At 46.4% G+C, this 71834-nt stretch overlaps 1 protein-coding gene and 2 long non-coding RNA genes across 3 annotated transcripts; 1 reads left to right on the top strand and 2 right to left on the bottom strand.

Moving 5' to 3' along the window:
• The first annotated feature begins 23898 nt into the window (after positions 1 to 23898).
• Positions 23899 to 25779, top strand: LOC143271982 (uncharacterized). The gene is made up of 3 exons (XR_013049321.1): positions 23899 to 24014; positions 24495 to 24715; positions 24809 to 25779. It is a non-coding gene; the product is annotated as an uncharacterized LOC143271982 (long non-coding RNA).
• Positions 25780 to 51360: 25581 nt separating this feature from the next.
• On the bottom strand, positions 51361 to 70653 carry Rragc (Ras related GTP binding C). Its single transcript, XM_006997246.4, has 7 exons — positions 70340 to 70653; positions 68192 to 68395; positions 67039 to 67238; positions 64066 to 64180; positions 63227 to 63369; positions 58044 to 58192; positions 51361 to 52803 (listed from the first exon to the last, which is right to left on the bottom strand). Exons 1-7 carry the CDS (start codon positions 70571 to 70573, stop codon positions 52652 to 52654), a joined length of 1197 nt encoding a protein of 398 aa, XP_006997308.1. The 5' UTR covers positions 70574 to 70653; the 3' UTR covers positions 51361 to 52651.
• On the bottom strand, positions 60542 to 63208 carry LOC143271981 (uncharacterized). Its single transcript, XR_013049320.1, has 2 exons — positions 61462 to 63208; positions 60542 to 61283 (listed from the first exon to the last, which is right to left on the bottom strand). It is a non-coding gene; the product is annotated as an uncharacterized LOC143271981 (long non-coding RNA).
• Positions 70654 to 71834: the final 1181 nt, after the last annotated feature.

Here is a 71834-nt window from a genome sequence, read left to right as displayed (position 1 = left end):
GCTGTTCCTCTCACTAAACATTAGAAGGCTGGGGAGCTGGGAGCCTGCATAAAGAAAGCCACAGGCTTCTTCTGCTCAGCATATGCCCTCCGTCACCCCACCCCTGCATGGAAAAAAATCCGGGGGCCATCCCCCACCCCCTTCTCATTCTTGAAGACCAGAATGTGGGGAGCCGCACAGCAGGGGGTAGGAGGATGTGCAGACCACAACCCGAGGAATCTGCAAACACCTGGAAGGGCACCAGCTGAATCTGGGGCTGACGGGGACTTCGAGCAGAACTAATGGCTGGGTTACACACCTCATTAGCTGAGTAGGATTCTCTCTACCAGGCCCTCTACGTTGTTATCACCCCCTCATGCCCACCCCACTGTCGAGTGGAAAGAATTTTGTTAACAATGTTAAACTATTTGCCATTTCCAAGAGGGGGAAAAATTAATTAAAAAAAAAAAGAGAGAGAAAGTAAAAATTAATTTCTTCGTCCCTTGTGCTGATCATTTGAGATAGGATTCTCCGCAGTGGGGATTCAGTGAAGAACACAGGTCCTAGGGCATTTGATAGAACATTCTCTGTGGTGATTAAGGTTGACGTCTCTCACCATGTTCCTGAAAACGCAGCCTGGGACTCAACACAATCTCCAGTTTTGTACAGTTCTCTTCCCTTCTCCACAGGAGAGAGATGTGAAATTTGGGGTGCCTAACCATCTTCACAGTAGATAAAGGCAAGCCCTTTACAAAATACAAGTGCATTTTGTCACTGGGTGTGATGGCTTAGGCCCGTCGTCCTAGCACCTGGGAGTCAGAGGCAGGGGAATCTCAAGTTCAAAGCCACCCTGGGCTGTATAGAGAGACCCTATCATACAAAGAAAAAAAGAAGAAGAAAAAGCATTCTTCCTCTGTAGACCTTTCTGGGAGAAGGTAGAACATGCTTCCTTTTTTTTTTTTTCAGATTTATTTTTATTATTTTAAATTATGTTTACATGTATGTCTGCGCACAGGAACACAAATGTTAGTGGAGGTTGGAGGCATCAGATCCCCTGGGAGTTGAAGTTACAGGTGGTTGTGAGCCACCTGATGTGGATGCTGGAAACTGGACTCTGGTCCTCTACGAGAACAGTAAGTGCTCTTAAGTGCTAAGCCAGCTCTCCAGTGCCCCCACTGTGGTGATATTTTGAACAAATAAAATTTGCCCTGAAGATCAGAGGATAGAACAAGCCACTAGATTAAACATAGAGGCCAGGCAGTGGTGGCACACACCTTTAATCCTAGCACTCGGGAGGCAGAGATCCGTCTGGATCTCTGAGTTCAAAGCCACCCTGGACTATATGAGAGTGACTCAGTCTAGGAGAGAAACAGAGCCAGGCAGTGGTGGCACACACCTTTAATCCCAGTGCTTGGGATCTCATGCCTTTGCTACCGGTAGTATTTGGGAAGTCACACGCCTTTAATCCCAGCACTAGGAAGTAAGTAATATGGCTCGGTGGAGAAAGGTATATAAGGTATGAGGAGACAAGAACTAAAGGCTTTTCAGCTGGAGAGATTTGGGCTGAGGACTCAGAGACATTCAGTCAGAGGATTCATGGAGTTGGCGAGGTGAGACATGGCAGTGGCTTGTTCTTTTCTCTCTCTGATCTTCAGGCAAATTTTATTAGCGTGCACAATGTATCACCCCACCCCACCCCGCCCTGCCCCCTTGCTTCCTTCTAATGAATCTGTCTGTGATGGTCAGTCATCACTGTCAACTTGACTGGATTTGGAATCACTTAGGAAGCACACCCCTGGGCATGTCTATGAAAGCATCTCCAACTGATGAGGACTGACTCTAAATGTGGGCAGCCCTACCCCATGGGCTGAGGTCCCAAGCTAAATAAAAAGAGAAAAGGGAGCAATTCTGAGCAGTGACACCCATCTCTCCGACTGTATATGCAACGTGACCAACCACCCCACACTCTGCCTCCAGAGCCAGAGCCCTGCCACAGCCACACCTGCTCCATGACAGACTACATCCCCCAAGCCCTGAGCCAAAATAAACCTTCTTTTCATGCAGTTGTGTGTGTCAGGGGTTTTGTCTTAGCAGTGAGAAGAATGACTAACAGAACGTCTAGAAAACCAGAATGTGAACTCTTGACATAGCACCTCCTTGTCCTTGCCCCAGTAGTTGCCCGGAAGCTTCCAGAAAGTTCCATATGTGCTCTCATAACCCCAGACAACTCGGATCACTAACAACATTTCCAGTGGAGAAACTTTTATAAAATATTACAATCAATTCAATTGCATTAACACGCCTGAACCTCTAAGTTCAATGTGGTAGAAAACACAATACTTCTCTATTACATCAAGTGTCTGGTCAGATATATATCACACGTAACTGAAACCAGAGGCACTGGGGGGACCCTGTTTATCCCAACTTAGCAAAAGGAATTATCTGACAGTGGGAAATGAAAAACTACTAATAAACATTACAGTTTATTGAAAAGTTTAAACAATAAGATTAAGGAAACTTCTGCAATATTAAGAAATGTATATTATCCTACTTTACCTTTGCTTGGGGAATTCCTCAAGGATTTATTATTCTGTTACGGCACCAAAAGGCCCGTGTTATGTTAAGGGATTCTGCCTTCTTGCCTGCATTCCGCATGAATCTGGAATTAAGAGGCAATCTTTCTCCAGCACATTGTACTTCCCTAAATTAGGTTTAGTTTCCAGAGCAGAATTTGGAAGTCAGTGTTCTCCCGCACCCCAGCCGGTACCGTGAGCCCGTAATAATACACGCTCTGGAGAAAGGAGACCCTTCTCTTGCTGGCACTTTTGCGGGTGGCTGCTCGATGCATGGGCCTGACGGGGGACACTGGGAAGCTATCTGTCCTCAAGAGCCTGAGGCACAAGGCGAGGGACAGAAGCCGAAGGCTGCTGTGGGGAACGGTGTGGCCTTTGGTCAGCCAGAAAACAGAGGTCCCTAGAGCGACCTCCAAAACTCACGGAGTACTTGGGTTGAGTGGCCCCAACCCTTCAGATGCATCTTATTTCCTGGCTGCCTTGTTCCCTGTCTCATCTCTCCACAGGTCACTGCTTAGTTCCCAACAGGGGGGCAGTTCTTTCTCAGATACCAGACATTTCAGAAGCAGGCCGCAATGCTCTTGTGAAGATCAAAAGTTCCAGATGTGGTAAAAACTCAGTTCTGATTTTCCCCGCTGTACATTGAGGCTATTGACAACGGTAACTCAATGTCACTGCACACTAAGAGGGACAAGCAGGAATTTCCCCAGCCTTCCTGGATGCTGAGACCTCAAACTCACACCTCTAAACACCCCCACCGCCACACCCACATACCACACCTACACCACGCCAGATGCAGAGCTCACGCCCTGAAGAGCATCCTCAGGAAATCCACTCACACTCACGGGTTCCAGTAGAACTTGGGGAAAGCTTGTGAGTGGCATGTTGAGGGAGGAAGTGGGTTAGGGACAAGCCACATTAGACAGCACAAAGCATGCCACAGCTTGTCGCTCCATCCCAGCCTACTGAAGATCCCACAGCTAATGTGTAGCCTTGGGTAATCTGCCACCTCAAAAACACCTTGTCTTTTTGGATTTTTTTTCAAAATAGGATGAGGTGACATATCTGGAGTCACCCTTATGACCACCTCCAAGGAGGGCCAACCACATGTGTGTGGGGGTGGCCTCCTTCACATGCAGTCCATTGCTGGGAGTTGAAGATTTCTCTCTCCCGCATTGCTGACTGGGACCCGCAGAAGGGCAAGTGTGTACAAGTCAGCACAGCCTGGCACCGGGTACAACCAGGCCCCAGATAGACAGGACCCACCTGGCGGACTGAAAAGACAGTAATAAACATCATTGTCTCAAACACACCAGATTCCTTGGGCAACCTCTCCAAATCTTAGTTTCCAGGCCTCAGTCTGCCCACACTGCAAAGTGGACACTATTCTGCTTCCTTAAGGCATTGAGTATCTCTTCACCAGAGCCAGCAGGTTTCATGATCTCAAATTCCAAACCCAAACTCCTTTCCTGTTCCAGAATTGCTTTATCTCATTAACCTACTACGGCAGCTGTTTGCCACTACCCCCCATCATCCAATTACCCAGAGACCCTGGGGGCAGCCGCCAGTCTCCCGCACACTCTCAGCTGGAGAGATGAGGGCAGAGCTCATTTCCCACAGGTTAGGACTGAGGACTTGCTTTCTTCCATTATGTTCATGTATGTTGGAAATTTCCCCAAATGCATTTTAATCTCCATCTGCCATTATAGGGAAATTTTCCCAATTTGTTTTGTTATTACATCTTGTCACTCTAGAATATAATGTTTAACCATCAACCCTCAAGACAAGCCTGTGCTTCAAACCCCAAATCTCTCTCTCTTGGAAATTTATGCATCCTAAGTTGCTAGCTGATCACCCAAAGATGCCTGGTGCTAGAATTTGGCTCTGTTCTTTTGTTCTTGACACAACACGATAGAATGATACTCATACCTGACTTTCCTCACACCTTCGGGAGGTCTCAAGGCAGCCAGACTCCTGTTCTCGGGGAGGCCATTATGCCAAAGAGGTTATTCCAATGAAAGCCACTCATCTCACCAAATCTGAGGGAAAGCAGCCAGTGAAGCCAAGTATAACAGAAGCCACATGAGTGAACAACTCTAGTCACAAAGACATTTGTCTCTGGCCGTGTAGACATAATCCATGTGTAATAGAAACCCTTTAGCAAGGAAAATTTCAAAGCAAGCATGACCTGCATTTTGTGGGTAGCTGGAGCATGCTGTGCAGAGGGCAGAATCTAAAACCAGCCATGCTCATCTTCCTGAACAGTAGGGTAGAGCCTGCCTACTCACAGAATCTCCCAGTGAAGGAAAGAGTATTTTATCTCCATTACTGCTGCAAGTGTTCTTCATGACCTCAGTGTGGTAGGAATTATTATACCATTTCACAGATGGGAAAACTGAGGCCCTGAAATGCATTAATTTGTCAGAGGCCACATGGAGGCACAGCAGTGGGTTCATGCTCAGAACTGTGTACCTTTGAGCTTTTCCCAATAGTTATTTAATATCCGGACTCCCATCATCCAATGCAGAACCCATGCCAGACCATTCAGGCTCTGCTCTAACACCTTCAGGAATAGACAGAAGGTTCAGCCCCACCTACCGCAGCCTCCCATCGGCTCCCTGGTTCCTGTGCCTGTGTGCATGTGTGTGTGTGTGTGTGTGTGTGTGTGTGTGTGTGTGTGTGTGTGTGTGTGTGTGTCCATGTGTGCATGTACACATGCACTCATGCATGTGCAAGTGTGCCTGAATGTGGAGGCCATAGGTTGAAATGAGGTGTCTTCTTCAATTGCTCCATCACTTTATTTTTTGAGGCAGGGTCTCTCACTTCCCTGGGACCCCGCTGGTTCGGTGAGCTAGCTGGCTGGCAAGGCCAGGAATCTGCCTGTCTTCACCTGTACAGCGCTGGGATTACAGGCCCACACCACCACGCTGGGCTTTCATGTGGGTTCTGAGGGTCAAAGCCAGGTCTTCATGCTTGTGCAGTAAACATCTTACTGGTTGAGCCATAGTTAGCTCCAGCTCCCTGCGCTTTCTTCCCTCACAGTGGGGAGAGTCAGGAGCTGTCCTCCACCAAGGTGGGATGGTAAGTGGGAAGCCTCAGAGCCAGCTGTTAAAACAAATAAATAAGCATCCCGGCTGGTGGCACGAATCTTTAATGCCAGCACTCTGGAGGCAGAGGCCGGGAGATCTCTGTGAATTTGAGGCTAGCCTGGTCTACATAGTGAGTTCTGGACCAGCCAGGGTTACAAAGTGAGACCTTATCTCAAAAAGAAAAATCTCCATTGTGCAGCTAGAGAGAGGGCTCAGTGGTTAAAAGCACTTACTGCTCTTGCAAGGGGACCCAGGTTCGGTTTCCAGCACCCACACCAGTGGCTTACAATTACCTGTAACTCCAGTTCCAGGGAATCCAACAGCCTCAGATTCATTTGAAACAAGAAAACGATAGAAAACAAAGCCAGAAACAGGAAGCTAGCCTTTGCTGACACTCACTAACGTCACTTCGTTAGCAGAGGCGTGGTGATGGCAGGGGGATGTGGAAAGCACCCTTCGGGTAACTAGAGGATCAACCTGGGATCAACCCAGGAAGAGAAGGCTCCCTTCACCAGCCCAATCGGACATCCAGGGAACTTGGGTTTGCATTTCTCACATTCTCACTGCATGTCTAGAAGAAAGCAAGGCCACCCCAGGGAGGGACAGTGGTGCTTCAGGCTGGCAGAGAGAGAGCCATGAATATTCAACTGATCCAAGTCAACTGAGGGGTGGTGCTGTCTCTTCCATGCTTCTTGTATGCCAGGCTTTGCACAAGGTGGCCGTACCTGTCACCACTGCCCCTAACTACCCTAGAAAGAAGACTCTATTATTGCCCCTCCCCACCCCCCATTTCAAGGAGGGCTTGGGAGGCTGTGTCATCTCTATACTCTAGCTCTGTCTTCGCCTCTCTGAGCTTTGGTGGCACCATGCTGCTGGGAATGGGTAGAACTGGAATCGGACTCCTCTGGCTTCAGACACAATGACTTCAAGGACTGCTTTAGTGCACAGTACCTATAGGCAGAACCCAAATTGCAAGAGCTAACGTAGTTCTACTAATAACTGTTTCTGGGGCAAAAACCATCCATCAATGGACTGATAAAAACCACATTAAGGGGCTGGAGAGATGGGCTCAGCAAATAAGAGCATATGGTGCTCTTGCAAAGGACCCTGGTTAGGTTCCCAAAACACACATCAAGCAGCTCAGACACTATACACATACACTAAACTAAAAGTGAAAATAAATATATTTTTTTTTAATCACAGGTCTTCCTTTTTTAAAACTTTTTTTTTTTTTTTGGACAGGGTTTCTCTGTGTAGTTTTGGTGCCTGTCCTGGCTCTTGCTCTGTAGACCAGGCTGGCCTCGAACTCACAGAGATCCGCCTGGCTCTGCCTCCTGAGTGCTGGGATTAAAGGCGTGGCATGTGCCACCCCCGCCCGGCTCTCACAGGTCTTTCTAATTGATTTTTTAGAGCCAGTATCACACTGACGTCAAAAACCTTCTAAAGAGAACCCAAACAGACCTCAATACCAGATATTGAGGATAGAGAGAAAAACTCTTCACAGAATAAGGATAGTTCCCTAACACAAGATTTATGCACATTAAGTGCCAAAGCGAAGGCCAGGCACCATTGAGCATGGGCAAAGTTATAGAGAAACCAGAGCTTTCATATACTGCTGAGGGACACACAAAGCATTTTGAGAGAAGCTCTGGTATTTTCCCTATGAACCTGTGTATACATCTTGTAACTCAATAATTGTACTCCTCACTATTTTCCCAAGAGAAAGGAAGAAATGTGTCTGTAAAAGACTTGCCTACAATGTCCACAGAATTGTCATTCATACTAACCAGAAACTGAAAAGAATTTAGGTATCTGGTACTGTCGACCTGAGCAAAAATCTATGATTGGGGATGTCACAGTCCCTCCAGAGGAACTTACTACTAATATTAAACTAAATAGGCATGCAGCTAGACCGCCTTCTAAATATTTATACTTCCACCCTTAGTCTAGTAATGTGACTCACCTTTTCTAGAGACACTTCATCTTGCAGTGGGCAATGGTTAATATGGAAATTCAACCAGGAAAATGTTGACAATGAATAACTACTGAGTGTTCATCCCTGAATGGGACATTTATGTCACTCTCGGCAAGACCCAGGGAGCATCTTGAAAAGGGAGACAGGAAGGTTGTAGGTGCTGGAGGACGGGAGGAATCCTACGAAACACTGCCTTCTAGATCTACAAGCCTGATAAAATCTTGACTACACAGACGCTATGGCCACCTACACAAGACCTACATGGAAACCTACGTGGGGATGAGCTGGGGAGAAAAGGATTGTCCGTAGGGGTGGGAGGGGGATGAATACAGCAGGGTGAATAAGTCCACAGTACATCGCATACATGCATAAAACTATCAAAACTCACATTTAAAAATTAGTTAATTAATTCAGGCATCTGTCTGTGTTTTAGTCAGCTCACACTATTAAAAACAAAAGATAGTAGACCAGGTAGCTCAAACAACCAACATTCATCTTAGCAATTCTAAAGACTGGAAATCCCAGATCCAGGAGGCCACATGGTCAGGGCATGGTTGAGGACTCTACTCCTGAGTCGCTGGTGGCCATCTTCCTGCGTGTCTTCACATGATGAGGAAACCTGGAAGGTTTTTCCATGAAGTTCTTAACTATGTCAAACTAATCGACTGGGAGGAAAGAACTGAGCTGTGGTTGGCTGAGGTGAAGAGGTGAGGACTGTGCTAGGAAGAAGCACCACAGAACTTTCTAGAATGATGTGACTATCGCACAACCAGAGTGGGGACCAGGTTTCAATAGTGAACTAATTTGCCAGAACACACAGAGCAGTACACTTAAGTTTGTACCCTGAATTGGGTGCCAATGTTATTTGGATGAAAAACAGATCTGGTGAGATGGTTCAGTGGGGGACGGCACCTGTCATCAAGCCTGATGACCTGAGTTCAATTCCCAGGACCCACATGGTGGAAGGAGAGAACCAACTCCTGACAGAGCTCCATGGGAGGACACATGTGTACACGCACAGGCACACACACACACACACACACACACACACACACACACACACACACACAGAGTTTTGCAAAGTACTGAAAGCAAACATTGAACTCTAGCTAATGATATACATGGTGAAATGTTTACAGATAGGATGTACGGATGCCTCCAATTCACTTTGAAATACATCACAAAATGAAGCCGACTCCAGGGGTGGATGAAAGGAAGGACAGATGATACTTACGTAATTAAAACAACCAGGACAGAATAGGTGCTGGGAGTGGGGTGCGCCCCACGCTACTCTTTCATCTTTTCTGCGTGTTTGAAAATGTTTATAATAAAATGTTAGAGGGCTGCCCTGGCCTCACCCTCGGTCAAGCTCGAACAGCCTCAGCAAGGTCATAAGCCAGCCCTGGGTGGCTGCTGTCACCATTGTTACATAATGTCACTCTGAAAGTACCCACCACATTTCAAATGCAAATGCCTTTAGGGACCTTTGTGTCCTCTAAAGTCGGGCGGGGCTGAAGTCCCCAGAGACTGCTCTTGAACCCCAGGCTGTCTGTCCCTCAGCAGCAGCAGCCAGAACTGTCAAACCACCCAAGATTCCCAGAGAAGGCAGAATTCCAGGTTTGGGTATATGTGCCAGAACATTTTTTTTTCCAAGATATTTTGTTTTGAAAATACAGAAAACACACCTGGCCCTGATTTCTTTCCAAACTCCATGCTCACAAGGAGCATGCTCACAAGGAGATTCTGAAGAACCTGAGTTTGGGCTGCAGCTCCTACACCAGGTGCTCACAGCCTAATACAGCTCCAGCTCCTCAGAATCCGACACCCTCTTCTAGCTTCCCTGAGCACCTGAGCACACGTAGCATACACACACACACACACACACACACACACACACACACACACACACACACACCCTCTAATCAACAAGAATTTTTTTTTCCAGACAGGGTTTCATGTATCTGGACTGGCCTTGAACTCTCTGAGTAGCTGAGGATGATCCTGAACTGCTGATGTCTTACCACTACCTCCCAAGTGCTGGGACTACAGGTGTACACTAGGGCATCAAACACAAGCCTTTCGGAAAGACCAGCACTCTACCTGCTGAGCCACATCTTCAGCCCCTAATTGACTGAATTTTATAAGAAAACCTAAGGATTTCAGTAAGATGATGGATTATATATTCAATATGTAAAAATGAATAACTTTGCTATACATAAATTATAATCCATTAGAAAACATACATGAAGTTGAAATCCAATTACAACAGCAACAACAACACAAAAGAAAACAAACATACTAAGAAATTGCAGGCTATGAGTCAAACTTTAAAACATTACTGAAGGGCTCACAAGATGGCTCAGAAGTCAACATTCTTGTCGCCATGCCTTGATGACCTGAGTTCAATCTCTAGGACCCACATGGCAGAAGGAAGAAACCAACTCCCCAAAGTTGTCCTGTGGAGATTGGAGATAAAGCCAAGAGCACTGGTTGCTCTTCCAGAGGACCCAGTTTCAATTCCATGGCAGCTCACAACCATCTGTAACTCCAGCTCCGGGGAATCCAGCATCCTCTTCTGGCCTCCACAGTTACCAGGCACACATGTGCTACACAGACATACATGCAGGCAAGACATGGATACACATAAAATTAAATTAATTTTTAAAAAGTTGTCCTCTGACCTCCACTCATGCCATGGTGCATGCACACATAGATAGATAGATAGATAGATAGATAGATAGATAGATAGATAGATAGATAGATAGATAGATAGACAGACAGATAGATAAATGCATACTAAATAAATGTAATAAAAATAAGATAAATGGGCTCCGTGAGATGGCTCAGAGGACAAAAGGGCCTTACTGCTAAACCAGATGACAGGACTCAGTCCCCAGGACCCATTTGGTAGAGGGAAGAACTACTCTCCCAGTAGGTCCTTTGACGTCCACATCTCACACACACACACACACACACACACACACACACACACACACACCTCACATGTCACACAACAATAAATAAGTGAAATTTTAAAAGTAAAAATAAAATGTTAACAAGCACCAGGCAATATAGGCTACATGATGCCTCAGAAGCGACCACACAAATACCTTGTCAGCTTAAGACAGAAGATCGTATTTATTCTCACCCAAAGTAGCTCTTACCATAGGCACAGAGGTCCTGTGTTCACAGAGAAGCACTAGGAACCTGGAATGTTAGCACACAGGGTTGATTGTTCCTTCAAGGGCAAGAATGCCTAACCTGTTATCTTCCCAAGAGGCTGGGAGCTGATGTGTAGCCTGATGACCTTTGAGCTATCTGTGTGATGGGAGACTACACTGGAGCCTCCCCAAGACCCTTATCACAAGCTTGTTTTTCTCAGTCAGTCTACAGAGCCTGTCTTTATGGACGGTGTCGCACATACTTTATAGAAGTTCAGTGTAGTCACAGCCTATCTTTACTTAGCTTACTTTGTTTCTCAAGAAGAGGCATGCATCACCAATTGTGCTGTGCCTAAAATAAAGGACCTGGGGTCAGACTCCTGGAGTTTGGACCAATGCCAGCTATTGGGTCGTGTCCTTCTTGCCTGCCTCCCCTCGTCTCTCCGCTGGCTATGGAAATCACAGAGGCTCCCATAAGCTGTGTATGTGACTCTTGGATATCTTTATTGGACCCTCCTCTTCCTCCTACTCCTCCTTCTTTAGTGTCTGACTAGATCTCCATATGTAGCCCATGATAACCTGGCAACTCGAGCAATCCTCCTGCCTCAGCTTCCTTGAGTCTTCTTAGTCAAGATCACAATATGACTTCCCAGAAAATGCCATAGCGTATCTCCTGAGTCCGCAAGATTTCTCATTTTCTCACAGTTGGTCAAGGCCATAGAACTGGTTCTGGCCAGTGAAATGTGACGTGTGACACTTTAAGATGGAGGCAATGACAGTGAGTCTCTAGATTCTGCTCCCATGTGGCTCACGCTCTCAAACCCAAGGCCTTGTGCACACCGCACAAGCACTCTGTCACTGAGCTGCCTCTAAATTCAGGGTGCGTTCCATTAAAGCACCAGTTAAATACTTCTTGAAAGACAAGTACTAAATAATAAGTTCATGTGTAAAAACAACATACAGGGCAGGGCCTGGTGCCACATACATAGGATAACATCCTAGCACTCTGGAGGTAGAGGCAGAAGGACAGAAGTTCAAGGTCATCCTTGGCTACATAGTAAATTGAGGCCAGGATGGCTATAGTGAGTCTCAGGTCAGCCAAGACTACATAGTGAGACCCTGTCTCAAAAACACAAACATATAGATGATAGATAGATAGATAGATAGATAGATAGATAGATAGATAGATAGATAGATAGATAGATAGAAATTATAGAACATCAGCAATTATAAGAATTTTCTATAGAAACATGAATTAATGGAACAAGCAATGGAGAGAACAGAGAATCTAGAGGGAGACAAACTGTGCACTTATTTTGGTATAGGTTTGGCTGTCAGAAAAAAAAAAAAGAGGACCGTTTGATGTCTTGATAATGTTGGTTCGGCTAGCTAGCCAGTCTGTGAGGAGCTAACCCCCTGATTTCCTTCTTTGTTTTTATTAATTATGTGGTATTGGGGTGGAATCCAGGGCCGCCTGCATTCGAGGCAAGCGCCCTACCAGCAGGTACGTCCTGCCTCTCTAGCTTCTTACATACACTACATTCTTGGTAGATGGAAGATTTAACATTACAAATACATTTGTAAGCTAGGAAGATCCGCAGCAGATGAAGCACTTGCTACCCAAGTGTGAGAACCGGCTACCTGTACTTCCAGCCTCTGAAAGTGGAGGGATCCCCAGAGCAAGCAGGGCAGCAAGGCCAGCGAGCTCAGTGAACTCTGCGTTTGATTGAGAGACCCTACCTCATGGAGTAAGGTGGGAGAAGCCATGGAGGATGATTTCCCACATCAACTTCAGGCTTCCATTGCCAGACACACCCACACATGTGCACCCACCCACACACGCACACACAAAAACAATGCATACCAAAAAAAATGGACAAAGAAAAATAATGAATTCAAGAAATACTACAGAAAACAGAAAACATAATTTGAAATTCAGAGAACAGTGTGATCTTCCCTGTATGTTCCTGGGGCATATATAGATACAAATCCCAGGAATTGTTTGGGAAATTAGCAAATATAATTACACAGACGAATGGAAAGTGTCTTCCTGACAAAATAAAAATGAGTCAGTGTATCCCTGATTTTGCTACTTTTACTTTGGAATTTTTGAATGTCTTAATAAATTAACAAAACAAAATTGAATCTAAAAGATAAGAAAAAGAATTGCATATATACATGTAATTATATATGATACACACATATGCCAGTAGAGAAAGATCTCCACATGTATTAATTGGAGAAAGCAGGACAGTGACGGGCCAGCCTCTGAGCTGGGGATACAGCACATGCTATAGCGATCCCACAGAGCCGCAACCCCACCCTTGGAGGCCAGCCTTTAAACCCAAAGTGTACCCATGAAACACACACACACACACACACACACACACACACACACACACACACACAATTGCTTTGAAAGACACAGCAATGTCTCTGCAGAAGAAACAGGACATCTCTTTTCAATCCAGACGCTCTATCGTGTACCTTGTAAAGTGATGGTTTCTGCTCTCTAATTCCTACATCAAAAATCATTGGTCTGGAACCACTCAGAGGAGAGACCTGCAGAATCCCACAGAAACAAAAGCGCTTGTTTGTGGGATAAGGAGTTTGCCTGCATTTTGCAGGGTCTGAGCTCTGGGGGGGGGGGGGGGTGAGAATCCTGACTTTGCCACTGGCCAGCTGTGCTGCCTGCCTCAAACACATCCCAGCACCTCTGCTTCTCCACTCCTCACCAAACGAACCTCTCCTGCGGGTTCAGGAGACAATACAGGTAAGGTGCTTAGTTAAAAGGCCTGTGTAGCAGCAAACGTTTAATTAGTACTAGTTGGAGAAAAGTTAAATTAATTATTTCACGTGGTATTGTGGAATATTATGTGGCATTTGGAAAGAATTAGGCAGGGCTGTGCCTGCTAGTGTGGAAAGCGCTCCAGGCACATTCTTCCATGAAAAAGAAGCAAATGAACAGACTGGCCTGTATACCAGGAGTGCATTTGGGAGATGGAGAGAATGAGAAAAAACCAAATCGCTGTGCGTATTCAAAAACCTGCAGGGTCGGCGGAGCGGGGGTGGGCGGGCAGGGTTAGCTTCGGGGTTCGGGAAGGTGGGGTGGGAGGACCTAGCTCATCCCTCTGTGCGCCACCGCATCTTGTGAACTTTTCAGTCTAGCATCGATCACTTCTTCAATCTAACAGGGAGGTACATCCCACCCCAACCCCCCCGCCCCGAACTGTACTGGCAATTGGGGCTCCCGAGTGGCGAGAAACCCGCTGAGCCCCACGCTATCAGCGCTGCCATCAGCCGCCCGCGCGCCCCGCTGCTCACGGCCGGGGCCCAGGCAGTGATGATGAGGCACCGCGTGACGGTGGCCAGGGCTGTGCCGCATTAGCATAGTGCAGGCCTCTGTGTTTGTTCTTTTGTGTTCATTTTCCAGCCAGGGAAGCTTGGCGCCACCCAGGCCGCATCCTGAGCCACCAGGCCACCAAGGCGCAGGGTTGCAGACTCGGCCGCTGCCCCCAGGGACCTTGGGGACCCTGAGGACCCCCGGCCTCTGCCTGCCCAGCCCGTGCAGCTTCAGACAGGAGAAAAGGGATGGGCCAGAGAAAAGGGAAGGGCAAAAAGTTGCACCCTGGATCTGCCCCTGGCCGGCTTTCTCCGGAGGAAGCACCTTGTGCCCTGGGAAGCACCCTGTGCCCTGGGGCACTAGACCAGGCCTTGCTTCCCAGCCCTGTGCGGACCAACAAGCACTGGTCCACAGCACTCACAGATGAGCCTAAACTACGTGTCGCACGGGATTCAACACCCTAGTGCCTGGCACACTACCCAGCTTATTCTTCCCCTGCCTCTACAGGTAGGTATGTCTATGTTCAAGGAAACAGAGTACACATTGACTTGGACTTGGCAGAGGTCTTGACATCCCAGAAACTATCCCACTAGAAGAGGAAGCAATGGAGAAGAGCCATGATGACCCCTAAGGCCCAAGAAAGCATTCGACTCCAGGTAAGTTTCTGGCCGGTTCCAACAAGTAGGCCAGAGAAAGAGCAGCCTGTGAGAAACAGCGACGATGCCCAGAAATCCAGAGTGTCATCTCTCCTGTCCCAGCATCAAAGGGAGTGGCAGTCCTTATCCACTACTCCTGTCAGGTAGGTGGTCCTGCCCCTGGGAAGGGGAGAGATGAGGAGGAGGGCAAACCAGCTGATAGTGCTCAGTGGTGGGGTGAGCTAGGACAGGCACACAGACGAGGAATGTGCCAAGACTCCAGAAGCAAGCCGACGCATTGACCACCAACTGATTTTTTGCAACGGTGTCAAGATAATCCATGGAGAAGGGCTAATCTCAGCAAATGGTGGGACAGCTAGAGTCATAACTGCACACTATTTCACGTGAACATTAACCCAAGAACCGGGGAGCTGCTGAGTGAGCAAGCACTCATTTGCCTGGCATGCTCAAGGTCCCCAGCACCATGAGAGAATAAAAATTAACTCAAAATGGATCATTGCTCTAATGGAGATGGAGGAAGAAAAAGAGGGATAAACAAATTGAAGTTAAAAACCTTAGAAGATGGGCTGGAGAGGGAACTCAGCAGGCAAGAGCATGTGGTGCTCTTTTGGAGGACTTGAGTTCTCTTGCCAGTTCCCACCTCAGTAGCAGACAACCTCCTCCAACTCCAGCTCCAGAGGACCCCACGCCCTCTTCTGGCATACATGAGTATTGCACTCACATGCACACACATACACACACACACACACACACACACACACATACACACACACACACTTATATAATTAAAAGAACTTTAACAGATTTTTTAAAAATAGCTTAGGAAACATAAGAACTGTCTCAAAAAATTAAAACATTTGTGCTATGAAAAAGTGAACAGGCAACCCCAATGTCTAAGTTTCTTTTCTATTGCTGTGATAAAATACCATGACCAAAGCAACTAATAAAAGAAAGCATGTAATTGGGCTTACAGTTTCAGAGGGTTAGAGTCCAGGATGGCAGAGAGAAGGCAAGGAGACAGGAACAGCTGAGAGCTCACATCTGATCCACAAGTACAAAGCAAGAAACAGACACTGAGAATGGTGTGGGCTTTTGAAACCTCAAAGGACACACCTCCTCCAATAAGGCCACACCTCCTAATCCTTCCTAAACAGTTCCACCAACTGAGGACCATTAAAAATGAGAGCTTCATCTGGGCAGTGGTGGCGCACGACTTTAATCCCAGCACTTGGGAGGCAGCGGCAGGCAGATCTCTGTGAGTTCGAGGCCAGCCTGGGCTACTGAGTGAGTTCCAGGAAAGGCACAAAGCTGCACAGAAAAACCCTGTCTCAGAGAGAGAGAGAGAGAGAGAGAGAGAGAGAGAGAGAGAGAGAGAGAGCTTGTCATTTGCCACAATACGGGTAGAGCTTAAATGAAACAAGCCAGAAAGACAAGCAGCACACACTCACTCATATGGAACGTGAAAACGTCAATTCGTGGAGGTTAAGAGTAGAATAGCAGTTACCGTAGGCTGGGAGAGTAGAGGGAAGAAAGGCTGGGAAAGGGTTGGCTAGTCAGTGCTAAGCCGCACACCAGGAGAGAGTCCAACATTCTGATGGCTTTGAACTATAGGTGACCACAGACAGCCATTATATACTATATATCTCAAAGAGTTAGAACAAAGGTGTTTGGGGTGTTTACATAGATCCACCCTTTGGTGTGTGACACGATGCTGTCGTCTAAAAAGGTCACTCTTGAGAACCACACAAAAGAAAAATTACACACAAAATCTCACAGTGTTTTAAGTTTATAATTTTGTGCTGGGTTCATTCAGAGTTCACCTGGCTACAAGCTACATCCAATGAATATTTGAGGGAATCGATTTGTTTAACCAGATGACACAAGGGATACATGTACTAAAACATTGTGTGGCAGTACTCTATTAATATGTGAAATTTTAGTGATTTTACATATCAGTTAAAAATTTGACTAGGGAGGGGTATAACTAGATATTTTCCAAAAGACATACAAATGGCTGATAAACATATGAGATTTTCACTCGGTATCATTAATATTAGGAACATGAGCATCCAACTACCTCACTAGAGTGGCTGTAAGCCACCCAGAGAGACAGAATACCAATAAACCAGAGCCCTCGTGCATGGCTGGCATGAATGTAAAATGCCACAACCGCTGGAGTTTGGCAACTCCACAAAAAAGTGAGACATAGGGTCACCATAGGACCCAGGCATTCCACACCTCTGTATAATCAAGAGATAAAAACACAAAGCCTGCATGTGAGGAGGCTAGAGAGCACTTGTTGCTCCTACAGAGGACTGAGTTCAATTCCTAACACCAGATGACACACAACTGTTGGTAACTCCAGCTCCAGGGGACCTGACAGCCCTCTTCTGGCCTCCCTAGGCACACACATGCATGTACACATATACACAGAGAGAGATGTACATAGAAGTTAAAAATAAATCTTTTTTAATGTACATGAATTTCCTATTGGTGTTAATTCATGATTACCAAAATATGGAAAACCCAGTGGTGGATGGGTAAGTGAAATATGGGCTGCCCACACAATGGAATATTATTTGCCAGGGAGCGTGAATTCACCAGGGTATGAAGTACTGGGGCCTGCTATTCAGTGAACTTTCAGGACAATCTACCAAGCGAGAGAAGCCAAGCCCAGAAGGCCATGTATTGTGCTACTCCACTTGTATAAAATGGCTAGAAGAGGGAATTCCAGAGGCAGGAAGTAGACGAGGCTTGAGAAGCTGAATGGGGAAAGATAACTGAGAAGAACTGCAGACAAGTCTCAAGCTTCTCCGGGGTGTGATTTAAAGGTTCTGGAGTTAGACGGTGCCTACAATTATGTGACTGTGAGTATTCTATAAACCACTGAATGTACGCATCCAACAGATGAATTTATGGTATGTGAATTACATCTAATTGAACTGTTTGATTTTTTTTTTTTCTAGAAGGAGGGCAGGGAAATAACTCAGAGAGTAATTACCATGCAAACCTGATGGTCTGAATTTGGTCCCCAAAACCCATGTAAAAAGATGGATGTAGTGGCATGAAGTGATATGCACTTGTGATCCCAGTACATCTGCAGGGAAACGGGGGTAGAGACAGAAGAAGCTTCCAGCAGCCTGAGAGCTGGAGTACATAGTGTGGCAGAAACAAGAGACCTGGTCTCAACAGGGTGGAAGGAGAGAACCAACTCCCAAAAGTGTCCTCTGACCTCCACACGTGCGCATACATCCCAGAATAATTAATAAGTAATCATAAAGGAATGTGCGAGTATGGTGGTGCCTGCAATCTCAACACTGAGAGGGCAAGAAGATACAAATCAAGGTCTGTCTGGGCTATAAAGTGAATTAGAGGCCAGTCTGGGCTAGAGAGTGAAAGACCTTGTCTCAAAGAAACAAAAACAAGGCTGGAACTGTAGCTCTGTAGCACAGTGCTTGCCTAGCACGCAAATGGTCACAGGTTCAATCCCAGGGCACTGCAAATTTTAAAGTAAAATTTTAAACTGCAATAAGCTAGAAGGTAGCAGAGAATGGGTTAAGGCATTACCTGCACAGATACAGGCCATTTAAAGAGTTCAGTAGTGGGCTGGGATGTTGCTCAGGGGGCAAAGGGCTGGTCTAAGACACATGAAGCCGCTGGGTTTGACCCCCAGCACCCCATAAGCCAGGTGTGTTGGTGCGTGCCTGCAATCCCAGCACTCGGTATTAGGAAGATTAGACGTTCAAGGCTGTATATGCCTGTATAGTTTGAACCCAGCAGAGTATACATGGGATCCTGAAGGGAGGGCACTGGGGGTGGGTGGTGCTGGGAGGGAGGGGTACAGGCACAGTTGAAAACATCCCATATCCAGCCTGTGACCTTGAACTTCTCTGGATGGTGTACATACTTATCCAGCAAGCAGTCCCCAGCACCTACTCAGTGTCCCCTGGGGCAGGGCTACTGACATGGACAGCATAGCAGATATTAAGTCTCAATCTTCAAACGCAAGTCCAAGGAATACTTTCATTTTCTTTAAGTCCATATGGTGGGGGAGGGGTCCACATCCCTCTAAACTATAGGAAACTTAATATCATCACCAGGCCTTATCTCTAGACCAGGGTGGCTCCAGGATTTTGGGATCTTGGGCAGCATTAAGCTTAAGAGGACTCTGATCCCTTATCAGTCATCTACTTGGACCCAAGAAGATGGATCCATGGCGGTCCCATCATCATACCCTCCCATGGCAGACAGCTCTGTTGCCTCCATGCCACTCAGCCAGTGCTCTGGGGTCATATCTGCCCTGAACCTGAGTCCCTGCAATCTTTGAAGGGACCTAGTAGGCTGCCCCCAGTCTATCCTCCCCAACCCCTTCTCTTTCCAAGAAACTCCCCACTAACACATGCAGTACCATTTCTTCAAGGAGCTTGACTCTTACAGAAGTGACCACATCATCCCTTCAATCACGCCTGCTTGGCCCTGCACAGGAATCCCAGAGGCAGAATATTGTGAAGGGCAGGCTGCAGACTTGGAGAATAGAAAAAAAAAATGCATTCTTGCGTCAAAAATAGATCCTGCCACAAGCAGACACCAGAAAGCTGTGACAGGTTGTGAGGGGCTGTGCCTTGGGTAGGAGTTAGAGGATGCAGGCCTGGGCAGTGCTACCATGACATTCTCGGGCAGGCAGTGGTCTTCAGGAAGAACTTGGCCATGGTAAGCCATTCATAAATAATCACAGAAGGGATGAAAGAACAGAGGTGCCTGGCTTCCTCCACTAGTGCAGGAAGCTTTCTGACTGAACCAGGGCCACACAAAGACCACATCAGAAGCCAGTGCCTGGCACAGCCTTCCATCCTCTCTGGTTCTAAACCTACAGCCAAAGAGCTGCTGCTGCGACCTCCACCCTACTCCTGAATAGCTGCTACTTAGGACAAGGCCTCCTCTTCAGCCACCTTCAGAATGACTGTCATTATCAGTGACTGTCATCATCATTGAACTGCGCTTCCAAATGCCAGGTGTCCTCCACCCTTCCATTTACTCTGCATAAGAACTCTCCTGCACACCTTATTTATTTGTTCATTCATTTATTTATTTATTGAGGCAGGGTCTCACTGTATAGCCCTGACTGGTCCAGAACACAATACATCGCCAGGCAGGCATCAAACTCACAGAGATCTGCCTGCCTCTGCCTTCTGAGTGCTGGAATTAAAGGTGTGCACCACCACACCCAGCTACTTATTTCTTTAATTACTCTATGTGTGTGTGCACGTGTTCACGTGCCTGAGCTCATTCCACAGCCCTGGGGTCTTCTCTTGCCTTCCTATGTGGACCTCTGTTCCTGATGTCCCTTCCCACGGGATCCTCTCTGCCCCTGCCCAGCATCACTTCCTCCAAAAAACCATCTCATCGCCTGAGCAGTGGCAACTCATGCTTTCAATCCCAGCACTTGGGAGGCAGAGGCAGGTGAATCCCTGGGAGTTCAAGGCCAGCCTGGTCTACAAAGTGAGTTCCAGGACAGCCAGGACTGTTACACAGAGAAACCTTCTCTCGAAAAACCAAAAGCCAAACCAAAAACCAAAAGCTACCTAAGCACTCTGTCAGCTGAGCCCTGTTCTCTCTCTCTCTCTCTCTCTCTCTCTCTCTCTCTCTCTCTCTCTCTCTCTCTCTCATTCTCTTCTCCTCCTCCTTCCTCCCTCCCTCCCTCCCTTCTTCCCTCCCCCTGTCTTCCTTCTTATTCTCTCTCTTTCTTTGAGATGGAGTCTCCTTCTGTTGCCCAGGCTGGTCTGGCACTCCTGGGTTCATGCAGTCCTCCTGCCTCAACCTCCCCAGTTCCTGGGACCACAGACTGCTCTGCAGTAATTCCCTTCTAGCTGAGGCATTGCCTCCTGGATGGAGGAGAGGTGCTCATGGGAAGCTCCCAGAAACAAGATCAGAAAGCACAGAGAGTTAACCAGATTCGCGTCCTCCCTAGAGAAGAAATAAACAATTGCCAGGGGCGGGGCAGGGAGAGAGAGACCCATCACTGAGCTGCCTACAGGCTGGGCAGGGAGCTCCTCCGGGGATGCAGCATTGGGGGTCCTCTCCCATTCTGGGATAGGTTTTGAACCACTCACGTTCGTGTAAGTAACCCCAAAAATGTGTTGGTTTACAAAGCTAATCTCTCAAAGATAGAACTGCTTCTTTGGCCAGCGACCTGTGCCCTGTCTCTCATAAACAGATGTTTGTTCACATCTGTCCAGGTCACACAACAGACGCTTGACCAGTATTTGTCCTTCTGAGAATGTTTTTATTTGTTTGTTTTGTTTTGTTTTGTTTTGAACTTAGCTCAAAGACAAGAGCAGAAGCAGATCCTTGGCTGCACAGTGAGCCCGAGGCCAGTGTGGGCTACACAGAACACTGTCAAAAAGAAAAAAAATGAGGTCAGGCACAAACCTTTAATCCCAGCACTCAGGAGGCGGAGGCAGGCAGGTCTCTGTGAGTGTGAGGCCAGCCTGGTCTGCAGAGTGAGTTCAGGGCTGCATAGCGAGATCCTATGTCAAAGAAAGAAAGAAACTGAATTAGTCAAGGTTAGTATTGCTGTGATAAAAAGCAAGTTGGGGAGGAAAGGGTTTATTCAGCTTACACTTCCACCTCACTGTTGATCATCAAAGGAAGTCAGGACAAGAACTCAAACAGGGCAGGAACTTGGAGTGGGGAGCTGACACAGAGGTCATGGAGGGGTGCTGCTTGCTGGCTTGTTCCCCCTGGCTTTCTCAGCCTGCTTTCTAATAGAACCCAGGACCGCCAGCCCAGGGTTGGCACCACCCACCATGGGCGGGGCCCTCCCCCATCAGTCACTAATTGAGAAAATGCCTTACACCTGGATCTTACAGAGGCATTTCCTCAATTAAATTTCCCTCCCTTCAGATACCTCTAGTTTGTGTGTCAAGTTGACACAAGACCAGCCAGCACAGAAAGAAAAGGAGAGAAACCAAAGAAAGAAGGAAAGAAAGAGAAGACAGATACTGTACACGCCTCCTTCTATAAGGAACTTACTAGAACAGTCAGCGTCACAGTCAGGGAGGAGAGCACTGCCCGCACGCAGGGCACGTCGGGAACTGGCTGTCCTAACAGGTGCAGAGGGCTTTAGACTCTGGAGGGGGAGGGTGGTGGTGGCACAGCCGTGTGAAAACAATGCCACTGAGCTGTCCCTGTAAGTGTCAAAAACGGTAAAATTAAAATGAAAATGAAAGGACTGAGCAGATGGCTCAGAGGGTAAAGAAACTTACTCCCCAGCTTGATGACCTCAGTTCGATTCCCCGGACTCATGTGGTAGAAGGAGAGAACAGACTCCCAAGTTGCCTTCCGATCAACATGCATGTTCTGTGGCACATGCACAAAATCAATAAATAGACGAGTGCTAATTAATTAATTTAATTAATCAATTAATTAAAAGCTGACCATGGTATTACACACCTGTAATGCCAATAGTTGGGAGGTGGAGGCAGGAAGATTATGAGTTTGAGGCCACCCTGGGCCACCTCAGACAGTGAGAGAGTCTGTCTCTGGGAAAAAAAAATGTTTTTAAATTCAATTAAAAGAGTCATTTTGGGCTGAAACTCTCAAGGGTCTTTGCAGGAACAGAAGCAGCTGAAAAGATCTGCTTAAAGTTTAAAATGTTTGGATATAAATATTTTTAGCATCTGCGAGCCACCCATATGTATGCACGTTCCACGGCTCGTCTTTCTTCTCGACACTCCGGAGGGTGACGTGAGACTCATGTGCACAGGAAGGATCTAAACGACCTGAAGATTACAGGATAATATTCAGATGATGAGGTTAAAAGCACTGGCTGGAACGTTCTTTCATAAGACCCGCTACACAAGAGGAGAAAATAATTTATGAGAACACGAACAATTAGCACTTTGTAAAAAAGAAATAATGCGCTTCACTTGATCCCTATATTTAACATCAATTAAAGATTATCCTCATGAATGAAACCCGACCTGGAAATTAACAAGGGATTTAAATTGCATTATGCAAGCAAGAGAGAGGAGCCTGTGCGTTGGTTCAGGGTTTCCAAGATCCCCAACTGCATCTGTGCGGACAGCTTGGCCATTCATCCCTTCACCTTTCTCTGAGATGCAGGGTGCTACCACTGCATCACGGGGGAGCCTTAGTCTTTGCTTCAGCAAAAAGAAAGAAAGAGGGAGTGTGATTTTAAAAAAAAAAAAAAAAAAAAAAAAAAAAACCTTACATAGCCGCAAACACAAGTTTGGCACCCTTCATTTTTAAAAATAACTTCTGGGTCATTTTTTTAAAACTGGTAAAACTGACCCAGAGAGTCCCTGAAAAAGGATGTCTGTGCTGCTTCAGAATTTGTATCTGGACCATCTCCACAGGACTGTTCAAGGGAGCCCAGAGGGCAGGGGTAGATGAGAAATTATATTCCAAGTCAGCTGTTCCAAGTCACTGAACTTTTTCTCCACCAAAATGAGAAACTCAAAAGAAATCAGATGAGCTGACGGTGGTGGCTCCCAACTGCAATGCCAGAGCTTAGGAGGCTGAAGCAGGAGAGGTATCTCGAGTTCAAAGCTATCCTGTGCTACATTGTGAGTTTGAGGTCAGCCTAGGCTACATAGCCAGAACCCATCTCAAAAACAGGGGGCAGGGGGATAAAAACAAATGTCAGAAAACAGGTGTGGGCTCTAGCTACTTCTTTACATTTCAATTTTATTTTTTGTTTGTATGTATCTGTGTGTGCCTGCAGAAGCCAGAAGAGGATGTCAGACAGCCTGGATCTGAAGTTACAGGAGGTTGTGAGCCGCCAGACAGGGCTTCAGGGAACCCAGCTTGCGTGCTCTTAACCATCAATTCATTTCTCCAGCTACTTTGTATCCTCAGCACCCCCCTCAGCATTGTGCTCCCCAGTTCTGGAACTCGACCTAGGTTCTTAGGTTTCCGGGCTCACAGAGGGCACTTGTAACAAAGGAAGTACAGAAACCCTCAAAGAGGGCTCGCTCAGAGCCCCGGGTACTCCAGAGCCTGCATCTAGAACAGAGGGGGAACTCTAGCTTTGTCACTTCTGACACAAAGCATCCTGCTGTTCCCAGAGGACATGTCAGGACCACAGCTCTGATGCCAATTGCTAAGAATTGTCCCACTGGGAGGAAGTAGAGTGTTTCTTGCCATCTTTCAGAACCCCCTGGAAGAAAGGGTCTTGTTCACAGCCCAGACGGTGCCCCCTGAGAAACTGACTTTGGTCTGTGCCCCGCCCCCACCCCCCTGTACTGTCAATCTTCCTACACTCAAGTGTTTTGGTTATTGTGCCTAGTGCTGCATCTGAGGACAGCTTACCCCTTTTCGGAGGGACGGGTGGCTCATCTCTCACACTCCTGCTTGCTGTGTGGATTGGTTTCTTCATTGTTATCTTGGGAAAAGAGAAAGCAGATGTTAACCATTACCCCTTGAGAATTCACCCCGCTATGCTGTAAAATTCTGCATTATTAACATTCCAAACTTCTTCCATTCCTGTGCTCATCTTGGGGGGGGGCGGTGAGTATTTGAGAATTCAAAACTGTGGAGAGGATGGAGGTGGCGCAGAAGTTTATTAAATTGGCCCAGGGCGGTTTTGAAATTTGAAAGTTTCTCACACTCCATGGCTCTGGGCCAACTCCCAGCCGGCTCAGCTGAGCAGCCCACACAGGGCTCTGTCACCAAGGTACCTTCTCTCTCCTTACAGAGATGAAAGGCAAGCATTTGGGGGTGCTGAGGGAAGGTTTCGGGTTTGTCCAGGCCCAGCTAGGCTTGGGGACACACTGAGAACCGTCGTCGAGGTAGTACATGGGAGACACTCGTGTGACTTCACGATGAGCGCATTGAATCTTGAAGCAGCAGCGATGTTCTCGGGAAGGCCCTCCCTGGGTACCATCTCCCTCCAGAAGCCAGGGACGGAACCCACAGGTTTCTCCTTCTCTGATCTGCCTGACCCCCGGGGGAGTGGGAGGCTCACGTTGTTGTTGCTGTATCATCGTTCTCATTTTTCTCTGTTTTCAGAGAATGGCGGAGGCAAAACCAAATATTTGTGAACTTTGCAAACACACACACATGCTTTTGCCACAACACGACAGCAGGTTCCTGTAGTGAGAGCCAAGCGCTGAGATCCAAGGCTTTGAAATCAGAAGTCTTGGGCTGACTTCTGCCTCTGTGCCTGTCCCTCTGTATCACCTTACCCATGCTGAGTAACCTGCCCGGCCCTCAGTTTCCACCACTGTGAAATGGGAACACCAACAACACCCGTGCGCTTGGGGTGCTCTGAAGACAGAATGAGGGAACTGACATCAAATACACTGTTGCTGGTGTGTGGCGAGGCCCGAGAAACGCAAGTTGCCTGTTTTATTATCTTTTAATTATTTGTTAATTTGTTTCACTTTATGTGTACCAATGTTTTGCCTGCATGCATGCATATGTACCACAAGTGTCTGTTGGATCCCCTGGAACTGGGGTTACAGATGGTTGTGAGTTACACTGTGGGTGCTGGGAATTGAACCCTGGTCCTCTGTAAAAGTAGCAAATGCTCTTAACCTCTGAGCCATCTCTCCAGCCTTGTGTTTTATTATGGTCATCATTGTTATTGTTAGTGAGGTCATGGTTAGGCAGCTGGGTCCCTAGGATTGGTAGCACCCCATAAGCCTGACCCTGGAACTCTAAGCTGAGACTCTCCAGGAGTCATGCTGCAAAACAAAACCCCCTCCCCAAAGGAGACACTTTCTCTCCCTAAGTCAGCCCCCTCGGCCCTCAGGCCCTACCCTACGCTTGGATTTCAGAATTCCTAGCTATGAAAAACCCACTAAGGATATTTTAGAGAGAAAAGACAAACAAGATGAAATCTAATTCCTGCAATTAACTAATTAACTAGGACCTTCAATTAATGGAACTTTAAAATGCATTCCCCTTAAAGGAAAACTTGGCCCAGTACCAACCTCCATCCCTGTCTCCTCCCAGGGGCAGACTGCTCTTTAGCCCAATGAAACAAAAGAAAACTCAGGTGAGTCCTGGTGTCTGAGCATCAAGGAATGGGGGACAAAAGACTCCTTAGGTTTGTGTTAAAGAATTCAAGAGTGCTGGGTGGTGGTGACATTCCCCAGCACTCAGGAGGCAGAGCCAGGTGGATCTCTGCGAGTTTGAGGCCAGCCTGGGCTACAGTGAGTTCCAGGAAAGGCACAAAGCTACACAGAGAAACCCTGTCTTGAAAAAGCAAAAAAGAAAAGAAAAGAAAGAGAGAGAGAGAGAGAGAGAGAGAGAGAGAGAGAGAGAGAGAGAGAGAAAAGAAAGAAAGAAAGAAAGAAAGAAGGAAGGAAGGAAGGAAGGAAGGAAGGAAGGAAGGAAGGAAACGAAGAAAGAAAGAAAGAAAGAAAGAAAGAAAGAAAGAAAGAAAGAAAGAAAGAAAGAAAGAAAGAAAGAAAGAAAGAAAGAAAGAAAGAAAGAAAGAAAAGAATTCAAGAGCTGGGAGTACACCTGTAATTCCATCCCTTGAGAGGCTGAGGATTAATTGTCCTGGGTTCAAAGCCAGCCTGGACAATGAAACTATATTAAACAAAAATAATCAAGGTGAGCTCATAGCCAGAGATAGATGCGGTGAAGACTGGCACAGATTCTCATGAGAGCCAAAGGGATGGTCTCAAATGACTGACAGAGGTAATTGGTCCAGAGTCACACTCCCTGGCACTTCGGGCACTTGGTTTGCAGAGGCTCCAGCTCGGGTGTGGGAGGCTGAGTCCCCACAGAAGAAACTGTTCAGACAGGCGCTCCCCTGCCTGAGCAGACAGCCATCCATCATTCCTGGAGAGGCAGCAGCCTTGGGATGTGAACTCCATCACCCTTTCCCCTCCTCTGTTCCTCACCTGCAGGCTCGGGGAAGCGGAAACAGAGCTTCTGACTGTTTGGCTACTCCACCCCCTTTTCAGGAGTGACTCCCCCGGCAGGGCACAAGTTTCTCCGAACAGCCTCTCCCTTTGCCAATAAAGATGGCTGCCTCTAGGCCCTTGAGTAAAGGGGACAGTGATCTTTCTGGGGTTAGTACAGATGCTGGGACCCCTGGGGAGACTCGTTTCCACCCCCACCCCATCCCCACCTCTGTCTGTGGGCGATTGCAGGGCAGTGTGAAGTGATTCCCGAATAATGTGATGGTAAGCCTGATACGTGCTGGGCCCCCTTCGAAATCACATTCTGCGGCTCTGCATCCTCAGAGCACTGGGCAGGGTTAATGCCTCGGAACCCACATCCTGCGGGTGCAGGCAGTGTGCTCTGAGCCATTGCGGCCTAAGCTGAGTTGACAGGCTCCATTAGAGAGCAGCTCTGTCGTGGAAATTGTGATGTTAACCGAGGCCATGTGGTGGATAGCAATTCCCCACACCTTCCTGCACTGGCTAGCAGGCCGCACAGCTTTCCTTAGGGGTGACTGGGAAGAGCAGGGAGCATTCCCAGTTCCGTTTCCCAGCTGCCCTTCCTTTAGCTTGACCTGTAGGGAAAGGATGGCCTAGGGACTCTCCCTCACCCAAGGAGACCCATGTTCCCAGACACCCAACTCCACTCCTGAGGCCAGATGGTCCATTGCACCCTGGGATCAAGGCTGTAGGCGATTCTCAAAATAAGCCCAAAGCTTTGAAGGACTTGAGGATCTAAAGTAAGGAAGCCAGTGAGTGGGTGAGATGACCTGAGAACACATGTGCTTGTACACACAAACTAAATAAATAACGCAGAACTTTTTTTTTGTTTTTGTTTTTTGTTTTTCTGGAGCTGAGGGCCGAACCCAGCTAAATCCCCAACCCCAGAACTTTTAATTCAAGTGGAAAAGTCTTTTTCGAAGGTTCTGAGGCATCTGGAGTTCTGGAGTGGTAGAGCAGAACAGTTCCAACCACTGTAGCAAAAGCAAGCCCAGCCCCAGGCCTTAATACCCCCACTTCCAAGGTGGGGGACAGAGCCCAGTTTCTCGGAATCTGAATCACAGTGAAGAGATAGTGACAGATGGCAGGTAGGCCAGGCCCGGGGCAGGCTGAGGTCTCCTTCTCTTAGAACGGAAAGGGGTTGGACTGGAGAGGAGGCAAGGGGGCCTATCTTGACCTCATCTGCCAAGGAGGCAGATCTGGAACAGTAATGCCCTTGAACTAGAGATCCTAAGACTTTGAACCTAACAGAAGGAGATCAATAAAATGACCTCACGAGTTCATACACTCCAGGAACAGAGCCAACTTCCTGGGCCCCACTCCCTCTTAGGAAAAGCAGGGTTCCCACAAAACCAGGTTCTCTGCGTGTACTGCCTGTCTCCGTAGCTGGGCCCAGGACCCCAAGTCTCACTGGCCTCAGAGATGATGTTCCAATCTCTGTCTATCCGAAGATGTGACTGTGGCTGGGCATTGTGGATCCTGGGTGTGTGTGTGTTTGGAGAGAGGCATCCTTTAGGCTCAGAGGAGAATCAGGATAGTGTGAGGCACAGATCACTCAATTCTGGAAACAGCTGAGAACCGAAAAGTCCCCACCAGGGATGGGGACCAAATCTAACTACAGCCGGTGGGGCTGCAGGAGTCACACCATGGGTTCCCAGTCTGGCAGCCTGGATCCAAAGCGCCCTCTCTCTCGCCCTGGTCTCACATCTGTCACTGCCCAAGCAGGGCAGGTGGCGCGGGTCAGCCATCACAGCCTTCCAAGCCGACGCTCCATCCCAGCTGCGAGGCAGCTCCCAGCCCCTCCCTTCTCTGGGCCATCCTGCAAGCGGGGCTCCTGGGTGCCAAAGTCGCTCTCCTACTGAGCCACCCTCCGGGCCTCCGGCCGGACTGGCTAACGCGGCCGACTGGGCCCCGGCGGAGACCGAGGCTGCCATCTAGCGGGTGCCGCAGGTGCCGTCGGGGACTCGAGTCCGCCCCAGAGCCAGAAGCTCCCTGGTCTCTGCGCTTTCTTGGCTGGTTTGGAAGCCAGGACTCTGGGCCTGTCAGAGTCCAGCTCCAGCTGTGTGACCTCATCTCCCAGGCCACTCTGGGTCAAACCTCCCTTCCCTGTAAACCAGGGGGTGGGAATGGGGGGTGGGGGGACACGACTCCTTCATTCTGGTCGTCGGAAAATTCGGGACTCAGGGTCGTCGCACCCTCCTTCTCCAGACCACTTGCCCCACATTCTTTCCCTCTCCAAGCAAACAGCCAATCTGGTCCCCCAGACAGGGGAGATGGAAGGAGGCGCTGCGGAAGCCCGCAAAGCAGAGATCCGCTCTGAACAGCAGGATCATTTTCTAGGAATTGTAAACCCAGAACTGTAAATAAAATGCTAATGATTTATTCGTGCTCAAACTCCGGGGGCTGCGTTGCAGCTTTTGAAGACAATTCCAAGCGTGGCTTTCCAGGAAGGCGGGCCTCCCTGCAGCGCCTCCTTAGGCTCTTCCCCACTTGCTGTGGGTCGGGCTGGGGATGCCTGTAGTGTTTACCCGAGACCTTGGAATCAGATCTGTACTGAGACCTGGACCAAGTCAAGCAAAAAAAAAAAAAAAAAAAGTAGTCTTTTCCTCCAGCCAGTAACTCCTCAGGACTCACCCCGTATCCACTCACCCAAGTAACGCTCACCGACGACCTTGGTAGTCAAAACAGTCTTAGGATTCATATCTTCTAGGGAAGCTTGGCTAAATAAACAACCTCACAAATAAATACATACTTAAAAATTACATCAGACGGGCAAGATGGCCCAGCAGGTGAAGGCGCCAGCTGCCAAGCCTGACAACATGGGTTCAAACCCGGAGACCACCCACAGAGTGAGAAAAAATCAATTCTAGCACTTTGTCCTCTCTCTCTCTCTCTCTCTCTCTCTCTCTCTCTCTCTCTCTCTCTCTCTCTCTCTCTCTCTCTCTCTCTCACACACACACACACACACACACCCACACACACATTCACGTGCACACACACAGTAAACTATTTTTTGTTTAATTACAGAGATAGGCAGGAGATGTAGCTCTCTTGATAGCGTTAGTCTAGCATGCTCAAAGCCTTGGGTTCCATTCCCAGTACTGCATAAACAGAGCATGGTGGAACACAGCAGAAATTCCAACACCCTGGGGGTGGAGGCAGGGGGATCAGAAGTTCTGGGTCATCCTACATAAGGAGTTTGAAGCCATCCTGGACACATGAAATCCTGTTGATCCTCCCCCCCACCCCTACCCCGCCAAATGGGGGGATCTACACTGGTCTTTTACTTCAGGCATGGATTCCACGAGAGTTGTGGGAACCTTCATAGACTCCTCTGTAAGCCTTGACTGGCCTACTGTGCTTATGTATTTCTTTAAATGGTGAGCTTTAAATAAGTAAATAGATACTTGAAAGCCACCCATGGAGCACAAGTTTACATCTGTGGCTGCTACTGGGCTGCCCAGTGCTTGGGTGTGCTAGATAAGCTGAGGGTCAGAGGGTAAAGAAGGAGCCCAGAAGGCTGCAATCCAGCCAGGCCAGCCCACAGGGACAGCAGACCGCTCCACTTCTCCCCAGGCAGCAGAAGGAACCGAGAGCGCTGCTGGAGAGTCAGCAGCTGTTGTGGGGTATGTGCACACTATGTGAAGATGTGTTGCTGTGATTGGTGTAACAAAAAGCCGAGCTGCCAATAGCTAGGCAGGAGGTATAGGCCGTTTTTCCGGGGAGAGAAAGGAAGAAGAGGAGGAGGAATCTAGGCTCAAGAGAGAAGCCAGGAGACACAGAGAGGAAACAGGAGGTGCAAGATGGAAGAGAGGTAACACCACGTGATAGAGTGCAGATTAATAAATATGGGTTAATTTAAGTGAGAGCTAGTTAGGAACAAGCCTAAGCTATGGGCTGAGATTTCATAATTAGTAGGAATCTCTGTGTCATTATTTGGGAGCTGGCTGGAGGGACAGATAAACACCCATTACATGCAGCCCCAGGCTCAGAGCCATCTGTAGAGGCCTGGGTGGCCATAAACCCTCAACTAAAGGCAAAGGTGCTCCCCACCGAGGCACACTGATGCCTTTGCTTGTTCTAGCAGACTTCTCTTCCCCAGACAGGATCTCTGGAGACACATTGAGTCTCTGGTTCACACAGCCATTTCCTCTATAGTGTTTTTGAATGTAAGATACATTGACCCAAGGGTGGTCAAGACCCTTGATGTCTCCATCAAGAGGATACAGCACAGGCTGACTTGAACCCCACTCATGATCCCCCTGTCTGAGTCTTGGAGTGCCAGGATTGCAGGAATGCCCCACCACACATATGTGGCAACCCTCCACATTACCAAGGGAACAGTTAATGGCCACCAGTAGATCTGTGTATCACTCCGCTGGGGAAACATGTGTGTGCCACAGAGGCCTGTGCAGAAAGCTTTACTCCTCCGTTCACTGGAAAGCATATTGATTGTGAGCCTTGGGGATATCACCAGATAGATAAAACAGCTGCAGTCCATCGGGGATCCTGTTATTTACCTGTCCCCACCCTCCACCATGGAGTTGTGGATCCTAGCACAATCGTGTGTTCCCCAAACTGGTGGGTATTTAGAGGTAATTCATGAAATAATCAGGTCTCTGAAGCTTAAAATAAAATGAAAAGTCAGGACCAGGTTTAAAAAAGAAACAAACAAACAAAAACTCTTCGGGGCATCCAACACCTACCCTGAAGATGTGCTAGCTCATACTCCGGTTCATGTGGCAGGATTCTAGTAGGCTTTTTAGAATAATTTTTATGGGCTGGGGACACAGCTCAGTGGTGAGACTCGGAGTTCAGATCCAGAGCCCATGCAGAGCTAGACACAGTGGAACATCTGTCACCCCAGTGTCCCACTTGAAAGATCGGAGGCAGAGACGGGAGGATGTCTGGAAGTCTGGTGCAGCCATGCTGGTGTAGACAGCAAGAAACAGGAGACCCTGCTTCATACAGGGTGGACAGAGAGGACCAATACCCAAGGTTGTACTCTGAATCCCACACATGTCATGGCATGCATGCACTGCCCTCACACACAAACACAAAAGACTGAAAAGAATTCCATGCAAAGGAAAAAGAAAACATATAATAGCAAGGAAAATGAGTCAAATTCAGCTACTCTCTGCAGAATGGATGGTTTCTGTACTGTTGAATCAAAGAGAAAAATCAGAGGAAAGCACATATCCAGTGTGGTTCTACTTATATAAAGTTTAAAGAAAAGAAACAAGAAGCTATTTGGGCGTAACATAATGAAGACAAACAGAGAAATGGTCATCACTAGAACTGGAGGTATGATTCAGGGACAGAGTCATTATCTAATGCTACACCTAGCCAGTTGCGCACCCCGAGGAAGGAGAGAACACTTGTGGGTTCCAAAGATTTAATAAATCACCACATAAGCGGGTCACTGATTGATCAGGGGTGCAGGACAAGGACTCGGGACCCTTGTTTCTCCTCACAGCCCCAAACAGGGGCAGAAGTGGGGTTTATAAGCACAGAAACCAGATATATTTGTTACCAAATTACAATTACAATTTTCACCAATCAGGGTTTAGAAGTCAGGGGCTTTCCTTGTGTGTTCCATCACGGTCAACCGACATACTATGCAAGTCTTTTAGTCCCACCAATCAGATCATTTGTTCTTTCTGTTGTTAGGAACAGCCATAATGTTTCTAGAGAACTAAAGACGCATAACAACTATTTCTCTGGTTTAGGGAGGAGGCTGGTCAGCTATTGGGAGGTTCTCAGTTCCCCTAGGACTTGGGAACCTGAACTTTATTTCACCCTACAGGTAAAATGGAGTCTGAATTCAAAATGGCAGTACTTAGGCCAAGGTGCTCATGCCTGCTCCCTTCCCTAGCACTGGTGGAGGCCCTGGGTTCCGTCTGCATCACTACCCCAAGACAACAAACAACAAAACGTCACCAACATCAAGGTTTAGCTCACACCTGGGCTTTTGTAAGGCTGGAAATGCTCAAATTTTTTGTTTGTTTGTTTGTTTGTTTGAGACAGGGTCTCACAATGTAGCTCTGGCTGCCTGGAACTCACTCTGTAGACCAGGCTGGCCTCAAACGCACAGAGACCTGACTGCCTCTGCCTCCTAAGGGCTGAGATTAAAGGTGTGCGCCACCACACCCAGAATAACACTCAGTTAAAAAACATTTATTCATTTTATTTTATATGTTTGAACCTTTGCCTGCATATATGCATGTGCACCGTGTGTGCGGTGTCTAAGGAGGCCAGAAGAGGGTGTTGGGTCCTCTGGAACTGGAGTCACAGCAGTTAGGGGTGCGGTGTGGGTGCTGGGGACCAGCCTTGGCTCTCAACAAGCAGCAAGTGCTCTACACAGCCGAGCCATCTCTCCGGCCCCCACCCCATCTCATTTTCTTCATTGTTTTGAGACAAATTCTCAGGGAGCCCAGGCTGACCCGGAACTCGATACATAGCTGAAGATGCCCTTGAGTCTTGAATTTTCCTACATCTAATCCCTAAGTGCTGTAATTATAGGTACTTGCCATCCTTCCCAATGGCTCCTATCTCTGCATAAACTAAATGGAAACTTTAAATTTTTATTACACACACACACACACACACACACACACACACACACACACACACAGCCAAAAAAAAAGGAATAAAAGAAATGCCCAGCCTTTTTGTTTTGGGTCTTGTTTTGTCTTGAGACATGGTATCATGTAAGGTGGCCTTAAATGCCACGTACAGCCAAGGATTACCTTGAGCTTCTGATCCTCCTGAGCGCTAGGATTACAGGCATGAATCCACTCCTGGCTTATGTGGTACTGAATAGCAAGCCCAGGGGTTTATGCATCCTTGGCAAGCACTTTACTAATGAGCTACATTCCCTACTCTCTAGACTATTTTCAATATTTTCATATTTTGTGTGTATGTGTGTGCATGCATGTGCATATATGTGCATGAAGGCACCCTATAGCATGTGTGTGGAGGTCAGAGGATAACGTGTGTCAGCTCTCCCCTTCCACCATGTGGATCCTGGGAATCAAACTCAGGTTGTCAGGCTAGATGGCATGCTCCTTTACATACTGAGCCATCTTGTGGACACCCCCTCTAGTCAGTCTGTCTGTCTATCTATCTATCTATCTATCTATCTATCTATCTATCTATCTATCCATCCATCCATCATCATCTATCTATCTATTTGAGAGAGGGTTTCACTTTGTAGCCCCGGCTGTCCTGTAACTCACTATGTAGACCAGGCTGGCCTTGAACTCACAAAGATCCACCTGCCTCTGCCTCCCAAGTGCTGGAACCAAAGGTATGAGTTGCCATACCCAGCTCAGTTTTGTTTTTTTTTTTTAAATATAACTTTCTTAAACTGAACTCTTCAGTCTGGGTATCCACACTCAGCCTAAATTCTCTATAATTGCTTAGGCCAACCTTGTGTTGGCTGTGGCTATTTCTAACTCTCCTCAGCCTTACACACACAGCGGGGGGGGGGGGGGGGAGGAGTTTGGGGGGCCTTGCTAACTCACTGCAGGATCTTTGGCAGTGTCTCCCTCTGTTAGCCTCACTCTCCCCAATATACTGCAAGGAAAAGTAGAGAATGATTTCCCAGGCCTCTGCCTATGCAAACTGTGCCTTGTGTGTCCAGTGAGGTTTTCCCTATTCTAGACACCTATCCCCAGAGCCCGGCAAACTCTTCAGTAGCATCACACAGCCAAAGCAAGTGAGTACCCCAAAACAGACAGCCAACACCCTGGGAACATCTCTGAAAAGGTCACAACGACTGCTCCTGGGGGGCAGGCACCCACGTCTTGCCTACTCCCAGAACTCACAGATGGAGACTCGGGGATCCTCCCTTCTGCTGGGGGCAAGAGCTGTCTTTGGGCCTCCTGTCCCTTGGGGGAGCAAACAGGGTTAAAATCCCATTGATTAATCGGGTCCCACCCTCGGATCAATGGCTGGCATTAGTCAAGCTTAGCACCGTTTTATTAGTCTGGCTGCCCTCTTGCAGATGTTATAGATGAAGGAATAAAGTGAGAAGGAGAGGGAAAAAGGACAAAATCATTAGTCTGAAGGGAGGGAAGGAGCATCGCGTCTGTTTTGTATTCTGATTCGGAGCCGGCCGCCCGCAGCAGGAGTTCACACAACAATCCATTTCAAAGCTATTTCCAGAAGTTCTGCCCAGCCTCCTGATTTCCCATGTACTCCGGATAGCTAAGATCCCAGGAGCATTTGGTCCATAGCAACCACCAGCTCTGTCTCTGAAGCCATTTGACAAGGCTCCAAAAACACCTGCGGTCCCAATGCATTCGTTCATTCATTTCTCACAAGGGTCAAGCTTTTGCAGCATATAGGAAATCAGGCCTAACCATCGGCCAGACAATCTGTCTTGGAAGTGTCATCTCTGCCCTGAAGGGACCGATCCTTCTGCAGGACTCCAAGAGGAGCCTGCTACGTGGTCCCCACTTTGCCAAAGCTTTGGTTCAGCAAAGGAAACCCATGGGCCTGTTTCCCAAAGCACTCCAGAGAGGCGCTTTGAATTAAGACCAGAAATGCTTTTAAAAGACTCCAGTCTCTGGTCTTCTAACGATGACCTCTTCCTTAATTTTGTGATGGCTTTGTCTGCCTTTTTCGATCAGCTAGGTAGCTATAAAAAGCTAAGCACCTCCTACTAACCCCATTAAGATGAAAGCAGAGGATTTTATTATTCATTTTTAATAGGAAGAATCTCAAGCCCCCCATCCCCGGAAGTGTAAAAGGTAGGGTTTTGATGTATCTGGTTATGGAGAGGGGTTGCAGCGGAGTTCATCCTCCAAGAGTGGGAATGCTGGGGGAAGCCTGGGTGACCTATCTGTGCACGAAAGGAAAGTGGGTAACCTCAGCCATTAGTCCCCTCCAAGGCACCTCTGCCCCACCATACGGGCTGACTTCAGGACCTGCCTGAGAAGCCAGGAATCACCCAAACCCCCCTAGAACACAGCCTCCTGGTAATTGTCTGTTAAACATTTGCAGCACACACACAAAGGTAACTAAACCGAATGGCCACTCCCCCAAGGACTGTGCTGTTCATAACTGTAATAAAGCCCTGGCCACAGACAATGTCATTATCCAAAGGCCATTAACATCCATATTCGCATCAAATGCCATCTGGCAAAGGAGTCCACAAACTGAAACCTCTCCTTCTCTGGGGCTTCCCAGCTTAGTGGGGAGGGGCAGCCCACAGCTTCCTCCTCCCTCCACTGATGCTCAGGGCACAAGGATCCAGGCCTGCCTGCGAACCTTGGGGCCAAGCTAACAGCTGTGCCCTGGGGAGAGGACCACCGGATGCGAGGAAAAGGAAGTTGTAGGAGAGTGGAAAGCACAGAAGTGTAGTGTTTCTCGTTGCCATTGACTTCTCTTCAAGTCTTAATTAGGAAGATGCAACCAACTACTCTTTCATGTTGTCATAATAGGGAACTGATTGAGTATTTATAGAAATCTCAGAGGAGTCATTGTTGTGCAAAGAAACAGAAGTTAACCTCCCGCCAGTCCCCGGCTGCCTTGAAGACAGCAGCACACACCAAAGCCTATACTTAAGCAGAGAGAGCTCTCTATGGGGAGTAATTCTGTGACCCCAGAACATCAGCTCTTCCTGGAGGGAGAGGTGTGTGCCTGGGGCACTACCAGGCTCCTCTTGTAGACTGGAACTGACTTCCTCAGCCACCGCAACAGGTTACCCTTGAGACCAGGAGATCAACCAACCAGCCATGAAACTCAGCACCCCCAAGCCTGGACTCTTGCAGGGAAGGAAGAAGGCTGGAACCTTGGCAAAAGTGCTGCTAGGCACAGGCAGGAAGCAATTCAGGAGCAGGCTTCCAGGAGATCCCACTAAACAATGCCCAGCCTCATCTCACCAACGGTGGATGTCAGCTATTGTGATTATCAGGGAACACATGAGTACCTGCAGCATGGGGGTATGGGAAGATGCGGACAAATAAGCATGATGGTGATGATGGTGATGGTGATGGTGATGGTGATGATGGTGATGAAAATAATCACAACTACCCTGCTCTACACACAAGATCAATTCACATTTTTCTGATTAGTCCTCATAATCACACGAAGTTAAAAGGTAGTTATTCCCATTTAAAAAAAAACAAAGATGGAGAGATTCTGAGAAATCAGGTAACATGGGAGGGGGAAGAGCGGAGTTTCAGACTTCACCTACTGAACTCAAGGTCTGAACACTGAGCCATTATTCTGTCCCACTCAAAAGCATTTTTGTAAGCTCTGACGTCCGGAGCACAAGACCCTGGCTTCTGTCTCTACCATATTCCACCTGCATAACTTTAATTGCTTTGCCTGTCTGGGTCATCTCTGCCTCTCAGCAGTAAGGATGCCCTTCTGCACTGAAGGCTGAGCTAGCCTGTGCCTCCTTACAGGCAAAGACTATACAGATGAGGGCCAGGGCTGTAGCTCAGTTGGTTGAGAGCTGGACTAACATGCATAGAAACCTGGGTTCGATCCCAAACACTGCATAAACCAAGTGTGGTGGCTCATGCATAATCTCAGCACTCAAGATGGAGGCAGGAGGACCAAGGAGCTTCAAGGTCATCCTCAGCTACATAGGGAATCTGAGGCCAGCCTGGGCTACATGAAACTGCTTTAAAAAAAAAAAAGGCAAGCTTTACAAATGAAAACACAAGTCATATCTGGCTTCACACCCAGGAACATGGCACAGCTGTGAACAGCTGGGAGACAGATGGGGTGGTGGCCAAAGGGAGTGGCTTTAGATAATGCCGGGAAAGAGGTTCTGTGAGCAGGGCTCTCAGGTTAGACCAAAAGCAGGGCATCCATCGCCAGCCCAACAGACTTTCAAAAGAATACTCATGGGCCAAAGAAATGCTTGGGCTATGTGCTGCCTCTGCCCCTAAATAATCCACACCTCTGGAATTAGGCACCTGATCAATGGACCCAGAGGACACAGCTGCTGTCATCACCGGCTGGTGCAGCATCTTTCATATCGCGACGAGACTGGCTGGCACCACGCTGTCCAGACCTGCACTGGGGCCAGAAGGGAAGATGTTATGGGCAGGAAATGCGTTTTACCTTCGACTTAAACCCTTTCTCACCAGGTGATGGTGATGCATGCAGAGGCAGGCAGATCTCTATTGAGTTCGAGGCCAGCCTGGTCTACAGAATGAGTTCCAGGACAGCCAGGGCTATGCAGAGAAACCCTGTCTTGAAAAACCAAAAACCAAAACCAAACAAAACAAAAAACACCTTTTCTGGAAACACACGGGGCTCAGAAAATCCAGAAGATTAAAAGAAGTGAGCTTTGCAGTATTGGAAGAAGAGGCTCTCAGGGAGGCTTCTCTCCAGGAAGACAGCAGGCCTTAGAGCCTAGAACCAGATTCTAGAGTGGCCCAGCACAAAGCCTTTCCATAGGAGACAGCAATCGACGGAGGAAGGGGACACTCTACCCTCTGGGATTCTGGGTCTTTGAATTCAATAGGATACTATTCATACAGTGTCTGTCTCCCCTCGTAGAGTCTAACCAGCCACCAGCCCCAGCAGCAACGGGCATGGCCTGGAGCGGCACAGCAGAATGAGTCAGAGACTTCCCTTGCCTGAGAAGGCAGAGGGGAGCAAAGGCAGAGCCCCGCTCACAGCGAGATCAAGGTTATAGGCGGGGAGAGGCTGATCCGGATCTGAGAAGTGAGCTCATCAGAGGCAGCTCGCACCCACCCACCCACCCGAGCTCACCTTTCCGGCAGGCAGTGAGGACGTGACTCACGGCTTTGTCAGCACTGTGCAAACACTGGGAAGGGCGTGTCCTTGGAGCAAAGAGGAGCAGCTCTGCCACCAAAGGCACGTGGGCCCAACCCTGCCCTTGCCCACTTGACCACCTGCAGTGGCCACGGAAGAGCCCGGACACTGTCTCCTCTGAACCCAGCGTACTTTCCATACTGCAGCGAGACAGGAGCACCATTAATACTTCACAAGGAATGAAAAATCAAAGGGGGAAGACTTTCTTCCCTGTATTTTTTAAACATTTGGGTAAGGAAAGTCAGATGTCAAAGAAGAAAGTCCCCATTTACATCTTTTAAAATATGAGCAATTAATATTTTCTGTGGAGGTTCACGCTTCCTCCCCTCATTCTGTTTGCAGGGCATTGTTCAGCCCAGGCTTTGTAATTTGTTGCGTGCTTAAATATTCAGCCTGTATTTCATTTGGGCTACACATTTAATTCAGCCAACATGTTCATTTGAAGATCAATACTGTCATAACTATGTTGAAAAATTAAATTATTGTAACTTTATTTACATTTCTTAAAAGTACTGTGAAAATTATTCTTAACCAGGACCTAATCAATGTTAGAGTCTAAAAATATGCCACTCTGCATGAAGCTATAAAAAGATTAATGTACATTTTTTTACAAGAAATTAGTAGCTTAATGAAGTGGATAAAAACGCTGTCACAATTTTTATTGGATCTAAATTGCATAGTAGTGGAGGTACAGTAAGTGCCTTCTACATAATGACATAATGAGTCATGACTAGTGCTGGAAGGCTAATTTGCCCTTAACTGACACAAAACCAAGGAATTAACATCCCAGTCGCTCTACGCCAATAGCAGATGCATTATTTCATTGCACAGCAGGGTTTTTAACTAAACTCTTAACTGTAGAAATATTGATCTATTCTTCTGTGAAATGATGAAATTGGAATTTTTTTTTAAAAGGACGTCTTAAATTATGGCTGCCGCGGTGACATTTGCTTTCACACTCCCATTCCTGCCTACAGAGCAGATGCAACCAGAGAAGTTAGGGAGGTTCCCACCTGTGTCTCAGGTCCTCAGTCAGAGGAGGGAGGGACGGGGGAGGGGTGTTGCGTGGAAGTGAAAGCTGGCAGAAGAAACAACTAGACAGCCTCCAGGAGGAGCTGGGAGTGTGGCTCAGTCGGTGGGGTGTTCGCCTGGAGTGCGTGAAGCCCTGGGGTGGACCAGCAGCACTGCGCAGAGTGCGTGTGGCACCTATGACCTGCACCTGTAACTCAATGTAGGGGCAGAAGAATTAAAAACCAAGGTCATCCTGAGCTGCATTGGCGTTTGAGGCCAGCCTAGACTACATGAGACCCTGTCCAAAAAAAAAAAAAGAAAAGAAAAGAAAAAAAAAAACAACACACACACACACACACACACACACACACACACACATCCATTGAGAAAATGACAGTGACAGCCCTTCTACATGGACCCAGGTTCTTTAATGAATGTTCTTGAACATTGTCTCAGCCCACAAGTTGGTTTACTTTGAAGATGATTTAGTGTTTGCCGATCACTTAGGTACAGTGACATCCACCTCATGTCTCAAGTAAAAGCTGAATGGTGTCAAGCGGAATTGAAGGGGCTGAAGGGGCTGGAGAGCCTAATAAGACAAGTAGGAAGTGAAGGATGCCATCTTGTCCTGGCTTCCGGCTTCTCACGCATCCATTCACCCTGTGTTTATTGGTTACCTACACCGTGCCAGCGAGGAGGAGGTTCACTACCCTTGGTGGATAATTATTGCTTCTGTCAATAGAGTGCCATGGAACATATTTCTTTGTTCAATTAAGTGAGTCAAAATTCATCTTGCTTTGAAATTCTCACAATAACCCTTGTACTGACTCCTTCCTGGTACTCTGAGCTGTCACAACCCAGGAATTCAGAAGAAAACAGAGCAATGTACTGATTAACAGGTACACATCTGACGCCTCACATGCATCTGTTTGGCGTACACACACACACACACACACACACACACACACACACACACACACACACTGATCCTTTGTGTATGAAGTGCTGGGAGACCAAACCCACTTATTTCAACAAGCCTACATTCTGTCCCACCACTGAAGCCTGGGCACAAACAAATGACTAGATGCAGTCTGAGGGCAGTAGTCCTCAACACCAAATGACAATAAGTCACATGGCAGCAGCCTTGCTTGGCTGCAGGGGGATGGGCCTGGGATCACTCTGTCTTAGTCACCCCAAGAGACTGGGGAGTAGAGCTAGGTCGGGTAGGGTCACCATGGAGAACATGAACAATGAAGGGATGAGCTCTGCATGGCCCAGGCCCAGGACTCCCGGCATTGATGACTGGGCTCTAAACAAGAGCTGAAACAAGGACAGCCACAGAGGGACAGATAAGGGCACACAAAGGAAGGGCAGTGTGACACTTTGGAAACTGCAGATGATAAACTCTGCCCCCTACTGAGTTGAGAACCTCATTCTGATACATGTAAAACCAACAAACATCTCTTCGTTTCCCTTCTATTTTTGTAGTCTTTTTTAAAAAATGAATATATGTATATTGTTAATTATAAAAAGGATACATATTCATTTACTCTAGAAAAACTGGAAGACGCTGTTAATATGGTTAAAAAAACTGAAAGTTATAAAGCTTTTCAAATCTATGTTATTTTTAAAAAAGTAGAAGAATCGATCTATTTAAGAACATCCTAAAATGGGTTGCTGAAGCTTGTCTGAAAGATCCCGTTCGTACCCCCATCAGCATGGAGCTCGTCCTTTGAAAAAGCGCCCATTTGATAAAGGGAAGGAAAGCTCATTATTTTAATTAGCGTTTCTTCTATCACCAGTGAGTTTATGGTTCTTCATATTTTTGGTCTCTTCTACTTTATCCATGCGTATCACATACTAATACCCTTCCCTGTTTTATTTTTGGAGTGTAATTCTTACTGATTTGTGAAAGTGTATAAAAATATTAACTCTGTCTATTATGCACGGCGAACATTTCTCCTGGTTTCCCTTGTTTTGTTTATAGTACACCCTGACAGAAAGAAGCTTTCGTTCTTACATAAACACAAACACACAATCAACACGGTTCTTCAATCCCCTCTCCTGGCTGGCTTCCCCTCCCCCTCCTTGGTAGGTTGGTAAGCCCATACAACTTAGAGTCAGAAAACCCACATTCACTCACCAGCTGCGTGACTTAGGGGAAGTCACGTCACTTCTCTGGAGTCACTGTCTTTCCCCTCTGTGTCCTAACTTTCGTCACGATGAAATTCAATCAACATTGTTTTATATATATACATTGCTCACTGATATAGCTCCAGAGCCCAGAACAGAGCCGTGCGACTCTGCGACTGGTAGGCACTCCATAAATACATGATGGATGCGTGACTAAATGTCTGGCTCCACCCCAGCCCACAGCAGACAATCAGTACTTCAGATTGAGCCTGACTGTCATCCACGGCAGAGCCCAGAAGTCGCGGCTCCTAAGCAGTCCTCCAGCACGCAGGAGCGACCTCTGGTAGTACTGTGGACAATGGTCCCATCGTTCCCAAGCTCGGTCAAGTGAAGTCTGGACAGAAGGCACAGTGGGAGCCCAGAGGGAGCTCAGCACTGCTCTGAGGGCAGCGCAGAGGGGAACCAGTGCCCAGGCCCTGCCTCTCAGCCTAGTGCTAGTCCTTGTCAGACTTCATTAAACTCACCGCACCGGAACACCACAAGTGACTATTGAGTGATACACTCCAATCTCCCAAGGCTCATGAAACACTGAGGATAGGAGAACAGAAAGAAGATGCGAGCCAGAGGAAAGGGTGGCATGCTGTAAGAACCCAGACGTCTGAGTGGGGAATGGCTCTCCACAGCTGTTTGTTATTACCCACACAAGATTCATTCCATCAACATTCTGTCGGAGGAGGTCGGCTCATGAAGACCCAGCCCTCCCTGAGGTCCTATAAGCGGTTAATGGTTCCTGCAGAGAGGACAAGATACTTTCTCCAGTAGTAGCCACTGGTAAGGTACATATGCTCCTGTAAACAGCCCTCACCAAGCTCCTCTAGGTAACTGATTAAATGTTCGGATACACACACACACACACACACACACACACACAAACTAGCCATGTGGTAGTGGTGCATGCTTTTAATCCCAGCACTCCAGAAGCAGAGGCAGGCGGATCTCTGAGCTCAAGACCAGCCTGGTCTACAGAGCAAGTTCCAGGAGAGCCAAGGCTACACAAAGAAACCCTGTCACACAAAAAAAGAAAGAGAGAGAGAGAGAGAGAGAGAGAGAGAGAGAGAGAGAGAGAGAGAGAGAGAGAGAGGAAGGAAGGAAGGAAGGAAGGAAGGAAGGAAGGAAGGAAGGAAGGAAGGAAGGAAGGAAGGAAGGAAGGAAGGAAGGAAGGAAGAAAGGAAGAAAGAAAGAAAGAAAAGAAAGAAAAGAAAGAGAAAAGAAGAATGGGAAGTGAGATAGTGGTAAATATGATCAAAATACATTATATGCATGTATGAAAATGTCATAATGAAACTATTATTGTGCATAATTAGTATGTGCTAATAAAATGTTTGTTTGTTTTAAACATCAACACCATCAAAAGAGGAGCTGAGCCGGACACGGTAGTGTACACTTGTAATCCTAGCATTTGGGAGGCTGAGGCAGGAGGATTGTAGGTTCAAGCAAGCTTGGGCTACCTGGTAAGAGACCAGGAAAGTGACTCAAAGGGTATATCTAAATGTGGCTTTGCAACACCCATATACACAGCCAGATGCGGCAGCACGCATGTGTAACCTCAGCACTGGGAAAGCGGAAGAAGGTGGATCCCTGGGGTTGCTGGCCAGATAGTCTAGCTCAGTGGTTTTCAACCTGTGAGTTGCAATCCTTTGAGGGTCAAACCCTTTTTTTTTGTTTTGTTTTGTTTTGTTTTGTTTTGTTTTGTTTTTCAAGACAGAATTTCTCTGCGTAGCTTCAGATCCTTTCTTAGAACTCGATCTGTAGACCAGGCTGGCCTCGAACTCACAGAGATCCACCTGCCTCTGTCTCTCGAATGCGGGGATTAAAGGTGTGTGCTACCACTGGCCGGTCTGAACAACCCTTTTACAGGGGTCGCCTGAGACCATCAGAAAATATAGGTATTTACATTACAATTCATAACAGTAGCAAAATTACAGCTATGAAGTAGCAACGAAAATAATTTTATGGCTGGGGGTCCCCACCACATGAGGGACTGTATTAAAGGGCCGCAGCATTAGGCAGGGTGCCCTGGTCTAGCTGACTGAATCAATGAGCTCCAGGCTGGGTGGGTTTTAGTCTCAAACAATGAAGAGACAGACAGCAACTTCTGGCCTACACAAACACAGAAGGAGAGAAGAAAGGGAGAGGGGGGAGGGGGAGGGAGAGAGATGGGGGAGGGAAGCCAGGAGACTTCCGAAGAAGAGAAATCAAGAGGGAAAGGCAGAGTCTAAAGGCTCACTAGGGGAAGAACCCGGCCAGGGACCCCAACAAACTGACAAAGGACCTCAAACGTCCAGACAGGAAGAGGTTGTTGGCCGAGAGGTAAAATAACGACAGACGCTTGCTTTGGTCCCTAAGACTATCGGCTTAATGTTCTACTTGACCACAGGACAGTTGGTTTCAGACTCCTGACTTCCTTCCCCCAGACTACTGCACTTGCTCAACGACACTGTGCCAAATGCTAATGTATCAGTTTCGAGAGAAACTCTCCTTTTATAGATTTTACATAGATAGGGGCAGAATTGGAAACCTCAAGGGGGAAAAAATGTAAAAACCTGAACGTGCAGCCAAGTCTGGTTTTGTATTTCTGGTCTAAAGGAGCCTCCCAAACGGCTTATGCTTAGACTTACATCTAGCTGTTCATCTTTTTGAATGCAGGGGAGGTCAGGCAGGTTCCGGCTGGCAGGTCCAGAGGATGCTGCACACAAGTTCAGGGCTTTCAGAAGCCTGTGCCCCATCCATTGATCCCTACACTCATGTGGTGAACCCCCTGCACTAGAAGTTTATCTTAAAGAGCATTTCCCTGACCTCAGACTTCAAATTCTGTAATTTGACAGACTGGTTCTGGCCAAGGAGTTACATCATTGTTGAATTTTTTAACTTGACACAAAAACTGGATCTTTCCAGTTCATTTCTTTGCAGAAAAACTAAAAATAAAATATTGAGGGGACAGGGTCTGTATAGTCTAAATTGGCCTTGAACTCACAATCCCCCTGCCTCCACCTCCCAAGTGCCAGGATTACAGACACCACTGTGCCTGGTTCTTGGCCATGATTATTTCCTTTCCCACTGACTACCTGCCTGAGTTCCTAACCAAGGATCATGACCCATACAGTGTGCAGATTTATCTGTCAGGCAAAGACGAGCTGCTGTAACAAAGCCCTCAATCTCAAAGGCTCAGCACCAGAAAAATCTGCCCTGCATACATATCCATCCATCCAATGTGAGCATTTGGGATGAGCCTTCTACAGTAGATCCACATATCTAGGGTCCTTCCACATGGAGACTGAAGTTTTAGCAGTCTGCAACACTCTAGGCAGAGGGATCAGGACTGGGGGCTGAACCTTGAAGCAGTTCCAATTGCGTCATCCCGCTGTGTTGCTAGAACTTGCACAAGAGCCCCTAATTACAAGAGAGGTTGAGAAGACCTATCTTGGTCCCAGGTCTCTCCTTGTGACCAAGAAGAGAAAGTCTGTCTGTCACCCAGATACTCAGCCTCTGCCCTGGGTGGTGCAGCTACCTCAAAGAGTTCTAAGAGGCACTGTTTCAAGTCCATACGTAGCCCCTCTGCCACCAAGAAGGTGGAGCTCTGCTCAGGCATTGAACAGATGAGACTTCAAGTCCAATCTCTGCCAATAAAATTAACAATATGCAACAAAGAAAAGAAAAATCTAACAATATGGAGCTGGTCGTGGTGGCACGCGTCTTTAATCTCAGCACTAAGGTGGAATACATGAGATCATGCTTCAATTACACACACACACACACACACACACACACACACACACACACACATCTGGAAATACGTTCTTACAGTTCCTCCGCTCGTTGCCTCAGTTCCCTCATCTGTAATATAGACCCTAACAACAGTTCCAACCTGATGGAGTAAAGGAGAGGTGTGAGTTGAGCCCTCAGCACGATTGCTTGTAATAATAAAAATAGTCTGATAGTCATTAGAATCTAGCCTGGATCGTCCTTCTTGAGACAGGATCTCACTATGTAGCCCTGGCTGACCTGAAGTTCACTCTGTAGACCAGGCTGGCCTCGAACTCAGAGATCTAGCTGCTTCTCCCATGTTAAGATTGCAGGCGTGTACCACTAAGTCCAGCGTCTGTGATGCTAAGAGCAGGATCCAGGGCCTCATGCATGCTAGGCAAGCGCTCTACCAACTGAGCAACTCTGCAAGTTTTAATAAAAGAAAATCATCTAAAGAAAGGAGCTTTGAGGCTAGACTGGGGGAAATGAGCTTTACTAGTTCAACAAGCATTTTTCTGACCATTACCTTGGACCTCAAAAAGAAGTCAAAAATCAGTAACTCGTGACCTGATGATGTCTGGGAAGAGGAGAGTCAGGGACCTCCAGAGGCGCACATCCACACACTCAGGTACACACAGTAGCCCAGGTCTCTAGCTTGAAGGACTTTTGAGGTCACTAGTATCCCTAGGCACAATTCAGGCCTGTTATTTGTTCTCACTCCCCAAGTTCCTATGCTGAACCTTGGTGGTCAACATCCCATGCCAGCCATCTGGTGTTCCTCTCTATCTGCCAAGAGCCTCCTAACTGCTATCTCAGCCTCCCACCGATGACCACGGTCCTCTCTAAGTCCACCCTGCATGTGCCCTGCCTTGCTCAGGGTGACAACCCACCCTCAAGTACAGCCGTCTCCCCGTCACTCTGGTTCTCAGAGGACATTTCTTGCTTTCTTTCATTTCTTTTTGTCTTTCTCTTTTCTCTCTCTCTCTCTCTCTCTCTCTCTCTTTCTTTTTTTGATTTTGTTTTTCAAAACAGGGTTTCTCTGTGTGTAACAGCTCTGGCTGTCCTGGGACACCGCTTTGTAGCCCAGGCTGGCCTCCATCTCACAGAGATCTGCCTGCCTCTGCCTCCCAAGTGCTGGCACGGAAGGGTTTAAGGTGAGGGCACAAAGCATTATTTCCTGCCCGTAGCATCTTTACTTCTGCTGACCCAGTGCAAGTCTGGACAGTCCTCAGTGTGGTGCCAGCCGGTCTCATCTCCGTAGGAAAGATGCTGCAACAGACGGTCAGAGGACATTTCTATTGCAATCTAGCAACTCAAACCTCACACGAGCTCCTCTGTGCCAAACAGCATGTCTTTCTCAATCATCCCATTTCTGCCGAGAGGCTACTACAGGGGCACATAGCAGGGACGCAGAATCCAAGTGCTCTGTCTTAAACATTAACCCAAAAAGAGAGACACTAGGCCACAAAGGCAGCCCCCACTCGTAGAAATCACAAATCGCTCCATTACCAAAGTCAAGACATGTATTAGAGAAAGGATTGGTAGAGCTCTGGGCTGATTCTCTGCCCGTCTCCCAAAGTTGCCAAGCCAGGGCCTTTTCTGGAACAAAGCCTCCATTCAGAGCATTCCAGCACTGCATTTTTGGAATAATACAGGCCTGGCCTGCTCAAATACGTTACCATTCTTCTTTGAGCTGGCTCATTACCTGGAGTGCACAGTGTGGCAATTTGGATGGAGGCAGGAGAACATGCTGAAAGAGATGTGCACAGCTCACCCAAACCACATGTGCCCCTGCCTGATTTTGAAAGGAACACAAGGAGCTGCAGAGATGACCCAGCAATTAAGAGCACTTACTGCTCTTGTAGAGGACCAAGGTTTGGTTCCCAGTGCCCGTATGGTGCCCCTGAACCATCTATAACTCCAGTTCTGGGGGATCCAACACCTCTCCTGACCTCCTCGAATGCACATGGCGCACATACATACACTCAGGTACACACACAAAACTAAGTTAATAATTTTGAAAGAAGCCAACAGAAAAAGAGCACTGCAGACTATTAACATTCTGCTTTTACAGTCCTTGTGTCTGTCCATCATGTAGGTTATTATAGCAAACAGAACCAATCATCTCCCAGATGCCTCCATGTTTGATCATGGTAGCTCGGGTGATGATTTTTAAAGTTTAAGAAACTTCTGGAGAAAGTTGTGACACCTTGGGAGCTGTGGTTGGTAGATGCAGACACTTTGAAGTCGGGGGTAGGGGGTGTAGGGGTGAAATCAGGGGTGAAAGTGGTTTCCTATCATTCAGCTTCTTATTCTGTACTTTGTAATTGTTTCAAATTAGTATATTTTTGGCAATTTCATATATATATATATATATATATATATATATATATATATATATATTGTATTTTGCTCCTGTTCACCCGTTATCTTCTCTCATCTCCCTCCCCTCCGAACCTTTTTTTCCAACTAGTCCCCCTTCTACCCTCCTGTGTGTCTATCCCATTGAGTTTAACTGGGTTTGCTGCATATGCAATATTCTAAGTTATATCTAAACAGATCTGGGGGTGCATTGATGTATCTATTTCCTTTTACATTAAAATTTGTCTTTGCAAAACAAAGTCACAGGCCTGGAAGAAGGCAGGTACTGGAGGGTCATGTGATGCTGGTCTTTTCCTTTATGAAATTTTTATCTCTCAAGTTCAAGTGTGAAATAATTTCAATAAACCTCATTTCAGGCAAAGGAAAAGTGATGAAAGCTGGTATTTTAATTTAAACGTGTGGCATTTCCTCCTATGGGAGCCTTTAAGGGTACTCACAACACATCTACAACAAATAGTTTGGAGTGTAGCAGGTTCTGGTCGCTATGGGAATTCGGATAGAGCTATCTTCTTAAGGACCCTTTGTAACTCAACATAGAATCAATGTTGTGACCTTCATCCTAGTTAAACCTTGTTAAAAAGAGAAAGTTGCAAACCGTTCCACTTCCAATAAAATTTCTCAGATAAGTCTTGAATATCTTCCCAGAGGAACGACTTCAGAAAACCATTGGGTCTCTAAGTTAGGCAAGCCCTTGAGTGGTACAGGCAATAAAAACTTTCAGAACTCAGCAAATAAGCAGTCAAGAAACTATGCACTAACATAATACAACACCGCCACCTAGGGGCCAGATGCTAAAGCACCAGACAGGACGAACAAAAAAAACTAGGCATGCTATTTATTTACCACCCAGACCAGGACAGAGCCCTGGCCTTCATAACAAAGCCTGGGTGTGAGGCAGTTCACACATGCAAAGGCTTTTCCTTAGTCTTGGCATGTTGAGAAAGAACTAGTCAAATAAGCCCATCCCTTCATTCCCTACAAGGATTGGTGCAGAACCAGCCAGCCAAGAAACCAGCTTGCTTCATGCAAGACACTTAGAAAATGGTATTTAAAAAATCAGTTCCAGGTTGGGGATGTAGGACAAAGGTAAGAGAGAAAGCATTTGCCTCCCTGAGTATGTGATCCTCATCCTCACTCTGGCACCAAAAATAAAAGCCAAATTCCAATCCTATTAAAATGTTTCAGTGTGGCCTTGTGTGTTGTTTACACACTGCTTTATGGGCATTTCCTAATGGGTCAAATAAACAGGCATATAAAATATGGCGCCAAAGTAAGCAGGCTTCTTTATTGCAGATCTCCTCAGGTCCTTCGACGTCTGTACAATGACTGTCCAAAGCCCGTCTCCCAGAAGAGATGACAAGATAAATGCTTCCAGATGGAATATTAGAATCCCTTTTCTGCCCTACACACATGAGCAACCCCTCTCTCCTCAGTCTGCAAGTCAAGCGTTAGTGTAAGGATGGGGACTCTGTAAACAGAGTCTGCTGTAAACAGAGTCCGTCTCTAACTCCAGCACTCCAGTTTGCCTCCTCTGTGCCTCTATTTTCCCATCTGTACAGCAGGAATGGAGTGGCTACCTCACTTTATGAAGAGGATTGGTAGCAGCTGCTACTCCCTCACGTCCTTGGGTGTCTGGTGCCTTACTCTGAGGTAAGGCAGTTCAGAGAAGCCATTTTGCTAAGGGAAACACGGCTTTAATCCCAGCACTTGGGAGGCATAGGCAAGCAGATGTCTCTGAGTTCGAGACCAGCTTGGCCTAAGCAGAACAAGGAAAGGACAAATAGAGAACCTTACCAAAGTCTATCAATCTCAGGGCTTTTCTCAATAAGGGTTGAGAATGATGCTATCTTTTAAATCACATTTCTCTGTATCAGCACAGAGCTCATGTAAAATCAACACAACTCACAAATGATACTGATATACATTCACGTGTGTGCAAAACATATAACATTCATTTATAATTTATAATCTGTGTATCTATGTATTGCAAAATATGTAACACTTATATTCTATATGGCCATATATAACATTTATATCTGTGCATTTGTGAATGTGGGGCAAAGAAAAGCAGCCCTTTTGAGAACCAGCTAGCCGCCTCACTGCAGAGGAAGTTAAAGGTACTTGGCCAACCTTCCCAGCTCTGAGGTAGCTGTAGGTAAACAGCCACTGGGGGTCCACACATTTCAGGTAAACCTTCTTCCTGAATACTTTCCTTTCCATGTCTTTTTTTAAACTGTTTTTCACTTTTTTAATCACCCCTGCATTTATAATTTTGTCAAGGTAGAAAAAAATCATTTATTGAGCCCTTGAGTAATGTGTATTAGTTTGGTTTTGTAAGACAGGGTCTCTACTCTGTAACTAAGGCTGACCTAGAACTATGTACAACAGCAGGCTACTCACTGATTCTCCTGCCTCGGAGCTTTAAATTATGCTTGTGGGTTTGTTTGTTTTTTTAAAGTCACCTCACAGTTGCAGGGCACAACACTTAAGTGACCCTTCTGAGTAGCTGAGGCCACAGGTGCATGTGACAACCGAGTGCTATGCAAATCGTGAAGCAGTATCTCCACCCCTGGGCCCGAGACAGGAAGCAAGTAAGGACAGGTGCTAGGCTGAAGGACATGTCCTACTCTGCCACCACTAGCATGGACGACGTTTGGTTTACCCCAGCATCTCTTTACAGCTGTGGCTTAGGCATGAGGAAGGACATCCCCTGCTTGGAGCTGAAGGTACACACCATTCTTCCTATCCACAGCTCTCAGCAAGGCTCTTGATCATCTGACCTGTTTCCACTGTGTGAAAACAGGGAATGGTTAGATACATTTAATAGATGTTTTTTCAGACAGCTTGTGACTTCTATTTTGAAGTTTCAAAACTTAAGTTCTAAATTAGTCTAATTATGAAATTAGACATCCTTCAAACAATACTTCCTTCTGGTTAATGACCATTTCTTCAGTCAGCTTAGACTCACCAAACTATGCTTTTATGTAAATATTGACATCCTGAAGTCAGTAATGAGTACCTAGGAGACTTGGTACCATGATTTTGGGGGTTGTCTCTTACACTTTCGTTTGTTGGGGGTTAAGGCAAACATGAGCGACCATGTATGTGTGGTGCTCGCTCCTTCCACCTGGTGGGTCCCAGGGACTGAACTCAGGTCCTCAGGCTTGGTGGCAGCACCGTCACCAGCAGAGCCAGCTCACCCACGTCTTCAACTCCTGCGGCCGCTCAGTTTCCTTACCCTCAGCCTGGATGCAGTGCACAAGCCATGCCAGGCTCTGGACCGCCCCCCCCCCCACACACACACCAGTGGGACTGTTGACATAAAGCCCAAATCCAAACATGTTCTCCCCTGGGCCCACACCTCCCAGCCCTTGGCAGAAATGAGTCATGGAGATGGCATCAAGACAGAACCTGAAGTCCTGAAACCAGGAATGGGGACCGCACGTGGCAGTCAAGGACTGGAACTGATGAGAGAAGAACCACTGTGTCTGCCTGCTAAGCACTCTCATACTTCACACAAGAAAAACGTTTTTTGGAGTAAATACATTTATTGATACCCATTTTCCATATAGTTCAATGAAATCTATAAATATAAAAGCATTTTTCCTTTGGATATCACCATGGTCCATGTAAATACTCAACAGTCAGCCATCTGCAGGAAGCACTCCAAGTCTCACTGCTAGGTTACAGACCTGAGTACGTGTTATTCAACAGCGGCACTGATGCACTCAAGTGGCCCAGTGGCTTTGGAATGTGACTACTGGGCATGTGCAGTAAAGAAAATGTGTAAGTCTAAATCAATGGGAAGGGTATCAGCCATGAACAAGAGAAACAATTATGAATTCATATCCCGGGCAAAGGAAAGTACCACAGCTGACACTCGGTGTCAGAATCCCGGAGACAGGGTATGTAGAGTAACACACTGTCCCACCACATGCTTCCTCCAAACCACAGTGGACAGTCCACCAGAGCCTTAGGGTCATCTATGGTCAAAACAATTCTTAAAGAACCTACATAGTGTAGAATAAAAGGCATGGCATCAAAATTAAAGAAAAGTGAGCTAAGTACTTCAGTGACATAATGGGTTTGTCCCTCACCGTAGGGGACTGTGGGAAGGAAACCTTTCTGTCTTCGACTCCCTTGTTACACTGTGCATGATCACAATCAAATGAGGAGACTGCATCCGTCTGCTACCCAAAATGCCGGCATGGAAATTCTCTCCTTTCAGTTTTTTCCTCACCACAGCCAGGGAACTGACGCAACTCTTGCTTGCTGAGCCTGGCTCTCCCCAACGCCACACAGGAATCTCCTTTTTTCTTCAGGACAAACACAGAAGCATCCTTTGCTGCATCTTCTGAGGCAGCAAGCTAATGCACTTCCACGGTCTGAGAGGTCCAGTGAGATCTGAGCTCTGAGAGGCAGTGTTAGAACGTAAGCAAAGCAAGGTCTTTAGACGCTACTCAAGTGAAAGGCTAAGGGAAGCGGATAAACTCGGTTTTCCTGCTGTTGGAGGCTGGAATTGACAGCGACATTCACTGGTAAAGATGGATAACCAGTATCATCTCCAGGTCCAAATTAGCCCAACTATTTAAGGTAGGACCCAAAGAGGAGAAAGCCACACTGAGTTCTGAGGTCTCTCGAGTTCTTTTGTGCCGTATTTTAGAGATGGTAGCTTCAGGTGCACAGAGCCGGCTCGGGGGCTTTCATCTAAACGAGAAACTTCCCCATCGTCTCCAGACTCCCGTGTTCTGTGGCCCATGGCATCTGACCCTGGAGTGAGGAGTGAGCTGGCACTGGGCCTCAACTGCTGAGACTCAGACTAGATGGCATTCCGTGGTGTGCCATTGTGTGCCAATGCTTTCAGGCTCGGGGCACTGGTCTGGTGACTGCAGCTCCTGTGAGAAGTCACACCCACCTCAAACACCTCATGGATAGCTTTTCGGAAACAGTGGAAGTTGTAGTCTATCAAACCTGTGAGAGAGAACAAGAGCCTGTCTACTTCATGTCAACTGTGCAGCTCTCCACCATCTCAAGTTCTCACACTGCAATCACGGTAAACAAGAACTCAGCTGCTAACACTGCTGCCTTACTTTGAGGCAGGAGTGGACAGGGCGGGCTGGTAATCTAACAAATCAAGTGCGGCCGGGCAGTGGTGGCACACACCTTTAATCCCAGCACTCGGGAGGCAGAGGCAGGCGGATCTCTGAGTTTGAGGCTAGCCTGGGCTACAAACTGAGTTCCAGGACAGCCAGGACTACACAGAGAAACTCTGTCTCTAAAAACCAAAAACAAGGGTTGGGGATTTAGCTCAGTGGTAGAGCGCTTGCCTAGCAAGTGCAAGGCCCTGGATTCAGTCCTCAGATCCAAAAAAAAAAAAAGTGGGGAAAGTGGATGTGTTAATGAAATCTGAAGTCAGGGTAAAGTTCTTTCTATTACTAAACTGCCCTCTAGGGCAGTGAGTGAGGTCTGCAGGAACAGGGAGGCAGCATGAGCACAGGCTCAGCAGGGCTCCAGCACCCTGCACCCATCTCTGGGAGGGGAGGCTTCCTCTCCATCTGTTTAGGAACTGAACATCCACTTGAGACTTTGGGTGAACAAAGGTTTCTCTTGTGACAGAAAGGGAAGGTCAACACCTCCCCCCCCCACTTCACTTGTACACACAGAACCCCAACTCTGAACGAGCAGCTGATACTGAGCTCAAAACATTCCATTTCTCAGTCTCCCCTGAGGCACATGGCTTGAAATTCTGCAATGCTCAAACTGAACAGCAAGCTCTTCAATTCTTAGAATCACCATACACACCCACTGGCGTAGCAAGACCATCCCACCTGCACTTGTCCTTATCAAATACCAAAAAGCACCGTGTGGCCTACCTAAACATCACGTGACCTTTCAGTAATTTATAGCAGACTGGATAAGTCATTGAACACTATTGACAGCATGATAGCGGATGTAATGTGTCAAGAGCAGCAGCATCAGGTCCACACTTTCGAGCATATGCTAGCAGGGCAGAAAGCCAAAACACAACAAATCAAAACAATCTGCCAACTAAAGAAGTCCACAGAAGGGAGAGCTAAATGCAGGCAGGGCAAAGCTGGCGATGAAAACTTCATGGATGAGGCTGAACTCTGGTTATACTGGCTAGATTTCACTTTTGTACACATACACACATATACACAAGTAAATTAAATGTAACGAAATTATAAAAAACAAGTTACCAAAGAAACCTGAATGTCTACGAAAAGGTGCTTGCCATGAAAAGTGATCTGCCCTAACTGGCAATTAAATATGTTAAAAATGAGATTCCACGTCACAGTTACAGACTCAGACAGTATCAAGCGTTATAAGGAGACAACATGATGAGAACACCCTCACCCTGCTATGAGGGGTGAACGTGGTAAAGGCACTAGGAAGAGTCCTTTGTTAATGTGTCTATGAGTGTGCATTCTTGCACACTCACCCTAGAGACAGACGACATGTGTGCACAGCACATCTGTTCCTGGGCATTAATTTTGGTTGGGGTTTGTTGCTGTTATTGTTGTCTGTTCATTTTTTCAGGCAGTCTCTCATGCAGCACAGGCTGGCCTCAAACTCATTAAGTAGCCAAAAATGACCTGAAATTCCTGATCCTGCCTCCAGCTCCCAAAGGGCTGGACTATAGGTGGGTACCACCACACCCAGTTTATGTGGTGCTAGGGATTATGAACCCAGAGCCTCCTGCATGCTGCACAAACTCTAACAATGGAGCTGCATCTTCAACCTGTTTGTGTTTTGAAATGGCATCTTGTTTTACTGTCCTAGTGTGCTGGCTAGTTTCATGTCAACTTGACACAAGTTGACACATCTGGAAAGAAGGAATCTTATCAAGAAAATGCTGCCATAGGATTCGCCTATAGGCAAATATGCAGAGCACTTTCTTAATTGATGATTGATTGTGGGAGGGCCAGACCATTGTGGGTGATGCCATTCCTAGGCTAGGGTCCTGGGTTCCAAAAGAAAGCAGGCTGAACAAGCCATGGGAGGCAAGCCAATAAGCAGCACCCCTCCATGGCATCTGCATCAGCTCCTGCCTCCAGGATCCTGCCCTGCTGCTTGAGTTCCTGTCCCGACTTCCCTCAGTGATGGACTGTGATTAGAACTGTAAGGTGAAATAAACCCTTTCCTCCCAAAGCGGTTTATGGTCATGGTGTCTGATCACAGCAACAGAAACACTAAGACACCTAGCTGGCCTCAAACATACAACAATCCTCTTGCCTCTGCCTTTCAAGTGCTAGGACTAAAGATATGAGCCATCAAAAAAAAAAAAAAAAAAAAAAAAAAAAAGATATGAGCCATCATATATGGCTTATTCATAGGTATTTGTCAAAAATTAGTTGTACCTTTAAAACAATCTAAATGAGAGCCAGACAGTGGCAGCACATGTCTATTATCCCAGCACTTGAGAGGCAGAGGCAGGTGGATCTCTGAGTTCAAGGCCAGTCAGGCCTACAAAGCGAGTTCCAGGACTACATAGAGAAACTCTGTCTCCAAAACAAAACAAAACAACCTAAATATCTAGCAACAAAAACAAAGTTCAATATGCAACAGTGGGAAATCTCAAAAATAACCCAAACAAGGAGAAAAACCACATGCTGCAAAAACTCAACTTCAATTCAGCATCATTTGCACAATATTGCTTATGGGTAGTTATGAAACAAGAGTAAGTTATGCATAGAAAAAATAAAATACACAGCACCAAAAAAGGGATGTAGATCAAGAAAAATATACCGAAGACTGCAGCTGAATGTCATACCAGCTCTTTTCTTAACTGTGTGTGTGTGTGTGTGTGTGTGTGTGTGTGTGTGTGTGTGTGTGTGTGTGTGCACCCAAATGCAGAGTCCAGAGAGGCCAAGAGGCATAAGATCCTGGAGCTACAGCTGCAGCTGGTTGTGAGCCACCCCACCTGGCTGCTAGGGTCATCTGAAAGAGCAGGAAATGATCTTAACCACTCAACTACCTCCCCAGACTCCACACTGGTTCTTAAGGTCAAAAGTAAACACACACTTTGTTTAATATGAAAAAACATTGTATATAATTTTTTTTTTATTCTTTTAAGGCTTAGGCAGAAGAAGGGGTTTTTTTTGTTTTTGGCTTTTTTTTTTTTGTTTTTTTGTTTTTTTGTTTTTTTGAGACAGGGTTTCTCTCTGTAACAGCCTAGCTGTCCTGGAACTCTAGCACTCAAGAGGTAGAGACAGAGGCAGGCGGATCTCTGTGAGTTCAAGGACAGCCTGGTCTACAGAGTGGGTTCCAGGATAGCCAGGGAGGTTACAGAGAAATCAACCCATCTATGGACCAGTCCACAAAGGAAACACCAATCACCTGACCACAAGACACTGAAGTTTGTACATAAGAAAAACAGCAGAAAGCATGTCAGAAGCAGGGTAGGCAGGAAGGGAAAAGAAGATGGGGAGGGGTCATTATCACTCAGTGACGGCTACTCACAATGGTCAGAACGCAGCTAATACTGAAATGGGGATGTCTCACTAACAGGGCCTAACATGGTACTAGAACATGAGCTCCAGAAAGTTGCAGGGGTCAATTTTCCAGTCACAAACTGATTAACCCAAGCCATGAACTAGGGCTAGAGAGCCAGCTTAATGGGCAAAAGCACTTCCCATGAAAGCCTAACAACCTAAGTTCAATCCCTGGAGCCCACAGTAGGAGAGAACACACTCCCAAGCCATGAACTTAGGAGCTGACACGAAGAGAGAGAAGCAAGAAGAAAGATTTGGCACTGAAGAACATGAAATTAGGACAAAGAAAACCAGCCAGAAGGGAATAGGAGACAGACAAAATATATAAGGTGATCCAGAGAAGAAAGCTGTGCTCAAGGAAGGACTGTCAGCCACATGCTCCAGAAGACTGAAGACCCTGCAGAAGGAGAAGAAAAGCCAGCAGATGCAACAAGAAGAGATAGCTGAGGACTGGTTCAGATGAAAAACAAACCACAGGCAAGAAGAGCCAACAAAGTATATGGAGGAAGATGAGATGGGCTAAAAATCTTGATGAAAGCACAAGATTTTAAAAGGAAAGAGAACATCTGGACTACATATAGACAGACACACGGAAGTATTTAAGTTGACTTGAAAGATAGCCATTAGTATTACAGTGCAATACTGCTTTCAAGAACTTGAGAAATCATAATAAAAATGTAACTTAAGAACAGCTTTTCAGCTGAGTGTGGTGGCCCATGCTTTTAATACCAGTGTTCAGTAGGCAGGTAGATTTCTGTGAGTTCAAGGCTGGCCTGATCTACATAACAAGTTCCAGAACAGCTAGAGCTCCATCATAGAGACCCTGTCTCAGAAACAAAACAAGAGCCAAAGAACAGCTCTTTAGGCTTGAGATGGCTCAGACATTAAGAGCTCTGGCTGCTCTTCCAGAGAACCAGGATTTGATTTCTAGTACACACATGGTGGCTACAACCATCTATAACTCCAGTTCCAGGGCATCTGACACCTTCTTCTGGCTTCTGTGGGCACTGCATACAAGTGGTTCACAGACATACAGGCAAGCAAAATACTCACACACATAAAATAATAAAAATTTAAAAAGAAACAAACAAACAACTCTTTGGGGGCTGGAGAGATGGCTCAACAGTTAAGAATGCTTGCTGCTCTTGCAGAGACCCAGGTTCGGTTTCCAGCACTCAATGATGGCTCAAAACCACCTGTAGCTCCATAGCCTCCTCTGCCCACCTCAGGCTCCTGCACCCATGTGGCATGCATACATACATATACTCAGGCATACACACAAACATAGAAGACAGTAAATAAGTCTTTGTTGTTGTTGTTGTTGTTTTTCCAAGACAAGTTTCTCTGTGTAGCCCTGGCTGTCCTGAATCTTACTCTGTAGTCCAAGCTGGCCTTGAACTCACAGAGATCTGCCTGCCTGCCTCCTGAGTGCTGGGACTAAAGGTGTGCGCCACCACCGCAGGCTTTTTTCTTTTTAATGATGGCTTACAAAGACACCCTGTAACTCCAGTTCCAGCGGATCCAATGCCTTCTTCTGGCCTCCACTGGCTGCATGTATGTGGTACACAGACATGAACTCAGTCACACATGTGCACGCATACCTGGACACACACAGCAAAAAATAAAATTTTAAAAAGGAACTAAATTTAAACAATGAATAATAAACACAAGCAGTTTTTTTAAAAAAAACTTCATTACCTTTTCGTTCAAAGCTTTCTTCCCTAAGAATGCAAACCAGTGCCAAAAATTTAGTGACTTCCTTTAAATAAAGGACAGTTGTATTATTCAGCTTGATAATGGCCATCGATTCTTTGTCATAAGCACTTCCACTTCCATCTTCCTTTAATCTATTTTGAAAGAAAGCACCATTTATTAGACGTTTCCCAATGAGGCGTTCTGTACAGGAGCAAACTTTCCAGCCCTCCCCAAACATCCTTTGAGAAGGAACAACACCGCCTTAAACACACTGGGACAGCCATCACACCGCCAGCTTCTGTCAGCAGCAGAGCTGTGCATGTCCCTCTGTCACTGCTGTAATCAAGCTTGTGGGTAAAGGTGACAGTGGTGGTGCTCTGAACCACTGACATTTCCGCTATCATGCTGGCCAGGCCACTCGCTGCCTAGTGCTCAGCGGAGGACGGGCTTTCCCTCCCACCTCCCTCAAGCTACTCAAGCTACATGACCAGCCAGGACCTGCCACCCTCTCAGCTAGCTACTGTAGGAGGTATTCTACATGCCAATCCAATCATACCTTTTCTCAGACACTGTTTGATGTTTCCTTAACACACACACACACACACACACACACACACACACACACACATACACACACACTCAAGAAAATTCATAAAGTCTCCAGTAGACCAGTCCCAGGCAGAGAGAGGTAGGAATTATGTTATAAATCAACAACTTTTCAACAGTTTGAGGGCTGGGGAGGGAGGAGGCTCATCCAGTGAAGGAGCTTGCTGCCAAGCCTGACACCTGGAAACGGTGTCAGTCCACAAATGGAAACGGAAATGACCCCCACGTGTCCTCCGACCTCCACATGCCGCACCATACCATGCATGCCCCTGCGCCTGCTAGGAATTAAAGAGTTGCCAAAACTGCCTCCTTAGTACAGGAGTTTGGGGGCTGGAAAGATGGCCCACTGGTTAAAAGCACCTCCTGCTCTTCTAGAGGAGCCAGATTTGGTTCCCAGCACACACATCAGACAGCTCAGAACCCCGACATTCCGGTCTCACGGAGGCCACAATACATGTTGCACATAAACCCATTCAGGTGCAGACACTCAGAAGAAACAAAATAAATCTTAAGTGTTTTTGCCGTCCACAGGAGGATGAAAAGCACCAGCACTCGAGAGTCTGAGGGGAAGAGGATGGAAAACTCAAGGCCAGCCTGGCCTATCATGAGACTGTTTCAAAAAGATTGTTTAAAAACAAAAGTGAAGGAAACATACTAAGAAGGAACTGCTACCAACAGGTACCTGGAAGGAAACAATGTTTCCCTCCTGTTTTCTCCTGTCTTTACCATCTCATGTATTGTTTTCATGAAGGAGGACTGATTTTTTCAACTGTTCTAAATCTTACAACTTACCTTTTCACACATTAATTTGATTCCCACAACAACCCAGAGAAGAATTGTTACTGCTGACCTATTTAACCACTTTAATATGGTGGGATGGGGGGGGGGTGTCAGGACAAAACATAGTAATCTAAATACAAATAAGAGAATTATGCCCATTTTAAATTTGTAAAACTCCAGTTCATAAAAAGTAAAAAGATGTCTGGCAAGGTCTGGACTCAAACTTCGGGTTTTAATTCAATCCCAAGCAATTTCCAATATCAGAGCAGTAGGGAAGTAAGTCTGAGCCACATGCTTTAAGTGTATAAAAGAGAACTAACTGCCTTCTCCTGCTGGAAGAAGAGGAACTGCAGTGCTCTGTGCTGTCAGCTGACAGCCAGAGGTCAAGGAGATCCTAGTCTGTGCCACACAGGAAGTGAGAGCAGGCACCAGCTGACAACCAACACAGGCGTACACGACTATCTGTGGCTGGACTGGCAGCCCGCAGCTGCAGTGTCTAGTGTTGAGCCAGATGATTCAGTCACGCACTACACAACATGAGAAAGTTATGCCATGTAAGCCTGATGACCTGAGTTCAATCCCTGGAGCCCACATTCACGTAAAAGAAGTGACTCCACAAAGTTGTCCTTTGACCTCCATGTGTGCTACGGTAGACACAAAAATAATCTTTTTAATTAAAAAGAACATTAAAGGCACATTCTTGGCTGGACACCGCTTTGTAAGCACTGCTTAGCAAATGCAAAGCATAGGGGCAGAGAGAACAAGAGACATCTAGACAGCTATTCATGTCTATGTTGGACAGATTTTGATGACTAATAAAGTTAAGAAATAAAGTATGCTAATGACCTTTAAAAGCAGACTCAAAACTTAAAAGGTTTATTTGTTTGTTTGTTTTTGTTTTGGTCAAAACTCTCGGTGTACGATTTTCAGGTGCTTAAATTGGGGATATAGACAGCTTCCAACCCCAGCACCACATAAGAGCAGGTGTGTGTGGTGAGGGACACTTGCAATCCTAGCACTTGGGAAGTAGAGACAAGAGGATCAGAAGGCCAAGGTCATCCTCTACTAAATATATCAAGTTTGAGGCTAGCCTGGGCTACTTGAGAACTTGTCTCAAAAAAAAAAAAAAAAAAAAAAAAACCACAAACTTTAAAGCAAGTACGCTTATCTGAATTTTAGTCAAAATAAGTCCAAGCAGGAAGACCACAGCCAAAAGGAAGCAGATTTCGAAGCAACACACCCTAAAGGAATTCAGTTAAGAAAAAAGGGAACCTGGCTAGTGCTGAAATTCTCAATGAAAAGATTATAACAGATATTCTCAGATAAAACAAATGTCAGGTATCAACCACCACATACACTTCATGTGACCCATCAGTATCTTGTGTATTCATTCCCACTTACATGCTTACATGGGATGCAGGGAACACAGCAGACTTCAAACCTTCCCCATATTTATATGTGCTAGAGCTTACAAATGAAAGATCTAAAATATGAAAACTGGTATTAGTTAAAAAAAAAAAAAAAAAGTACACAAACCAGGTGATAGGACCAGGGAAATGTTTGTAAAAGCACTGGCTGCACAAGCCTGACATCACAGCTGCATGATGGGAATGGAAAGATGGAGACAGGAGGTTCAGCACAGGAGGGCCAATTGAGCCTGGAGTCCACCACACAGAAGAAACAAGGGAGACCCTGTCTCAGCAAGGCAGAAAGTAAGAACCCACTCCTGAAGTTGTCATTGACCTTCCACGAGTACCATAGAGGACAAACACACAAAAATAACAGTTTGAAAAATGTAAGACGGGTTTATAACACGTTGACTAGCTTTCTTTTTTTAAAGCAACATGTTCTAATCATCTTTTTTTTTTTTTTTTTTTTTTTGGTTTTTCGAGACAGGGTTTCTCTTGTGTAGCTTTGCGCCTTTCCTGGGACTCACTTGGTAGCCCAGGTTGGCCTCGAACTCACAGAGATCCGCCTGCCTCTGCCTCCCAAGTGCTGGGATTAAAGGCGTGTGCCACCACCGCCCGGTAATCACCTATTTTTAAGAATGGAAAACACAAAAGTCTACTGAGTAGCAGACCACCTCATTTTTATTACAGAAAGTGGTACCAACAAAGGACAGCATCTAATCAGTGTGAATAGACAGAAATCGACAAGGTAAGGTCTTCTACTCACAGGCAGCTGAAGGAAGGCACCGAGAGGGGAAGCAAACACATTAGAAAGCAGACATGCTGAAAGCTCCCTGGGCATTCTGATGTTAGTACACAGAGGAAAGAGGGCCAGTCTACAAGTTCATTTGGTTTTGGTGTTTATAAATCTCTACATAGAGTTTAGGGATTGTCCGTACGTAAGAGCCTGTATTTGAGAGACTTATTTCAGAAATCACATGTATACATCAAATATTTTATGTGTAAGTCCTCCTAACAACTAAAATCCTGATTTTTTTTTTTTTTTGCTTGTTTGTTTAAGACGGTCTCATTATGATGTAGCTCTGGCTGTCCTGGAACTCATCTGTAGACCAGGCTGGCCTCAAAATCAGAGATCCAACTGCCTCTGCCTCCCAAGTGTTGGGATTAAAGGTGAATGCCACTATACCCAGCTAAAATTCTGACTTTTTTTTTTAAAGACATTGTTAAGATTAAGAATCCCGCCGGGTGGTTGGTGGCATACGCCTTTAATCCCAGCACTCGGGAGGCAGAGGCAGGTGGATCTGTGTGAGTTTGAGGCCAGCCTGGTCTAAGGAGTGAGATCCAGGACAGGCACCAAAACTACAAAGAGAAATACTGTCTTGAAAAACCAAAAAAAAAAAAAAAAGATTAAGAATCTCTCATTCTACCAGGTGTGGTGGTATGTGCCTTTAGTCCCGGCACTTGGGAGGCAGAGGCAGGTGGATCTCTGTGAGTTCAAGGCCAGCCTGGTCTACGAAGTTCTAAGCCAGCCAGGGCTACATATTAAAATCATCTCAAACAAACAAAAGCCCCCAAAAGTCCCTCATTCCATAAAACCTAAGTTTAAATTAGGAAGTACCATTTATTTAGATCATTTTAGTGTGGTTTAAAATTAGGAAGTAACATTTATTCAGACCTTTTCAGTGTGTCTTATTTACTGCTGTTTGGATAGGCTGCCTTCGACTTCTGATCCTTCCAAGTGTTGAGGTTTTACAAATAAGCAATCTCATCTGGCTGTTCAGACCATCTTGGGGAAAGTTTGAGACAGGGTCTCACTCTGTAGACCTAGCTAGCCTGGAATTCACCATGCATACCAGGCTGGCCTCAAACTCACAGAGACCTGCCTGCCTCTGCCTCCACACCTGGTCCCCAGACCATTTTAAATAAACTAATCTAGTTGGGTTCTTTTGTTTAAACTTGCCAAGTCCCAGGAGAGAGAAGATCGTGCAAACCCCCCAGTACAGAAAGAGACTTCCTAGGTGTTCTCTGCTATCCTCTCTGAAGGTCCAGCTTAGGAAACATCATGTTCTAAGATGACACACACGTTCTAAACAATCCCACTTCAGGCTGTTGAAATGGCTCAGTGGGCAAGGGTACTTGCCCCCAAGCCTAACAACCTGAGTATCAGTCGCCCAGACCAACAGGGTAGAAAGCAGCAGCTCCCGAAAGCTGTCCTCTGACCACAACAAGGCGGCATGGCAAACACACCCACAAGTTTACACTCACATATACAGTACGGAAATAAGTGTAACTTTAAGAATAAATTCTCATCTCATTCAGTGTAAGCCAGAGGTAGGAATTAGGTAAGTTTTCACTTATCTGGGATCTTGCAGAAATGTGTAAAGCACTTACCCATATATACAAGACACATCAATCACAACGTCAATCATGTCACAGCAAAGTTCGTAAGACTGCATATCCACAGGGGAGCTGTCTGTTGCAATGTAGATTTTGCTGACAACATCAAAGAGAAAAGCTTTTTCAATACCTGAATTCTTGGAAAAACAAAATTGGGTAAGTGTTCAGTTTCTTTTAGGAATCACAATTTGCAATTTTTCATAAAGACCTTAAATCACTGAAAAACATTCTTAATTTTAAAAGTAATATTCCCTGTGGTTTTGTTTTTATTTTATTTTTTTATAGTTCTGGGATACTGAATGCAGGGTTCAATAAATGCTCTACCAATGAACTCACTCCAATCCTTCATATCACCTTTAAGTATACAATTAAACATCAAAAATAAATGATGCTTGGTTGGGAGACTTTAGACAGAGCCTTACAAGGCATTCATCTCAATCCTCCTGCCTGTATCTTGTATGATGGGATTACAGATGTACAACGCCATATCCAGCAATAATTCATTAATTATTACTTTTCGGTGTGTATGGTGCTAGAAACTGATCCTATGGCTTCCCACACACCAAGCAGTGCTCTAGCACAAAGCTATATCCCAACCTTCATGAAGATACTTATAATTAACAAAGTACAGGGAACATTACCTAAAAGACAAAAATAAAATAAAATAAAATCAGAAGGAAACAACTCAAGCTATATTTTATGCCATTATTTATCTTACATGTTGAGTCACTGATCTTTAGTTCAAGTCTCATTTTTGGGGGGAGAATTAAATGCAAACACATTTAACAACAACAGTAGAATGGAAATTATATCAAAGTAAATAGCACACTTACTGATATAAAGATATTTAGTAAGTTTTCCAAAGTTGGCAGTTGTGGAATGAGTTTCTGGACCACCTTACTGAAGGCTTCAAATATTGAGTGGTCATAGATACTGGTCAAATAGAAGCTGAGAAATACAACACAAGATGGTTATTTCACAAAACAACTTCAGGAACGAGTCAGAATGCCTTAAGTTCATGTTCCCTAACGTTCCAACAGCCCCTGTCTACAGCCCCATCATTTCTGCTAGTAAGACCACTTCCCACCCTGGCCGTGCCAATCACCCACCCACTTTGCTACCTTACACAGAGGGAACTGAGGGAACACCCAAGAAGGCTCTTCAAAAGAGAAACCCGGAGGACCACATAAGCTTTGTAAACCACCCCTTAATTCTTATTTATTTTTTTTTTTTTTTAAGACAGAGTAGCTTGGAGCCCAGGCTGGCCTGAAACTCACTATACAGCTGAGAATGATGTCTAATCTTCCTGCTCCCACCTCCCTGAGTTAAGCTGGGATTACAGGCTTTTGTCATCATACCCAGCAGAGTAATGTGGTATTTATTAAATAATACAATTCACATTTCTACTAAAATGTCACCTCAAAAAGTTCTTTCCTGCCAGCCATAGTGGTGTATGCCTGTAATCCCAGCACCTGGGAAGAGGCAGGTGGATCTCTGTGTGTCTGAGGCCTGCCTGGTCTACACAGCAGAGCTCCAGGGCTATATGTTAGAGCCTGTTATTTCCTCTCCGGCAACACCAGCCTACATAAATAGTAAACCTGTACCTGCTACCTCCTGCCATAATCTGTTCTTCACAGCACTGGTAAGAACTTAAAACTCCACCACACATTTCTTACGAGCTGTGTCCTTTTCAATCCTAAGCCCCAGGTGAAAAGCAGCTCTGTCATCTCCCTAACAGTTGCAAACCCATTGCCTGAACAGTGCTCATAAGGATTTGCTGAATAAACAACTTAGTCTGCAGCCAGAACACCCTAAAATACCTGAGCTCTTCTGAATAAATGACTACACTGGTCCTTAGGATTAGGTAATTAGCCTAAGGAGGATGGAGACCTATAAAGAGCAGGAGTTGTCTCTGAATGGATTGCAGTAAAGAAATCACAGGTAGATTAAACAAAACAGAAATCTGAGAAAGGGGCCCTTAAACACTATGGACAATTCCACCTGTTTTTTTCATTGAGGACACTTTTCATCATTTAATTGTATTTATGATATATTTTATAAACACATTACCACATCAGAAATGAGGAACTGTGTTTATACTTGACAGATGATTTAAAGAAAATTACAAGGAAGTACAGTAAGAACTTGATCAAGAAGGGGCTCTATTCTAGAGGTCAGAGTATCAGCAGTAAGGCCATGTGACTCCTAACACTAGCAAGAAAGGGGCTTGTCAGTGTTTCCTCTAGGCAAAAACTTCAGCAAGGTTAGAGTCCTCAAGATCTGTGAGGACTGGAGATGGTTGGGAACAGGCAGAACCTGAAAGGCACAGAGCATGTTCATAAGCTGAGTTCCTAGAAATGGAAAAGCAAGCTGCACCGCATCCACAGAACAGCTGGTGCTAAACAGAGGTTTGGGATGTGTGTGTGTGGGGGGGGGGGCAGCTCAAGAGTAGAATGCATGCAGACAGAATGCACAAGGTCCTGGACTCAATCCCCAGCACACATAAATAACAAAAGCTTGGTGCAAAATTCTACTGAGGCTAACAGGCTTAATGTAGGGCCCTTCTGAATACAGGGGAAATCACAGGATGTCCTGCAGAGCTTAAGAGGAAGCTTGACAGGGAGCAGAGAGAATCATAATGGTCCCTTACCAGTACAAGGAAGATGTTTTAAATTCTATAATAAAATAACAGATCCCTAAGATGGAGGAGTTTTATGGGATGGCACTTTTACTTTCTCTTATAAACACTTATTTACTTTTGCCTTTGAAGACAGGATCTAACTAAGTAGCCTTGGTTAGCTAACTTCAAATTTACAAAGATTCTCCTGCCTCTGCTTCCCGAGTGCTGGGATTACAAAGGCACAACACCACGCCCTGCTTTTATAAAGTCTAAGTGTATTAAAGATTTTAATCTAAGAGGGTCAATGAGATTTTCCCTACAATGTTTTCTAGGAACTACCTGAAAGCTCCTCTAGCCTAAGGCCCAGAAACCTTAGGGACAGGACAACTGGCTTGAGCATAGAAGGAAGTTTTTATAATACAGCAAGGATAAGGAAATTACACTCGCATCTCTTCTCTGCTTCCCCTTTAAGCCGTTTTTATGGTCAAGTGGACATCCTCTTACATACTTGTAAATACTCACTTCTTCCCATCATCACAAAAGATATACAGTAACATTCCTCATACACTTTTAGAATATAAATACAAAAAATACATAACCATCAATCCAAATCAGTATGTGTTCTTTAGGGTTCAGTTCTTCATATTTAACTGTAACCCAGCACTCCTTCAAACTCAACAGCAGTACTATGTAAATGCAGAAGACAACATACCTAACTTCAGAGTTTCTAGGAAGTATAAACTGTTTTAAAAGCTAACATACACTAGAGTCAGTCCACACTTGAAAGTGTACAACTTTAAAAGGCTCTTCCTACTGAGACATTAACAAGACCCAAACTCAACTTTCACAAAATTATGACAGATTTCTTGCACAAAGCCAACCAGGGTTAAAAAGTGAAGAAACCGAGAGGGGAGCAGTCCCAAAGCAGACTCATGCCGTGAGGAAACAGCCTGACTCCAGTCCCTTGAGATGAATCTGCAAGAGCGCCAATGGAAACACTTCACGTGACTTCAATCATCAGGAAAATGAAAAAGGGAAAAAGTAATTTACAAAACAGCTTGGAATTCAACAAAGAAGAGATTACAGAATTGGGGAAGGGTCCACCAGTCACAGAAAGCTGGTGTGTATAATGACAGAGATGGGAATACATTTACAGGGCTCTCATATCAAACACGCATGTTGTTACCTAAGATGGAGCTTTTCTAGCCCAGCATCTGCAAGGTCATCATTGGCCCTTTGATGAATGTCCCTCTGTGTTTCTATTTTGTGATCATCAGACAGACCATCAACTTTGTGAATAAAAACCTCAAAATTCATGTCTGGGTTAACTTTGTAGGCTTTAGAAACAGTAATGTGAAGTCGTGTTAAAGCCTCCATGTAGTCATCCTGAAAGTCAGAACAAAATATTTTTTAACAAGGAATCTTATAAAACATAAGTAACAAGTTAAGAAAGTCTCAAACCACCTTTTTCCCCAACCACAGAAAACTCACTATCCTAATTACTCATAAATATTCAGACATGCTGACACATAACCAGTAAATAGCTCTTCAATTTCTTAAGATAGAAACTCAAATACCAAGTCAATGCCTGAATTTTTAATGCTCTTACTATAAAGAATGGAAAGGCAAAATGCACATTTCTTCCTAATAGGACTGTTAAAGTAATCCCAGCTCTGCCATTTGTCAGGTGTGTGGCTCTGAGCAAGTTGCTTAAATCTCTAGTCAAGCATCTGTAAATGGGAATAACTATCCACACAATACTCTATAAATCAGATCGTGAATGAGAAAGCACCACTGCAGAGTTGGCATCCCTCAGAAAGCATTCCCTACAATGGTAAGCTTCAGCTTACAAAAGGTAAGCGCAAGGGTAGGGGCACAGCCCATCCATCTGCCCACCACACACTGGGCCCTCAGCATATCTTGCTAGATTAAATTCAACTTAAAACAAATCAGGAAAAGTATAAAGGACTCATTTATCATATTCTTCCTTATATTGTGGCCACTGGTGGGATACTTCAATGGGTGAGTTAACCACTGTAATAGTTCATAAAGTATAGCAGTATCTACTATTAGCCAATAAAAGTAGAAGCCAATGGTAACTGCTCCTTAACTGGGACTCAAGAAATGTAAATGACATCTCCTAAGCACCTGCGAGTCTGGAATTGTACAATGACAGGTCTGCTCCCAAAAATCCCTCTGCAGCTGCATGTCTTAAACTGTCAGGGGATCTACTGGAAAGAGAGAAGCTTCAAGCACATGACAGACAAGGGAAACCAACAATTTTCCTCTGTTTCTACATCTTTTTGCAACCAGAGAAGAGAAGCACTGTGCCTAACTACCTGTGCATCAATGACATATATCAATGCTCCTGTCCCCCTGAAGATCATTTCGTAGTCAAAGGTTGGGTCAAAGAAGTCCATCTGTCCAGGAAAATCCCAAATCTGGAAGTTTACAAAGGAGCTATTGGAAATGTCGTCTTTATAAATCTTGTTTGTACTTTCCAAAAAGAGAGTCTCATTGGGTGACATCTTATGAAACACCACCTGTTAAGAGAAACAGAAACAATTTCACAACTACTAAACTACAGAATTTATGTTAAAAATCCTATGGCAGTAAAATTTTGACCTCGATACCAAATAAACAAATAAATAAATAAATAAGGTAATAACTGGATGGCAAATCACTGGCACTATCTTACTTCTGACAAAGACGCCACGTTAACTTTCCCTCATGCACACTGGGCTTTTCTTGCACTATTTTAACGGCATCAACACTAGTAGTAGCAGCATCTCTTGCTTCTGATGTTTCCACGTGTTTGTCTTTTCATTCTCAGTGTTTGTAATTTTTTATTTTGGGGGAAGGGGTTTTGTTTTGAAAAGGGGTCTTAGCTATGTAGCCCAGACTCAAAACCCAATCCTCTTGCCTTTGCCTCCTCCATACTAAAATTATAATGTCATCCAGCCAGGCTCTATTGTGTTTTGTCAAAGATTTAAACTTGTCAAAACCTGCTTTAAGATCATGGAGCTATTCCAGATAAAGTTTAAGACTTTGTGCTCATTCAAAAAGAACATAAACACCTATCTCGGGCTCTAAGGAACAAGAAAGAAAACAGACTGGATCCTGCCCTCACTGAATTTACAATCTAAACAGAAAGTAAAATTGTCTGGAGTGAGAAGTCAGGAGGCCTGTGGGAGGAGGGACGAGGCAGCTCCAAAAGAAACGGTAAAGACAATGAGTTGGGAAGCATCACAGCAGGGAATCAGAGGTGCAGTTCAGTGTGGGGAGAGCGCTTCTTGTCCACCAGGCTTAAAGCCCTGGCATCAAGTAAAACCTAGCATGGCGGCTCACACCTGTAATCTCGGCACTTGGGAAGTAGACTCAGGATCAGAATTCAATCAAGGCCAGCCTGAGATGCATGAGAAAGTGAAAAGACAGACAGACAGACAGACAGACAGAAACAAACAGAGGGCTAGAGATGTAGCTTTAAGGCTTGACCAATACAATCCCAACATACAGCAGACTTGCCCCCAAAAGCCCAACTTTTGACAGGCAAGAGAAGTAAGGCAAATAAAACAGCAGTCCAGCAAAGGCAGCGGGAGGGGGTGGCCACTTTTTAAAAACATCGCCATCTACAAAGTACCAGAGATGTGCATAAACCTTTGTGTCAGAGTGGAAAACAGGGAAAGCCGGGGTGTCGGTGACACCAGTTTTATCAGAAGTTCGCTGTTTGTAATGGGAATGGTTGATGAAGAAATAAGTCAACCCTGCCTCTATTTTTCTGTTCACTAAAAACAAAAAAGCCTATACGATCTCGGCAGACCCAAGGTGAAAACAAATACCTTGATGCCCGTCTGCCTGCAAAACACTTATTGCCAAAGATTTTTGTGACCAGTTTTCAGGGGACTGTCTGTCACCTGTAACTGCAATCTCCGGGCGACGACAACTAAATAAAGTAGGTGCAGTAATGGGACCCTCCCCAGAATAAACGTTACAGAAGTCTTCAACAGACTAACAACAAACTTGATGCCCGGTGTCTCTGCCACAACTCTTTCTAGAGCTGCTGCGGCCCGAAGCTTGGGAGGGGATCCTTGAAAACTCGGGTCACCTAAGTGAGATGCTGCTGCAAGAGAGCACGCTCACCAAGTTCTCCACGTGAGAACCGGAGAGGACAAGTCGGTTTCCTCAACGCCACGGGGGCTGCGACCCAGAGGGCGGAGATCTAGGGCGGTGCCCGGCACCTGCCTCCACCCTCCAGCCAGCGTCGCCTCCTCGGCCCGCTCGGCCCTCGGCGGGCAGAGTCGGACGTGGAGAGCCAGGTCGGGGACCCTGGGCGACGGGTCGCGCCTAAGCTCTGCGCTCGCAGGCGTGGAGGGTGCGCCGGGACGCGGGGCCAGGCCGCCACCCTCTCGGGCCTCCCGGGAGGCCGCCACCTGGGCGCCGCGGGCCGAGCGAGACCGAGGGCGGGGGGCCCGGCGCGGGACGCTCACCTTCTGGATGGAGGACTTGCCGCTGCGCCGCAGTCCCATGAGTAGGATCCTTGGTTTGGAGCTGTCAGCGCCGCCCGGGCCGCAGCCACCGCCGGCCCCCGCGCCACCACCGCCGCCCGCCGCTGCCTCCTCTTCCTCCTCCTCCACACCGTAGCCGAAGTCCTTGGGGAACGAGTCGGCTGCTCCGTAACTGCCGGCCAGGGGCGTCTCCTCCGCCCCATACTGCAGGGACATGGTGCTGGACCGCCGCCGCCCGCGCCCTGACAGGCCAGGCCAGGCCAGGCCGCCGCCTCCCCCCTGCCGCCGCTGTTGCCGCCGCCCCCGGCAGCCGCCGCCGCCGCAGGGCCCGCCCCCAGACCCGGCTCTGATTGGACTGCCGCCGAGCACTGGCTCCTCATTGGCTGGGTGGGCTGCCACTTCGGAGCAGCAGGGTAGGTGGTGTGCGTCACGTGCCCGGAATCACCTGACTAGCAGCGGCTGATGGTGGTGGGGGGGGAGGAGGAGTCACGAGGAGATCCGGCCGGGCCGCGCCTCTTGTCGGGCTCCGGGCCTTCGCCCTGGGCGCATCCCTCACGCACCTCGGCCTGCCCTGCGCGCTGCGCTGCTCACCGCTCACCGCCTCCTTCCGGGCTCCGAGAGCACCGCAGGGAAGATGCTTCTGGGCGTCTGGGTAAGAATTCGTTGCCCCCCGTCCCCTCCTCTGGTTGCAGCTGCCCAGCCAGTATTTATTTATACGATGCCTGCCAGGTCCTGGGTACGACCAGGAAGGCTCTCGAAACTGAAACCGAGTTGCCCCTGCCTGCTCTCGAGTTGCTTGAACAGAGATTGGATTGGACATCTGTGTAAGCACAGTACAGATTTTATGTGAGGCCATGAGCACAGATGAACCGCTCCAGAATTGGGTGAGGAAGTCCACAGGAGGTCGTGTATGAGCCGGTCCTGACCAATGATGCGGTTGGGATGTGCGAGAAAGTGTATCAAGTAGGAGCCTGGCAGAGACAGTTAGGAGTCCCAGTGATAACTTGCCCTACCTGGTAGCTGGAGCCGATAAGGAAAACAAATACAAGCGTGCTAAAACACTGTGTCTTTCTGCAAGCAGATCGCTGATAGGATCCTGCTGTTTTTGTTCCCACCTAGTCAAAGTGCTCCTCCACTATCCCATCCAGCAACTGAGTACTGCATCAGCTTAGACTTCCTTGTGATTCGAGACCAGAGGAATTAGGAATAATGAAGGCAAATGCTTGCTGCCAAAGTAGGCTTCAGAAAGCCATATGAGAATTTTCACGTCTCGGACTCCAGAAGTGGAAATTTGACAAAGTACGGCTCTGTACACTTAAAAGGAGATGGGGTAGGGGTTCTTGGTTTTACGTGATGACTGTGTTGTTTGCAGGGCGGTCTTCTGCCTATGCTAGGCTAATTGTACCACCACGGCCCTATCCCCTACTCAGTGACTGACTTGACTGTGGAGAAAAAAAGTGGAGAAAAAAAGTAAGCT

Source organism: Peromyscus maniculatus, chromosome 2, assembly GCF_049852395.1.
Source record: "Peromyscus maniculatus bairdii isolate BWxNUB_F1_BW_parent chromosome 2, HU_Pman_BW_mat_3.1, whole genome shotgun sequence".
NCBI lineage: Eukaryota > Metazoa > Chordata > Mammalia > Rodentia > Cricetidae > Peromyscus > Peromyscus maniculatus.
This window is presented reverse-complemented; position numbering and strand designations above follow the sequence as displayed.

Excerpts from the sequence above, each read along its gene's own strand:
- Rragc (XM_006997246.4), bottom strand. The coding sequence starts at position 70,573 with ATGTCCCTGCAGTATGGGGCGGAGGAGACGCCCCTGGCCGGCAGTTAC. Across the intron at positions 67,239-68,191 it reads TATATGTCATTGATGCACAG|GATGACTACATGGAGGCTTT; the intron begins GTAGTTAGGCAC and ends TCTGACTTTCAG. Across the intron at positions 63,370-64,065 it reads TACTAAATATCTTTATATCA|AATTCAGGTATTGAAAAAGC; the intron begins GTAAGTGTGCTA and ends TGTTTTTCCAAG.